This window comes from Cryptomeria japonica, chromosome 10 (genome assembly GCF_030272615.1).
Source record: "Cryptomeria japonica chromosome 10, Sugi_1.0, whole genome shotgun sequence".
NCBI classification, from domain to species: Eukaryota; Viridiplantae; Streptophyta; class Pinopsida; order Cupressales; family Cupressaceae; genus Cryptomeria; species Cryptomeria japonica.
In genome coordinates, this window is record NC_081414.1 from 250103583 (window position 1) to 250175671 (window position 72089).

The 72089-nt window shown below is 35.8% G+C and overlaps 1 protein-coding gene across 1 annotated transcript; it reads left to right on the forward strand.

The window, feature by feature from the left end:
* The first annotated feature begins 18691 nt into the window (after positions 1-18691).
* Positions 18692-45778, forward strand: LOC131059856 (eukaryotic translation initiation factor 3 subunit E). The gene is made up of 8 exons (XM_057992913.2): positions 18692-19044; positions 20736-20890; positions 34250-34477; positions 34565-34686; positions 36547-36766; positions 37156-37298; positions 45157-45294; positions 45414-45778. The coding sequence occupies exons 1-8, from the start codon at positions 18837-18839 to the stop codon at positions 45529-45531; spliced, it is 1332 nt and encodes a 443-aa protein (XP_057848896.1). The 5' UTR covers positions 18692-18836; the 3' UTR covers positions 45532-45778.
* The last annotated feature ends 26311 nt before the right edge of the window (positions 45779-72089 follow it).

Consider the following 72089-nt stretch of genomic DNA (forward strand, 5'->3'; position numbering starts at 1 on the left):
TCCATAATTTTGCCTTACACCTGTTACCTACTTTCCAAGAAATATGGTTCATGATGATATTCCTGCTTTTCCAAGGGAAGTTCCAGGTGGAAGACCCCTTTTCAGTGTCTGCAATTGTGAATATTCGATTAGGTTCATTAGAATCAAGATATTTTTTCTAGAAAATTCTACACCAAAGTTTATTGGGGTTTTTGTACATTTTTCAAGACAATTTCGCACCAAGGGCCAAGTTTTGAGCATTCATTTTTCTCAGCCCCGCACCCCCATCCTCTTTCAACATGCACATGGTGTCCCAGTTTATCAGTGGTATCTTCCTTTGGTCTTTAGCCCTATCCCAAACAAATTTTTTTAGAAGACCATTTAATTTTGCACCAACCAGATTAGACATTTGAAAGCATTTCATGCTATAGATTGGAACCGCCGATAACACGGATTTTGTCATTAACAATCGACCAGCTTGTGTAAGCCATCTATTCTTCCATTGCTCCGACTTTGCCTTGCATGAGTTTAGAACATCTTCCCATATTTGAGTTTGTCTGTTACCCATATTAATTCTAGTCCCAATATATTTAAGGGGGAGTTCAGCAATATTGTAACCAAGGAGATTAGCAATGCGATTCTGAGAAATTTTGCCTGTATTGAAAAAGTGTACGTGCGATTTTTCTTTATTCATTTCCTGACCCGACAACAAAGACTATTCTTCTAAAACTTCCAGAATTCCTTTGGCTTCCATCAACGAAGCTTCTCCAAATAGAATTGTATTGTCTATGAATTGTGAATGGGTAATGGGCTCAAGCATATTGTGGACTCGAATACCATTCCAATGCCTAGCTGCTTGCTTCGTTTTAATTAGTTTCCCAAGTACCTCTGCCATGAGAACAAAGAGGAAAGGGGATAGGGGATCCCCTTGTCTCAGCCCATTGGTAGCTTTGAAGAAACCATATACCGCTCCATTTACTAGTAAAGAAAAATTAACTATGGATATGCAGAAGCTTATACAGTCTATCCAGTCTTTTGGAAAGCCATAGAATTTTAGTACCTTAATCAAAAATTGCCAAACCACCTTTCACATGCTTTTGCAACATCTAACTTTATGATCATGCCTTTGATTTTATCCTTGTGTATGGAGTGCATGACTTAAGACACAAGAATAATACTATCCGCTAATTCTCTTCCTGGAGTAAATCTATTCTGGTTCTCTGAGATGAGGTTAGGTAAAATCTTCTTCAATCTAATAGCCATTGGCTTCGAGATGATTTTGTATATAGTATTGCATAACGATATGGGCCTGAAATCATGCATTGAAGTACACTCCTATTTTTGGGGGATTAAGGCAATTAGTGTATTGTTCATTTCTTTTACAAATTTTCCTTTTTTCCTGAACTCTTCCACGACCAACCAGATGTCATATCCCAAAAATTCCCAACATTTCTGGTAGAATTCAGCGGTCATCCCATCTGGACCTGGGGCCCTATGTGGATGAAGTTCAAATGTTGCTCTCTTAACCTCCTCCAATGTATAAGGTTCGCATAACATTTTCACCCTGTCTTCAAAGACCAACTTTTGCAAAAAAATTGAAAGCCTAACATCTGATGCATTACATGTCTGATTGTAATTGCCCAAAACTCTCTCGAAATGTTCTAGTGCAGTTTGCTCAATCTCAGCCTCTGTGATTCTCAACGCCCCATTATTATCTAAAATTGAAGTAATCTTATTTCTAGCTCTTCTGACTTTTGATGAAGCATGGAAGAATTTTGTATTTTGATCTCCCTCTGCAATCCATAAAGCTCTCGACTTATCACACCAATAAACTTCTTCTCTATTCAGTAGCTCAAAATATTGTTCCTTAAGTAGTTTTTATTTTAGAAAATCTTCCCTAACCATCCCAACAAGCATAACTCTATTATTGATATCTTCCAATTCTTCTTCAATTCTCAGTTTTTCTGTGAAGATATTTTTGATTGAAATCTTGTTCTATTGTTTGATTTTTTCTTAATAAATTGGATTCTCTTAACAAATCGGAAGCTAGGGGAACCCGAAAATGTATTGCTCTCCAACCACCAATTCTTAAGAAGATCATTAAATTTTGGTTCCCGCCACCACATGCTCTGAAATTTAAAATATTTTTTGTTCTTGAGAGACTCGTGATTGATAGACAAAGAAACAGGTAAATGGTTCGACCCAGCTTGTGGAATAATGTTAGTGTCAATGGAGAAACTGCCATTTATCCACCATTCCCCCATGAAAAAATGATCCAATCTTTCATAAATATTAGAGAAATTTAGTCTTCTTTTAGTCCAAGTGAACTTACCATTTTTGGGAATGACATCCACCACCTGACAATTCGAAATGAATTCTCTAAAGTCCTCCATAACTTTTGTGCTCTTTCTGAGGCCTCCTTCTTTGTCATCAATATCTAGTATTGCGTTGAAGTCCCCAACCAAGATAACTTTGTTCATCTCTAGAGATCGCATTTGGTCATATATCTCTGACCACACTCTTAATTTCTCATTAGTCTTAATCGACCCATAGATGTTAAACAAAGGAAAGCCAATACCTCCGGATTTACAAATAATGTTGCAGGCCATCCAAAACTCATTGGATGCAATTGGATCTACCTCAAAGACATCAAAGTTCCACAAAATTCCAAGAACCCCTGCGGTTCCTCTGGCATCTTGAAATAGTCCCTCCCATTTGTAACAATACTTACTAAATTCAGTCACCTTCTCACCACTCAATTTAGTTTCCTGTAGCAAAAACATGTCTAACCCTAGCTTGCTCAAAGATCTTTTGACCAAGCATCTCTTGTCAGGGGTAGATAAGCCCCTGACATTCCACGATGTGATTCTCATTTCTTCCCAAGGGAGGGGTTGCCTCCCTTGGAACTCTTCATGTAGTCCAGAACACTAACAATACCTTTTTCCTTTGCTTTTTCTTCTTTGATCTACCTGTTGCTCTTTCTTCCTTTAACCCCTTTTGCTCTGCCCAAAAGAGTATTTGCAGATTGACTAATGCATTTGGGATCAAGGTTATTTAAACCATCTTCTTCATCTTCTGGATCTGAGTTACTTGCATCGGTTTCAACTGAGCAATCACCAATAACATTTTCAATCTGTAACCCCTCCAGTGACGACATGATTAGATTCAGATTAGTCATTCTTTCTGCATTGTCCTATACTGGATCCATCTGACGGGAATGAGAGTTAGGATCTGGTTGTGTCCTATCAACCGACTTCATTTCATTTTTCTTTGAAGGCAACAGAGGCACCACATCCTTTATCTTCATCCAAATAATTTTATCTTTCATCTGTTTATTATTATATGTCCTACGCACAAAGATTCTGCAATTATTGGTTTGATGAGTTTTGCTTCCACAATTTTGACATACATAGATTTCTCAATATTCTAATCTTCCAATCGAGTATTGGGAGGACCCGAGTTTAGAAAAAATTGGTAGATCACTTGGAACCCTTTTGGAGATTGATGATGATATAATTGAAAATGACTCATATGTGTATGCGAGGCTGAACACACAAAATTAACGTGGGAAAACCCTTTCGGTAAAAAAACCCACCACCAACAAAGAATAACTTTATTAATAGTATGTCAAATACAATAAAGTCTAGTCTGCAGACTTACTTCACTCTGTCAAAACAATCATTTCAAATATAGCAAAACTTGGGTCAATTACAGTCACAGAATGCTCAATGGCTATTACAGTTCGTCAACCTTAAATTGGTTTGCATTTTGCTTCAAATACTAAACAGGTCAACCGTTACACCTGCGCGAGTCGATTGGGAAGTCTAATTGTCCCTATCAGTTTGAATTCATGGAAAACCATTTATCCCACATGCATCTAAAAGTCGAATATGTGCGTATACAAGTACTCCAACAGTCTCATCCTTAGTGTCCGCCTACTTGCCTTTTGGACTTCGGTCTGGGCGACCATCCACAGTCAGATGCTTCCCCATTGACTCATCGAAACCAACACTAAAATGTTACCTCGATCTTCGATCACTAGTAGACGACCTCATCGCCTCATTGCCCCATCCTGATCACTGATAGCACTTAGTCAGTTTCATCGGGTCATCGGAAACATAACCGAACTGGCTATCCCGACCCCCGATAACACCGAAGTCGACCAAAGTGGATCCATCGGGTAATCGACATAGCATTCAACAAAATTATATGATACCCGATGACATCCCAATCGCTGAGGGAAACTTCATCGAGTCATTGGTGTAACACTAGCCAAGCTCACTCGATAGTCGATCAACCAAAAGGAGGTTCCATCAGAGATCGACATAGCTCCAAACATCTGATCCCGATACCCGAAGCACTTTCCAAGATAGAGGAGCGAACTCATTAGACATCGGCATGACATCCAGAATGTCAACCCGATTGCCGATATGCGACCTGATCGCCGAAGGCGACCTCATTGGATTTTGACATAAGGAATAACATGAAATTCTGATCCCCTTATGGCTCTGAAGGCGGATCTATCGAACATCGGTATAACAAGGAAACAACTTCTTTGATACCTGATAGAGAGGAAGACATCGGCCTAAATCAGACCGATCAAAAAATGATCAACAACCGAGAAGGTATCACTCTGCTGCTCCATCGGTGTAGGCTACTCTGATCAACCTGAACATGCCAAGTGAATTTGAGGTACTATTCCAACAAACTCCCACTTGACGAGGAATTCATTGATCCAACACTTTCAGGTTATCATTGAGACCCATGGGTACAAAGACCCATAGAATTTGAACACCACTTGAACTTGTGAGTGTTCACTGGCTTCGTCAAGGCATCTGCAACATTCTCTAGAGTGTCTACCTTGTTAAGATAAACTTTTATATCTTCCACCATGTCACGAACAAAGTGGTACTGCACATCAATATGCTTCTTTTGGCATGGAAAGTAGGATTTTTCACAAGACATATAGCACCCTGATTATCACACTGTATTTCAATCTGCCCTGCAGCAAAACCAACATCTGAACTCAACCACCTGAGCCATACAACTTCTTTGCACGCATGTGTAGCTGCCATGTACTCTGCCTCTGTAGTGGACAAGATGACCACATGTTGCCGCTTGCTCATCCAACTGACTGCTCCACCATTCATGACAAAAACATATCCACTGGTGGATCTTTTGCTATCAATGTCCCCTGCCCAATTAGAATCCACAAAACCACATACACTAAGGGTTATCTTTGAATCATCAAAATGACTATGATAGCACAAAGAGAAATATGAAGTTCCCTTCAGGTATCTAAACACCCTCTTTACAACATCCCAATGCGGCCTTCCTAGATTTGACATAAACCTGCTAAGTACTCCCACTGGTTGGGAAATGTCTGGTCTAGTACAGACCATTGCATACATCGAGCTGCCAATTGCACTAGCATAAGGTATGCTTTTCATGTCAACAATCTCCTCTGCAGATTTCAGATTGTCAAGCACATAAAGTTTAGTTCCCTACAAGATAGGAATAACCTGTGATTTATAATCAGACATTTGAAATCTATCAAGAACATTGTTAATATACTTTTTCTGGCTAAGCCAAAGTTTCCTTTTGGACCTGTCCCTTTTGATCTCCATTCCCAAAATGTACTTTGCTGCCCCTAAATCCTTCATTTCAAATTTTAAAGATAATTGAGCTTTCAAATCAGAGATCATGCCTTTTGCATTTCCTATGAACAACATGTCATCTACATATAAAGCTATGATAAGAATACCATCACCTTCAGTCTTGTAATACATACAATGGTCAGCTTTTGATCTCACAAAACCCAAGGACAAAATAAATGTATCATATTTTTGATACCACATTCTGGGAGACTATTTTAATCCATAAAGAGACTTCTTAAGCTTGCATACCAAATGTTCTTTACCCTTTTTCACAAAGTGCTCAGGTTGGGACATATAGATTTCTTCTTCAAGGTCACTATGAAGAAACGTTGTCTTCACATCCATTTGTTCGACCTCCCAATCATATGCAGCTGCAAGTGACAGGAGGAATCTAATAGATGACAACTTAGCAATAAGAGAGAAGATCTCTCCATAGTCTATACCTTCTTTTTGTGAATACCCCTTTCCAACCAATCTTGCCTTATACTTGTCAATGCTGCCATCTGGACCATACTTCTTCTTGAATACCCATTTACAACCCACAGGCTTTCTGCCTTTAGGTAAAAAAACCAGATTCCAAGTTCCATTTTTATACAATGACTTCATTTCATCATTCATGGCTTCCAACCAAGGATCTGAATCAGGCATCTCAATAGCTTCTTTTACAGTCCTAGGCTCATCTGTATCTGCAAGTAAAGCATAAGCACAGTTAACATTCAACATAGAATAATTGCACTTATCAGGTGTATACCTATCTGGTTGCCGCTTCACTCGAGTAGATCTTCTTAACACTTGTGGTGAGGCTTCTTGAGGTTCAACAGAAGGCTCATCATCATGTTCTTCTTCATAACTACTTGAACTGCTTGAACTCTCCTCATCTTCAGGTACCTCTAGAGATTCTTCTTTAGCTGGAGGGATTTCAACCACAGTTTCTCCTTTCTTTCCTTTGTTGTGATCAAGTGACATAGGCTTCAACTCATGAAAGATAACACTTATGTTGTACACAACCTTACCAGACACTAGACTCCAAAGCTTGTATCCTTTCACTGCAACCCCATAGCGAATGAAAATACATTTCACAGCTTTGTTATCCAAATTTGATCTATTTACATCAGGCACATGAGCATATGCCTCTAAACCAAACACACGAAGGTGTCTCAAAGAAGGTTTCTTACCAGACCATGCTTCCATAGGTGTTTTGTCAACCAATGTTGAAGTAGGAGAATGATTCAATAGGTAACATGCTCTAGCAACTACTTCAACCCAAAACTTTTGTTCTAGTCTAGCTCCACTCAACATGCTTCTTGCCTTCTCCATTAAAGACCGATTCAATCTTTTTGCAACTCCATTATGTTGTGGAGTGTAAGGTACAATCTTATGTCTCTTGATCCCATGATCAATGCAATACTTGTCAAAATCTGCACTACAGTATTCACCACCATTATCTGTTCTTAAATATTTAATCCTTCTCCCAGTCTGATTTTCAACAAGGTTCTTAAACTCCTTAAACCGACTGAATACTTCTGATTTACTCTTAAGAAAGTATACATAAGCCATTCTAAAATAATTATCTATAAATGATACATAGTATCTTGACTTAGACATAGAAGAAACATCCACTGGACCAAACACATCAGAGTGAACATAATTCAAAATACGAGAAGATTTATGAGAACTGGAATAAAATTGAACACGATTTTGCTTTCCATATAAGTGGTCGCAGAAATCGAACTCAAATTTACAATCTACAAGACCTTTAATAAGATTTTTATTTTTCAGTCTTTAAACCCTTTTCACCTATGTGGCCTAACCTATTATGCCAGAGCATTATTTTCTCAACGGGAAGTTTAGCTTCCATGGAATTAGCACTATGCATCATTACAGTTGTCTTATTAGACTTTTCAAAGGTTACATTATAACATATAGGTTCAATATTTAACTTATACAAGGTACCAATGTGATCATCCTTTGCCAATAAAACGGACCCCCTAGTCATCTTGCAACCACCAGATACAAATGTAACTTTTACTCCAGTATCATCAAGTTTACTTACAAAGAGTAGATTTCTTGCCAGACCTGGTATATGAAGAACTCCATTGATCCCCTTCACTCTACCATCTGGGAATTGAATCTTAATTATGCCTCTCCTTACAATCTCCAATGTAGAATCACTAGCCAGATACACCTTTCCACCAACATATGGCTCATATTTTGAGAACCATTTCTTGTGGGAGGTCATGTGAAAAGATGCGTCAGAATCTACTAACTAGGTGTCATCTAAGGTTGGCATTGCCAGGGCTGCAACAAATGCATTTGCATCACTCTGAGAAGATTCAGTGTCAGAATACTTCTTCTTCTTCTTCTCCTCCTTGCAATCCTTTTGGATATACCCTTTCTGTCCACAGTTCTAGCACTTCACCTTGGATTTCTTTCCAGGAGATTTAGTCCTCTCTTGAGACTTGGACTTGGACCTCTTCCCTTTCTTCTTGTCTTTCTCCTTTGATCTGCCTCGAACAGAGAGTGCATCTTTTGTCGACTTAGAAGACTTCTTTCTCATTTCTTCTGACAAAAGAGTATTGACCATAATATCCATCTTAAACTGGGTTGTAGTACTACCAATAGCCATCACTAAGTGATCCCATGAGTCAGGCAATGAACACAACAGCAACATGCAACGTTCTTCTTCCTGAATGGTGACACCAACATAAGTTAATTGTGCAAGAACCATGTTGAATGCATTCAAATGGTCTGCCAAAGATGTTCTTGCATCCATCTTCAAAGAGTACAACTTCTTCCTTAAGAAAAGTTTATTCACCAGGGACTTGCCCTAATAAATGTCACCCAACTTCTTCCACAAGTCACTCGCAGTCTTCTCCTCATGAACGTTCAACATAATAGAATCAACAAGACACAATCTGATTAGTCCCCTTGCCTTTCAGTCGGATAAGTCCCAATCCTCTTGCCTCATGCCTGTAGGTTTTTGCCTAGACATAGCAATCCAGAGATCTCGATCAACCAGTAAATCCTCCATCTTGAGTTTCCATAACTCATAACTCGACCCATTGAACTTTTCCATGTCTATGCATCTAGAAGTGTTTGCCATCTCAACCTGTAAAACAAACAAGTAGACACTCTGCAAGATCTCCCACTAAAGAAGAACTGACACAAAAAACCCACCCTACCCAGCAAGGATAACACAACTTGGCCAGGCTCTGATACCACTTGTAAAGGAAAGCAAGTGCGGAAATACGCTTCCCTAATGTCAATTTGTAGGGGAAAACATGATAGTGTTTACAATTTTTCAACTTTTACGAGATACGACACAAGCAGGAGCATAAACAATTAAATGACACAAGCATGAGCATAAACAATTAAACAACACAGAGACAAAATACACAAAGTTAACGTGGGAAAACCCTTTCGAGAAAAAAACCCACCACCAACAGAGAATAACTTTATTAACAATATGTCAAATACAATAAAGTCCAGTCTACAAACTTCCTACACTCTGTCAAAACAATCGTTCCAAATACAACAAAACTCAGGTCAATTATAGTCACAGAACGCTCAATGGCTATTACAGTTTGTCAACCTTACATTGGTTTGCATTTTGCTTCAAATACCAAACAGGTCGACCATTACACCTGCGCGAGTCAGATGGGAAGTCTAACTATCCCTGTCAGTTTGAATTCATGGAAAACCATTTATCCCACATGCATCCGAAAGTCGGATCGGTGCATATACAAGTACTCCAACAGTCTCATCCTTAGTGTATGCCTACCTGCCTTTTGGACTTTGGTCTGGGCGACCATCCGCAGTCGGATGCTTCCCCATCAGTTCATCGAAACCAATACTAAAATGTTACCCCAATCTCCGATCACTAGTAGATGACCTCATCGACCCATCAGAATAACCCCAAAAATGTCATCTCGATCACCGATAGCAATTAGTCGGTTTCATCGGGTCATCGTAAACATACCCAAACTGGCTACCTCGACCCCCAATAACACCAAAGTCAACCAAAGTGGATCCATTGGGTAATCGGCATAGCATTCAACAAACTTCTCTGATACCCGATGACATCCTGATCGCCGAGGGCGACTTCATCGGGTCATCGGTGTAACACTAGCCAAGCTCACCCGATAGCCAATCAACTAGAAGGAGGTTCCATCGGAGATCAACATAGCTCCAAACCTCTGATCTTGATACCCGAAGCACTTTCCAAGACAGAGGAGCGAACTCATCAGACATCGACATGACATCCAGAATGTCAACCCAATTTGTCGATATGCGACCCGATTGTCGAAGGCGACCTCGTCGGGTTTCGGTATAAGGAATAACATGAACTTCCGATCCCCCGATGGCTTCGAAGGCAGATCCATCGGACATCAGTACAACAAGGAAACAACTTCTCCGATACTCAATAGAGAGGAAGACATTGGCCTAAATCACACCAATTAGAAAATGATCAACAACCAAAAAGGTATCACTCTACTGCTCCATCGGTGTAGGCTACTCTTATCAACCCGAACATGCCAAGTGAATTTGAGGCACTATTCTAATAGATACAAATGATGTAACATTCATTGATTATATGCCTTGCAAAAAATTTCTACACTATAGTCACATAGTAATAGCGACAAGATTGCAGTTGGAGACATTGCCAAAAAGAGGACGTGGCAACCAAAAGTGGAGGTTGCCTATTGAAGATCATGAAATTTTTTTAGAGATTATAAAAGATAGGGAGGATCCAGATTATATGTACCAAGAGCTTTAAGTTCACTTGTCATGTTTGAACAAGTAAATTATATTACATAGGTCTTATTTTGATAAACTCATATATATTTAGATATTTAGACATGTGTTTACATTCAGATAGTGTGGAAATTTAGTTTTGCTAATGCATCTATTTTACGTTTTATACGTTGATTTTACATGTTTTATTCTCAAATTAAATATTTTATGTCTAAGCATTGAACATGTGTGTATTGATTTTAATTTTTAAGTTTATTTATGTGTATCGATTCATTTCATTATGTTGTCTTAAAGGGTCATTTACACATGTATGGATTCATTTATATTTGTACACATGCATGGATTCATTTTATTCATTTAGTTTATATTTACACATGTATAGTTTCATTTAATTATGTTGTCCTAAGGTGTTTTAAGTGGTCTTGAGGGGATTTATGCAAAGTGGTCGTAGTGCATGTATATATAGTCACACAACTAGCTTGAATCTTCAATGTGTGAATCACCTATTAAATCATCTTTAAATGTATGTATACATGTATCGATTCATTTATATATATTGTCTTAAGGGGTCTTAAGGGGATATTTGCGTCATGGACTCATTTATATTTTTACACATGCATGGATTCATTTTATTCATCTATGTATTCATTTAATTTATATTTACACATGTATGTTTTCATTTAATTATGTTGTATGTATTCATTTAATTATGTTGTCCTAAGGTGTTTTAAGTGGTCGTAAGGGGATTTAAGGGGATATTTGCGTCATGGATTCTTTTATAGTTTTACACATGCATGGATTCATTTTATTCATCTATGTATTTAATTTAAAAGTGAAAATAACTAAGTTCATTAAATTTTTGAAGTAAGTTCATTAAACATGCATAAACACTTAACTAAATGAACGACTAAATTAAATTTTAACGACTAAATTTGCTTAACAAAGAACAACTAAAATATACATAAACACTTAACTTTAAAAAATGTAATCTTTAAACACTTAACTTTCAAAAACGTGCAAAGTCTAGTATGAAATTTAGATTCCTAACACATATATGTATATGTCTATCTATCACATACACACTTAACTAAATTCAAATGACTATCTATCATTTAAACACTTAAATTTCAAAAACGTAATATATATATATTTTATATAAACGTGCAAAGTAGTATGAAATGTAGATCTATCTAACACATACATATATATGTCTATCTATCGCATGCACATGCATTAAATGTCTAGTACACATACACATGAAATATGGAAAATAAATATCTAGTACACACACATGTGAAATGTGTAGTACACATGTATGAATGTCTAGTACACATGTAAAAATATGAAATGTCTAGAAAATGTGTGCACATGCACATATATAAACAATGGGCCACTCGGGGCCCTAACCTGAACCATGTCCAGATCCATGCGCCTGCAATAGAGTATGCACGCATAAACTCATACATTAAACATTTAATTCATACTAGAGTAATTTTTTTAAAGTAACATAGATTAAGAGCATTTGTGTGTACATACACGTTGTAGACAAACATACCTCTTAAGGGTCTCTAACATCACCACCATGTGCATGCAGGATTCTAGGATGTCTATGTGATTAGGAGCTCAACTTGCGAGATAGTGGTGCATCCTGCAATGTTGAATTTTTTTTAGGTATACATACACATATATTTATAACTTGAAAGCTAACCCTTTAAATATAGAACTTAAATTTTGTACACATATATTTAGATATACATCCTTTAATATACATACACATTTACGACACATGTGTGTCCCTTAGGACCTAATATGATCACATAAGACCCCTTAGGACCAAAAAAGACCCCTTGCGACACCATTTGGTCTTATGTGGTCCAAGTAGGTCCTAAGGGGTGCACATGTGTCATAAGGGGCCTTATGTGGTCCTAAGGGGTCACCCATGTGTTTGAACACATGTGTGACCCCTTGGGACCACATAAGACCCCTTGCGACACCATTTGGTCTTATGTGGTCCTATTAGGTCCCAAGGGACGCACATGTGTCGTAAGGGGCCTTATGTGGTCCTAAGGGGTCACCCATGTGTTTGAACACATCTGTGACCCCTTAGGACCACATAAGACCCCTTGTGACACCATTTGGTCTTATGTGGTCCTATTAGGTTCTAAGGGGCGCACATGTGTCATAAGGGGCCTTATGTGGTCCTAAGGGGTCACCCATGTGTTTGAACACATGTGTGACCCCTCAGGACCACATAAGACCCCTTGCGACACCATTTGGTCTTATGTGGTCCTATTAGGTCCTAAGGGGCACACATGTGTCGTAAGGGGCCCTATGTGGTTTTAAGGGGTCACCCATGTGTTTGAACACATGCGTGACCCCTTAGGACCACATAAGACCCCTTGCAATACCATTTGGTATTATGTGGTCCAATTAGGCCCCTTAGGACCACATAAGACCCCCTGCAACACCATTTGATCTTATGTGGTCCAATTAGGTCCTAAGGGGCGCACATGTGTCGTAAGGGGCCTTATGTGGTCCTAAGGGGTCACCCATGTGTTAGACCACATAGGACCACATGCGTGACCCCTTAGGACCACATAAGACCCCTTGCGACACCATTTGGTCTTATGTGGTCCAATTAGGTCCTAAGGGGTGCACATGTGCTGTAAGGGGCCTTATGTGGTCCTAAGGGCTCACCCATGTGTTGGAACACATGCGTGACCCCTTAGGACCACATAAGGCCCCTTGCGACACCATTTAGTCTTATGCGGTCCAATTAGGTCCCAAGTGGAGCACATGTGTCATAAGGGGCCTTATGTGGTCCTAAGGGGTCACCCATGTGTTAGAACACATGCGTGACCCCTTAGGACCACATAAGACCCCTTGCGACACCATTTGGTCTTATGTGGTCCAATTAGGTCCTAAGGGGTGCACATGTGTTGTAAGGGGCCTTGTGTGGTCCTAAGGGGTCACCCATGTGTTTGTAACACATGGGTGACCCCTTAGGACCACATAAGGCCCCTTGAGACACCATTTGGTCTTATGTTGTCCAATTAGATCCTAAAGGGTGCACATGTGTCGTAAGGGGTCTTATGTGGTCCTAAGGGGTCACTAATGTGTTATAACACATGTGTGATCTCTTAGGACCACATAAGACACCTCGTGACACATACATATGTGATCATTACGTTCAATTGGGTCATAAGGGGTGCATATGTGATCATTACGTTCAATTGGGTCATAAGGGGTGCATACACATACATACACCTACATACATACATATACACATACATACACATAAAATAATTATATACACCTTAGGTTGTATGCATACACACACACACATACATACACCTAAGGAGATGCTATCAAGGTCATGTGTGGTCTTGAGGGGTCACACACCCCTCAGGACCACCCAAGACCCCTGATAGCATGTCCTGAGGTGTATGTATGTCCTAAGGTGTATATAATTATTTTGTGTATGTATTTATGTATGTGTATGCATGTGCATGTAGGTATGCACATGCATGTAGACCTATGCATGTATTTTTATGTATGTGTATGTATTTTTATGTATGTGTATGCATATGTGTATATCCTAAGGTGCACATATAATTATTTTGTGTATGTAGGTAGGTATATATGTATGTGTATGTATGTATGTATGTGTATGCATGTATGTAGGTATGTATGTGTATATATGTGTATGTATTTGTATGTATGTGTGTATTTATGTACATATATGTATTTATTTTCTATTTTTCTAAACTAATATTATACAATAAATAAATATATATATATATATATATATATATATATATATATATATATATATAAAACTTAAAAAAAAAAACTAATTTGCTACCAAAAAACTAATTTGCTATCAAAAAACTAATTTTCTATCAAAAACTATTAAAAATGAAAAACAACATAAATTAATATGATACAATAAATACATTTAAAAAAAAAATATTAAAAAAATGGACTTACCATCGAAACACTTTCGGTCAGATCACTACAGTTCTTCTCGCCCTCTCGCTTAACTCCAAGCCGCTCAATGTAAAATGAGGGGCTTGGGCAGATTTATGGGTTTATATAGTGCAACGGGTTTCCGTCCAGAACCATGCGAGCGCTACGTGGCTACCAAATCAGTTCTACTGGAAGGTTTTCGGCCGGAAGCATTCCGGTCAGAACAAGTATTGTTAGCCTGAAGTGAGACACAAATCCGTATGATCACCCTGATGTCATTTCCATTTCTCTAAATATCCTTCTATTACATTATTTGCAAATATTCCATATTAATGTCGACAGTGCAATGATCCAAATTATTTTCCATGGAAAATTTTTATTTGGGATTTGCCAACTTTGAAAAAACTTGACCAAGAAATTCTATCTTGAACCCTTCCAAAGGAACGCATATAGCAACCAATACCAATAACTCGATGCATAATCATAATTTACTAATAAGTGGTCTGCTACTTCTGAGTTTTTCTTGCATAAAGTACATCGAGAGGGGCCCACAATGCTAACGCTATTTAGTCTATATGTAGTTAGACATCTATTGTGCAAAGCTACCCAAACAAAAGCACCCACTTTGGGGAGGACTGACCCATCCCAACATAACAATGTTAGCCATCCACCAATCTCGATATGCGCCTCTTGTATTTGATACCCTAATTTGGTCGTGTATTCACCGAACTTCGACCCACACCAAATAATTTCATCTTCAGATCCACATATGACTATTCTTTGTGTTTCTAGTTCCTCCTTCAAATCTCTTTGGAGGTTCCAAGGAAGTCGCAGGATAGACGTATTGATCCACAAATACTTTGCTTCTTGGCCATTAAATTTCTTTTTTACATAGTTAGATACTGTGGAGCCACACTCTGTAATCAACCCATCCATATATTCTCCTATATCCAAAATATCTATCAATTTTTTGTATCCATTCCATGAATCAGTCTAGAATTTTGTAGACATTCCATTATTGATTTTCCATGTTAGATGGTTGGTAATCAAGTGTCTTGATTCCCATAGGAAATTCCAAATTGCAGAACCACCTTTAGTATTTCCAATAGTCAATATAAGATTTGGATTATCATTATCCAAATATTTCTTTTGAAATACTCAACACCATAGTCTATTTGGGGCACGATGCATTCTCCATGTTAATTTGACTCCCAAAGCATCATTTTGTAACTTCACCTACCTCAATCTTTCACCACCATCCAATTTCTGTTTACATGCCATATCCCATCTAATTAATGTAATTTTCTTCTCATCCTTAGACCCCTCCCACAAGAACTTCTTAAACATACTTTCTAAGTTGCCTCAATGTTATGGGTGATAGTACATGACATAAATGGGCATTACAGAAAGCACATACAATCATTGTCATCCTACTAGCCAATGTCAACCATTTTTTTTTCCATGATTCAACCTCCTACCAATGTTTAGATCTACAGGCACCCACAACTATTGGGGCCCCTAGGTATTTGGCTGGAAAAGAGGTGATAGTGAAGCCGTATTTCTTCACTATTTTCCTTTACAAACTCTTCTGAGTGTTGAAGAAAAATATAGAAGATTTTTCTGAATTAACTACTTGCCTTAACTATCGTGCATATTTCTTCAAAGTTTCTTTAATAAATTGTGCTTCCTTGATATTGGCTTCACCAAACAAAGATGTATCATCTACAAACTAAGTATGGGTAATAGGGTCACAATTTTTTACCACCTTTATACCTTTCCATTCCCCCTTATTGTTGTGACATTTGATAGCTCTACCCAACGCCTCTGCGATAAGAACGAACAAAAATGGGGAAATAGGTTTTCCTTGGTGTATGCCATTCGAAGCTTCAAAAAAAACAAACAGTGCACAATTGATAACTACCAAAAATCTTACCATGGATACACAAAATCAGATGAGCTCTATCCAATGACCACATAATACAAATTTCTCCATTACTCGAAATAGGAAATTCCAATCAACTTTGTCATATGCCTTGCTAACATCTAATTTAATCACAATTCCCTTTTTATTCTCTAATTTCATTATGTGAATGACTTCATTTTTTGGAATGATACTATCCACAATATTTCTCCTTGGTGTAAAACCATTTTGTTGTTCTGAGATGATATTCCTAAGTATCCTTTTTAGTAATTTGAAAAAACTTTGGAGACTACCTTATATATTGTGTTACATAAAGATATTGGTCTGTAATCATTATTGGATGTGTGCAAGACTTCTTTTTAAGAATTAATGCAATAATAATATTGTTAATATCCTTGACATACCTCTTGTGGATGTGAAAGTCCTCCACCAACTTCCAAATATCATTACCCATAAAGTACCAACACTTCTAAAAGAATTTGGCAGGAAACCTGTCTAGACTTGGTGATTTTTCCAGGTGGAGTTGAAATAAAGTTGTCTTCACTTCCTCTAAGGTGGTGGGCTCACAAAGCATCATGTTGTCCTCCTCAAATACTAAATTTGGAATAAAATCTATGTCCAAATTAGGATCCCTTTTTACATTATTACTGCCTAGTACTCCTTTAAAGAATTCTGCAACCTCACAACCAACTTCATGAAGCCCAGATGCCCGATTCCCATCCATTCTGATAGTTTCTTCAACTTTGTTAATAGTTCTTCAAGCACAGGTAGAGGAGTGGGAGAACTTAGTGTTGGAATCCCCTACTTTCAACCAAGATTCTCTTGATTTGTCCCTCCAATAAACTTCCTCGCAATAATTTCTTTTAATTCCTCAATCAATGTTTTTTCTCTATCAAAATCCTCTTTGAACATCCCAAACTTCAGCACCTTCTCATTCAAATCTACCAATTCTTGTTCAAATTTGTTTTTTTCCTTAAATATATTTTTAAAAACCGTACTGTTCCAATCCTTGAGTTTTCTTTTAATGCATTGTAATTTTTTAGTAAATCTGAAACGACATGAACCTCCCACCTTGTATTCCTTCCAATAGGCTTCTATCAGAGAAATTAAATTGCTATTATGCCACCACATATTTTCAAATTTAAAGCTCATTTTGATAATACAAAATCTCCCACTTATTTCTAATACCACTAGTAGATGATTTGAAGTTGAAACTAGAAGAATCTTGACACCCAATGTAACCGAGTCATCAATCCACTCAAGGGAAACAAGAAAGCGATATAGCCTCTCAACAATGTTCAAAAAATCTATTATTTGGTTAGTCCATGTGAAGATACCATTAGCTGTTGGGCAATCCATTAGTCCTGAATTAGATACAAAGTTTCCAAAATCCACCATGTTTTGATTTATTTTAGGGTTTCCCCCATATTTTTCTACTGCCTTCATTATTACATTAAAATCCTCGACTAAAATAAATTTGTAATCCTTATTCTTTTCCATAAAGTTCAAGATGACTTGCCATGTGTCAACTTTCTCATTTGTTTTTGTGGGTCCATATACACAAATAACAATGAATTGCTCATTTAGAGAAATATTATATACCATGGCCACTATCCAGTTTGGGAAGGAATCCAAAATTTCAACTGTCATTTCCTTCTCTTTCCACAAAAGCCCTAAACCCCAGCTAAGCCATTTGATTGTTTAAAGAAACCATTCCACCATTTGCAATAAGATAAAAACTTTTTCCCATCCTCCTTTGATAATTTCATTTCCTAAAGAAAGAACATATCCCCAAACATTAGCTAACATTAGCTGAATCTTGCAAAACTAATTTATTGAGTTGCTCTATTCATCCTTGTTGTATTTCTTTGTTGCTATTTTAGTTATGGTTGTCATTTTGTTGTCTTGATTATGACTCTACTACAACACTCATGTGATGGTTATGGATTGTAGTAATTTTGTTAGTTAACTCTTACAAAATTGATTGTTCTAGTTGGTCTGTTCATTCTTTATTTCTGGTTTTAGTTATAGTTGTCATACTACTATCTTGATTATGACTCTAATACAATGTTTATGTGATGGTTATGAACTATATGTGATTTTGTCAACTAATAGTTATCATACTATTATCATGTTTATGTGATGATTATGATCTCCTATTGAAAGTCTACTAATTGTCTTCTCTTTGTATTCAATTTTATTTATTTATTTTTAATTAAATAAAAAAAACCAAGCCAATAACTCGAATAGTTGTCAACCTATTAACTTAGCACTATACAAAATAACTTAATGCCAAAAATTAGACACTATATAAGTATTGTTTTGGCAAATACCCTAAAAAACTTGCAATATCTTTTGTCGTCTATTACTATCCCTACTTTTGTATTAAAAATGTAACTCTGTAAATACATGGTTATTTGGGTTTCCGAGAAAAGCAAACAAATATAAAAGCATTGTTAAACAATTAGACTGGTCTTTTGGAACTTTACACGCCACAATAATCATCTCTCTGCGGTTTAGTTAAAACCCTTCGATCTTGCAGAGAAGCAGTAACAATGGCGCAGTACGATTTAACTTCAAAGATAGCGCCCCAACTGGACAGGCACCTGGTATTCCCTCTCCTGGAATTCTTGCAGGAGAAGCAGCTGTACCCAGATGACCAAATCCTTAAGTCTAAAATCGAGCTGCTCAGCAAGACAAACATGGTTGACTACGCTATGGACATTCACAAGAGCCTCTACCGCACCGAAGAAGTCCCACAAGGTATACTCTTTTTCCTTATGATATCACACATAAAAACCCTAATGACTTTTTAATCATAGAATCCCCAGTAATGAAATCAGTCCTTGAAATGGATTTAAATCCTCTACATTTTGGTTTTTCTTTTTCCAGCTGGGTAATTTTTTCTTTTGGGTAAATTTTGGGTGGGGTTTTTTATCTGGGAATTTTTTTTGGGGTGATTTGAGAAAAGAATCTCTTTTCTTAAATTTCTTCTTGTAGCCCAAGTTTTTGGGCGAGGTCGGTGTTCTGGGTAAGTTTTGGGTGAGTTTTTAGGTCAATTTAACGTGTTTCAGCCCATGGGTTTACCGCATTCTTAACATTTTTAATCATGGGTTGTAAATCTGGTTATGCTCTAATGTACCATTCTCGTCACAGCACAGCCTTGCCAGATATCTTTGATTTCTGGTTGCCTTATTGTGGTGAGATGGATTTGAACGTGGGTCACAGAGGCTCTTTCAAATGCTCGCCATTGTCATTATACCACAGACACTTGGGCCCTTTAGGTTTTGGATTAGAAAGCATACAAATTCCCAAGTTTTATGTTGGAAACTATTTCGTTGGCAACATATCATACTTCATTGTGATTTGGCACTGCCAACTAGTGGTCCCAAGATTAAGCCTTATGATCCAATTTTCAATATTTTTATCATAGTTGCCATTAAACTTCATTATAGGAACATGGACTGTATCCCTGTTTCCATACCCACAATTTCTGGTGATTTTATTTACATGTAAAATAGTTATCCCATTATTCATTTTACTCGTGTATCCTAATTTGATTTGTGTCTCTGTCTCCATGCTGGTATTGGTATTGGTACCCATGCTTCCTGTTACTTATGGTTTTTATTTTCATATACATTCTTATCTGCTAAATATAAGTAAAAAGCCTAGTAGTGAATTCACTTGCAGAATAAATGGCCTATAACACTCTAGTTTTCGTATATAGAGTGGAAATTTTCAACTTTCCTATTGGTTAGGACAGTAAATTCTTTGCTCTAAATTATTATCATTATTTTGTTAGTTAAATGTCAGGTGAGGTTGTGGGCCACCTCAAACATGGTCTGGAGTTAGCTTGGATCTTCATTATATACTCATGATTTGTGAATATTTTTGACCCTTGAATCTAGCCTGTATTCATTATATTAATAACGTCCCACATGGCTGGTGGAGTTATAGGTCATGCTCTACCAAATATATGCTCGTTACATTGACACCTACATCCTGGGCATGCAAATATGCAATTTTTTCTGTTCACAGGACTGTGAACTATTTGCTGTAAATTATTGTGATTACCTCATTTTTGGTTAAAGATTAATTGTTGTGTTTTGAATAGCCACATGTGATCTTGATTTTAAATCTCATGGGCAGATTTTCAATTTTGTCACTTCTAGATGAAGTGACTTACTATAGTTTTTGGTTTATAATACATGTAAATCCTTTGGTTGGTTGGGACTGTGCATTTGTATTTGTAAACTATTTTATGGGTTACATTATTTTCTGTTAAACGTTTGATGCTGAATGGTGGCTTGGAATTGGCTAATTGCTATACCAAATCTTCAATGGAAAATTTGACAGAGCCACATTGTAAATATTAGAAAAAATTATGAAAAGAGGGACAAGCTTCCAAAATGAAAACACAGGCTTAGCATGGTTTGTTTTTTAATTGTTTGCAGAAATGACAGACCGTCGTGTTGAAGTAGTTGCAAGGCTCAAGTCCTTGGAAGAAATGGCAGCACCTCTTATCTTTTTTCTTCAGAATCCCTCACTTGTTCAGGAGCTTCGTTCTGACAAGCAGTACAATCTCCAGATGCTCAATGATCGCCATCAGGTTGGATGTTCATTGCTGTTTGTTTTCTCTTTACTTTAAAATCCTTTTGAATCCATTTGATTCAGAAACTTTAATTTTACATTTAAAATGTAATAAAAATATGCATCTTATGTGGAGGGTACTACCACATTAATGGATCTAGTCCCCAAAGCTCCTTTCCCCGTACTAGAATTGTACTGGAGATACCAGAATTGTTGTGGATGATTCCAGGGAAAATTCTAGAGACTTTTTTTGTATTTTCCATAGCATTGCTGAGGGTTATATTTTAATCAGCATAATACACTCAACCAACATCAACATATTGATATTGCTTAGTTTGGTTTGAGTGCCAGATTTTATCATGGTATCTGTTCCATTTTCATTTTGAGCTGATGAAACGCAAGGCCCAAACGCTTCCTTTTGAGTGGTTTGTTGTTGTTGTATGGTTGTACTTGCTGTCTTACCACTAGACCATGATGTATGTTGAGTACAATGAATTTTTAAAAGATTTTTTTAACAATGTAATCTTTTGTAGTCTTAATTTGAGGTTATTGTTTTTTCTTAATGGATGTACCCATTTATTTAATTTTAAAAATGTATGATATTAAACTTTTAAAGAAATCATAATACACACAATTTTTGAGAAGCTAATACTAGGGACTACATACCTACAAAATGACATTTCTTAATGACTTCATTTGATCCCCTCTAAAGGTGGAGCAAAATTGTTTTTTTGTAAGCATTTTGATGGTTGTGGAGACTTTAGGGATTTGATTTACGCCTAGTGGTTTTTTCCAAGAGGGTTTGATTTAACCCCCTTAGATGAAACCCCATTAATGTAAAACCATTACTATACTTGGGCTGTGCCATTATTGGGCAAGGTATGCAAGTGGACAAGTAGAAGATTTAGGCCATTTTGGTTTGGCCACCCTCCACCACACTAGAACAATTGAGATGATTCTTTGGTTGATATGGCTACTACTATAGAAGATTGGTCCAGGGTTTTTTTTTGCAGCATCCTTGATTGACATGACAAGTAAACAAGTTTTGCATGATACATCACAAGAAGTTTTTGACAAGCTTAAGGAGGTAATCAACTCATGCCTTGTACTTGCCATACTGAACTTCTCACAACCTTTTGTTGTAGAATGTGATGCTTTAGGAGAGGGAGTTGGATCTGCTATAACGGAAAAGGGGTACCTAATAACATTTGAGAGTGGAAAATTGAAATATTTAGAAAGGGGCTTTTCTATTCACAACAACGACATGCTTGCCATTATGCATGCTTTGGCAAATTTTATATAGTATTTGGTTTGTGGTAGAATTGTGGTTTAAACAAACAACTTGAATTTCTTCTTTGGTCCGCAAGACTTGAATGTTGGGTAGAAAAATGGGTAAGTTCGTTCTAAGCTTTCAATTTTGATATATAATATGTGAAGGGAAAAAATAATATAGTTGTTGATGCCCTTTCTAGAATGCTTACTATCTTTCTATTCTTTCCATGTTTTGCAATTGAAAGGTTCTTATTATAGTCGAATATGCCAATAACACAATTACTACTAACATATCAAATGAGAATGTGAAAGATGATAAGTAGGTGATAGAAAATGGTCTTATAAAAAATGTGAAAGATAAGTATGTGATAGAAAATGGTCTCATGTTTTATAAGAACAAAGTCTTTTTAGTACCTAAACTAAGAGGAAAGAGTAGTTTTTGAAAGCATTGCATGGCACCCATTGGTGGTCACCTTGGATTCTATAAGACATACGAGCAGATTAAGGCAAGGTTCTCTTGTAAGGGCTGTAAGGGTGATGTACTTCGATAGGTTAGAAGTGCACAAATTGTCAAAAAAACAAGGCAAGACATGTTTTTTTTGCAAGATTGTTGCATCCATTACCTATTCCCAATTGGAAGTGGGAGAGCATGTCCATGGTTAGTTGGATTCACAATGTTTTTTACATATCTTGCTTCAATAGGTCATTGGTCCAGCATATTGCCCCATTAGTTGATTTACCACCCTTGATGATGGGGAAACTTATATTGGTGTTAGATGCCAGCATTGGCATATGGGAGAAGAATTTTAGGGATAGGACTATTAGAGAGTGCTTGGTTCATTGGAAGGGCCTACTCACAAAGTATGCTACTTCAGAGGGGCTAGAGATATTTGAACAACCAACACTACAATGCTTGTGGGCAGGTAATCTTGGGAAGGTGTTGGTGACCATACATGCAGCTCCATTTATTTTGAGGATTTGCTTTAAATCATAAGGCTAGGGATATCTCATCAAACGTGGAAACAAGGCTAATGATCAGATCTCATGTTTTGCTTGTCAAGATGCCTTGGCAAGAGTAAAGATCATGCTGTCCCAAGGGGTTGTGTGGGAAAGGAAGAGCCACTTCATCAAATGCAATAGAACATAGGCATGAAAGGACTAATGGATAAGGATGGATATCTCCTTAAGGTTCAACTTAACTAAGGGGGGTGTTTCATGAGATGTGTTTTCTGAAAAGACCATAAACAAACAATGATAAAATGAACCTTGAGGCAAACCATATCCCAAACCACACGAAACTCCTATAGACTTGTCACTAATTAGTAATGTGTTGGTTTACCTTGGACCAAGGGTATAACACCTCTATGAGTAGATGTAGTAGGCACGTGGAGACTAATTTGTATTCCTCTTAACCTGTTAAGGTTTGTGATACAATATCTCACTTCACACATGGATGTGATGGTAACAACAATGCAAAATTATTGTGAATGGTCTCCACAAGGCTAGCAATTACTTTGCAACAGTAGGGTTGTAGAATCAAAGCGATGTAGTGGGTCAAGTAACTTAAAATTGACTAATTGGTTGATGTTTTTTCTAAATGTGGTAAGGTTGTGGTTTGTTGAAATGCACTATAGATCTTTGCCTTCATTTAGTAGGGCAATAAAGTCAATTTTTCATCAATCAAAGGACATCACTTAGATAAATCACTCCTCTATGACACATTAAATAAGATGTCATGGAGGGTTATGTCCTACAAATTCACACATAAGCTGGGCTCTACGTGCAAAGATGAAAAACACACAATATTGTAGGGTAACCATATGAACATATCTAACACATCCATCAATAGATCCATGCACTTTCAATGTCTCTTTGAAATGATTCCTTATGAAAACATTCACAAGGGATTTTATAGCCTTTGCGAAGACAAACCGATCAAAAGCAACATTCAAATCAGCAAAAGTTATTTAAACAATTTGCCAAACTATTAAAAACATACTAAGTACAAACATTGATGGAGACATTAAGAAGTTCAAAGGTCATGCTTTATATTCATTCCTTTGGTAACCACAAAAGTAATGTTGCATCAATACAATGAGAGCTAGACTTATGCATTTAACATTGTTTAGCTCAATAAAGACATAAGGCAAACTTTACTCTTTCTTTTTCTCTTTGTTTTGCTATTATACCACTAACCAAAAACTGAGTAACCCAACATCCAATCATTTTTTCATCTTCAACTTGCTATTATATAGCATCTATATTCAAACATTGGAGAGAAAATTCAAATTTATGTCATCTAATTGCCATTAGACATAGACAACGCCTTTTCAGGAGGTTGAATGGGATCATGCTAGATCAACTCAAAGATGATCTCGAGACTAGGCATCATGAATATGAATCACTAGAACACCAATGGAGAAAGAGAAATAACTAGGTAACACAAAAATCTGCCTCGGGCCATTAATAGATCAAATCAGCATTAAACACACCATCATGTTGGAAGAAGAAGATTTTGAAATAATCAAGAGTGCTCTGACATGAATGGGGCTCAAAAAAAGCACCCAGTCCATAGCTTGCAAGAATACACCAACTCTTGAGAGACTTGAATTTGGATGCCACTTGAAATTTGGATGCACACATGGAAGCAAGGAACATAGACGATTGTGGGAAACACATCAAACACTTCAAAATGATGAGCAACAACTATTGTAGAATAAAATGACAAGAAAGCTTGAAGTCACCATTGTCATGTCGCTACAAGAAAGCTCAAATTTGTTGCAAATGCATTGAACACTTTGACAATTGTTGGGGTAAGGATAAGAGCAACCATAAACCACACTGATGGCTAACCTTTGATAACATCACCGCCCAATGATGAGGAGCCATTGTGGATAAGTATTGCACTATAGGAAGGAAGAAAACCATTACAAGATGAACCAAGACAACTTAAAAAACAACAAAATGGAGCAATGGACAAGAAAGACCAATTACTGCACAAAGGAAGAATTACAAGAAGTTAGAAATAGAACTAGTAAGTAGAATATTAGCTCTTAGCAAAAACAATACCATGAAAAGAGTACATGATGACAACTAACAGGAAAAGCAGACAAAAACATGTCACAATAGGGTAATGGGATACATCATACAATGCATTAAAAAGCAAAGGAGAGGTGGAAGACCACTAAACACCATAGGCAATATTGCATTTGAAAGATAACACAGAAGAAAAGCTTTCGGTAGTCAACAGAGCAAAAATAAAGCCAATAACATACATTTGAGCCAACATGAAGATAGCACAATGAATAAAAGCATTAGAATTAATCAAGAATTCGGATGCAAGCCAATATAAGGGTGGACTTGTAATGTTCCCCTTCCATTAATTCATCTTGTAGTGTTGTATAAAGCCCATTGCTATAATTTTTTTGATGAGCTGGAGGAAGAAGTCTCTTTAAAAGGGGGCTATAATTTGTGAAAATTAGAAATAACAAATTTTAATGGCATTGTTTGTTTAATTTTGTCAATTTTTGTCAGTGCATTATGGGTGTTACAAATTGACTTTTCAAAGAGGGCAGTTATGTTGCTAGAGTGGCTGGCTGAGTTATGGTGTCATTTTGACTTGAATAGCATACGCTATTTTTGGAATGCAATCAGATTATGAGTGTGCTGGGATTTGTTTGTTAGAAGAGTCTTCCTTTTTGATGTTATATTTCTGCATTAGTGTTTTGTAGCTGATTTGAGGATGAAATCCCTTGAATCTTGAAACCAAAGGATGAAACCCCTTTGACTCTCTTCAATAGTCTCCTCCAAGGGCTGCAATTTTAAAGGATATAATAGAGACAAACACTAACTGTTGATATGAAATGGAATCTCACTATAGTGTGAGATATGTTAGAAGAGGGCTTGCACCATTATCTTTGATGGTTGGAAAAATAGGATGTTTAGGATGTTAGGTTTCCTTGTTTCTTCCTTAGGTGGAATAATTTTCCTAAGATTCATTGATGCTTTAGGGAAGATGAAAATTATATAATTCCTCTATGAGATTCTAGAGAAGGTTGTAGCTAAGTTGGGTGAGATCAATTTTGTTAAAGTAATTACAAACAATGCATCTAATTATGTTGTAGGCAGACTTTCTCATGAGAGGCACTAATCTCTTTTTTGGATCCCGCTTCTTGCCTATTGTCTTGACCTTATATTGGCATTTTGTGGGTCAAATTTGTTGTAGGTCTTGGTCACCATATATATAAAACCATAGTTGAACTACTCGCGACTCGGCTCGACTCGCCAAGCCCCTGGGAAAAAAACTTGGTGAAAACTCGGGAAAAACTCGGAAAAACTCGGAAAAAACTCGACAACTTAAAAACACGCTTAAACTTAGTAAAAATGCATTTTTTTTGCAATTTTTAATGAGAAGATGCATCCAATGAGTCAATAAATGATAACACAAAAGAAACAAGCTGATTCTAGATATATTTAAATGCAAAGTGTCTACAAAATCGCATCCTCATGAGGAATGCTGATGGCTGGAAGCCTGAAGCAAAATAGTAAATTACTAAATAGTTTTTGTAAAAACAAAAGTAAATACATCATTACAAATTACAATTACAACTTCCTCTTCCCAGCTCTAGCAAAAACATGGGGAGAGGTAGAACTAGAGGGTCTAGACTGTCTAGTTGTATAAGTCTGCTGTGGGACTAGGCGTGACCGTGCCTCCTCGCTCGGTATGGTTGATTGAGACTCATCCTCCATCCTGGATGAAGCTATGTCTCAACCTGCCTTTGGCACTGGCAATGAATCCTCATCCTCATCCTCATCCTCATCCTCCTCAATGTCATCCAGCCTGAAACCAAATCCACCCCCCTCCTCCATAGCCTGCCTCTCCAAATCAGTGATGTCAGTGTCAGAAAACAATGGAGGCTGCTCCCGTGATGTCCAATCACTGTAAGGATCTATATCATCCGAGTCAATTGGACCACCTTCTAGTTCCTCTACCTTCTTTACATGCAATCGAAGATTATATTGCACGTAGACAAGGTCATTGAGCCGTTTTTGCGCTAACTTGCTCCTCTTCTTTGTGTGGATTGCTTCAAACAAGCTCCAATTGCGCTCACAATAGGATGAACTGCAAGGCTGACATAAGACTCTGAGGGCAAATTTTTTGAGATGTGGGGTGTTTCCACCCCAATTTTACCACCAAGCATCTGCAAAATAAATAAAATGGAAAAGTTAGAAAGCAAAGAGAAAAGAGAAAACATAATTTATCAATCATTTTAGTCTTTAGATCCCAAAATCCAAATGGCAAATGTTATACTTTGGGTTTGAGTGGTTCTTCCTCTCTTAGCCAGCTCTGAAGAGAATAGTTTACCCCTTCCTCCCTCATAATTTTGGAGCTCACTCACAATGAGGTCTCTCTCCTCAACATCAGGTACCATCCTCTCAATGCATGTACTGAGGCCCTCCATGACATCTCCATTCGAATCTGAGTAAGAACCCCCGAACCTAAAACGAGGGTTGAGGAAGTACCCTGCTGCATGAATGGGTTGGTGGAGCTGATTGTTCCACCTCCTATCAACAATTTCCCAAATGGGATCAAATTTGAACCTATCCCCTTTGTAGTAATTTTTGATAGACTCCTTGGCCCTATCATGGCCTCATAAAGATATCCCATTGGGGTTTTATCCCCATCCACCAAGCGAAGAACTCGAACCAAGGGCTCTGAAACCTACAATTGAAAAATACAAATTACAAAAAGATCAAAATTTAAATAATGAAGTTACAAATTAGTAATGAGAGACTTGAATCAAGAATAACTAAAATTTAAAAATTAAAGTTTTGAAGTAACAACCTTCACAATCTCTGTAGCCCTTTGTGCAAATTGGTTGTCGAAGACTATGCATGCGACAACCTCTCCTTTAGGCTTCTTTGAATTAGGTGAGTTAAGCCATTCTCCACTCACAAACATTTGTTTCAAAGAAGTCAATGCAGCAAGAATGCTTTGCAATGCCAAGAAAATCGTTGCAAACCTTGTGACACCAGCTCTCACCAAATCTCTCCCTTGCGTGTGTTGTCTCATCAAATTTAGGACCCAAGGGTGATTGTAGATATATTTGGTGATCCTCCTTGCATCTTCCACAACTGGAGTCACCCACTCAAGTTTTGCTATGTCCTCCAAAAGAAGGTCAAAGACATGTGCTGCACAAGGTGTCCAAAGAAGAGTGGGGTGCCTCTCTTGGAGGATTCTTCCTGCAAAATAAGAATTTATTCTTAAGAAATATGCAACCAAGTAAAACAAAGCCCACAATAATTGAGAATATTGCTAATGCCTAAAGGTGATAATTCAAAAGGATTCTACTTGCTGACACCTATGCTGCTGCATTATCTGTGATGATTTGCACCACATTCTCTACCCCCACCTCCATGATGACTTGCTCCAACATTCCAACCAATGTTTCTGCATTTTTCACCTTGTTGGAGGCATCAACAGATTTCAAGAACACTATATTGTCCTTGCAAGCGACCAAAAAATTGATGGTGCGGTTCTTGCCATCTGTCCACCCATCAGAAAGAATGGTGCAGCCATAATTTGCCCAATCAATTTTTTGATCCTCCATCACTTCTCTTGCCCTAGCAACTGCATTTGTGAGCAACCTGTAAGTGCAAAGTGAAATTAGGTCTTAGTACACAATTTTGATTTAATAAACAAGAAATCTAAAAAATAATTAAAAATGAAATCAAGTGGACTATGTAGTAATTTACTAACCTCCCACTCAAATCCCTGCGAGAAGGGGCCTTGTACCCCTTTCCTGAAACTGTCATAGCAGTCACCAAATTTAGCCAATAAGCATTCTCTGCCACATTGAAGGCAATGTTGTTGAAGTACCAAAAATCAGCAACTGCAATGTTAGTTTTCTCATGTACCTCCTTATTCCATCCACTAGCCTCTAATGATGGTTGTGGTCCAGGTGTGTGTTTGGGCACAAAATAATCACCTATCGACCCTGATCGTTGTGATGGAAGTGGAATAGTGCTAGGTACTCTACTAGAGGAAGCAGAAGCAATGGGCGAGCTAATGGTGGGTTTGCGGATATGTGGGCCACGCTGAGAGCCCACTATGCCCTCAAGTGCTTCTTCTTCCTCTTCAAGGTCAATAGAAACACCTTGAGATTCAGCTATGGCTGATCTCATGGCTAGCTTTGCCCTCTCCCTTTGCAATTTCTTCTCTTCCCCAGCTGCAAGTAGGGCATTCATTTGTCTTTTAATTTCTTCACTGGTCCCAGGGCATGCTCTAGCATCATGCCTATCTATTCCTGCAAGGTGGTATTTGAGGCGGTTGATGCCTCCATGAAGTATTCTCTCACACTCTATGCATATAATTGACCCAGGATCGGGTCCCTCATAGGCATACCTCCATGCCCCATCTCTAGCACCTCTAGGACGGGTGCCTATAAATCCAGATGGGCATGGATCTAGTGGCCATTGCTCCCTTGCCATGATTAATGCTTACTTAACCTACACACACAAAGTGAAAAAAAAAATTAACATATTAGTTAAACAATTTAGCACTAAGCAAACTATCTACATTAGTTTAAATAAATTTAGACATCATTCGAAGTTTTTTTAAAAAAAAAGTATGGTTTGAATTTTTTTTTGAAAACTAGATTCTTCAAAAAAATTGTGAAAATTCAACAAAACTTGTGTTAAATCTTGTGTAAATAACTTAGAAATGATTTAGACTACCTGGGAATCATTTGTAATCAATCTAAATGCAACAAAAAATAAACAAATTGTTTTAAAAAAGCATAGAAAAAAAAATTAAAAAACTTACCTAGAATCTGATTTTCCCTTCAAATCCACTTGGAATCACTCAATAATCACCCCAAATCACCTTGCAAGCCCTTCCAAGTGAGTTTCCCCCTTCTCAACCCAAAACAATATTGGAAAAAAAAAATGAAAGCATTTTTAAGTCGTTTTCGGCTGATAAGGAAACGCAGGCGAGTTTTTTGTTAAAACTTGCCGAGTTTTTGGCAAAAACTCGCCAAAAACTCGGTGAGTTTTCCTGGTGAGTAGAAGTCGTTACTACTCGCCAGGTCCAAAAACTCGGCGAGTTTTTGTCACTCGCCGAGTTTTCAATGAGTGTGTCATCTATGTATAAAACAATGCTTGTGTCCTTGTTCCAGTGCTGCCCACTAAGTGTTGAGATGAAATGGAATCTCACTATAGTGTGAGATATGTTAGAAGAGGGCTTGCACCATTATCTTTGATGGTTGGAAAAATATGATGTTTAGGATGTTAGGTTTCCTTGTTTCTTCCTTAGGTGGAATAATTTTCCTAAGATTCATTGATGCTTTAGGGAAGATGAAAATTATATAATTCCTCTGTGAGATTCTAGAGAAGGTTGTAGCTAAGTTGGGTGAGCTCGATTTTGTTCAAGTAATTACAAACAATGCAACTAACTATGTTGTAGGCAGACTTTCTCACGAGAGGCACTCCTCTCTTTTTTGGATCCCCCCTTCTTGCCTATTGTCTTGACCTTATATTGGCATTTTGTGGGTCAAATTTGTTGTAGGTCTTGATCACTATATATATATAAAACAATGCTTGTGTCCGTGTTCCAGTGCTGCCCACTTTGTGATCAATTTTATCACATTGTAGTATTTGCTTAAACATGTTTGTTAGTGACAAGTGATCCTTGTCTTCAAACTTGACTATTGATGAGATAGTTGATGTTTTGGATTGGGTCTTTGATGAACAACTTGTTGGCTTTTGGTGTCAGAGATAATGGATATAAGTTTATGTTGTTGTTTCTCTTTTACTTTATTATATTTATGTTCTTTTTATTTGCCTATGTTATTTTTTAAGCATACTACTTGTTTATTTTGTTTTTAAACAAGATATAGGGCATTTAGTTAACCTCTTTTGTGGTGTGATGAGGAGAAGCCCATGATGGACTATGAGGACAAGGACAAGGCCAAGGAGGCCATTAGGACATCCGTGGCGGGGTTGATGTAAATATCATCCCATAAGGGAAATTGTTGATTGACAATAGCTTCTTTAACCTCATAAACTGTTTACATGCTACATGCTATTTTATGGATTCAAAATTCTAACTTATATTAGATTTTAAGACACTGTATAATTATAGATTGGATAGAAGTTGATTATTAAATTACAACAATGATTGTCTCCAAGACCAAGACCTTAAGATTTGCACAAGAGAATCTTTTTGCATGAGATTATGCAAGGCAACTTGAAAGACATTGCAGGGTTGTAAAAGCTGTTTGAGGTCATACTTTTAGATTTTTTGCATTAATGCTAATTAATGAGGCGGATCTCTTTCTCATTTTAGAGGTTTGGTGGGAGATGTTGGGTGTTAAAATACCATATGTGACTCCAGACTCAACCATACAATGCTTTAGGATGCTGGCATAATCGAGTTTTGTTTGAGAAGTGCAATAGATTGATGGTGTAGAGGTTGACAACCTTGTCTATGTACATTGCAACCTTTGCTTCTGCTATAGGCAAATCATGGGATCTGATTTCCACTACATTCGAGGAGGTTGCTCCACTAAAAAACACTTACAAATTATATTAAAAAATCTTGTTTCTTTCAGCTCAAATCTGTTTCTGTACTCATTTGATGTATGTGTATTTCAGCAAAGTGGCATGCAATGGATTATTTTTTTCATGTCTTTAAAGTTGATTTATAGAACACATACAAAAACATGTGTTTCATCAATCAATATCTATACACCATGCTTTATTTTCAAACAGCTGATTCTGTGCTGTTTTTTGTGTTGAGTTCAAGTCTGGTAACTATGGTTAGTACCAAAGAAGCATTAATCGTTTGGGGAATTAATCGGCAAAACAAAAGTATAAGGATTTTTGAAAAAATCGGGAATTAATGGGCAAAAAATCGGATATAGTATAAAAAATAAATATATTTTTAAATTAAATATAGTATAAATTAAATATATATTAATTATATATTAAAAATGATATGATATACATTATAAATTTAAAATAAATATTATTATATTTACATTTATTAATGGTCTATAAAGATACGAATTTATAATTTATAATTTTTAAATTATTTATATTTCTAATTTACAATTTTATTAAATTATATAATTATTCTATATAGTTTAATAAATGACACACTAATATAATATATAATAATTTTAATTTACAAATTATTTTATATATATTAATTATGTATTAAAAATTAAATAATATACATTATAAATTAAAAATAAATATTATTATATTTACATTTATTAATGGTCTATAAAGATGCGAAGTTTTAATTTATAATTTTTAAATTATTTATATTTCTAATTTACAATTTTATTAAATTATATAATTATTCTATATAGTCTAATAAACTAAAAACTAATATAATATATAATAATTTTAATTTTTAAATTATTTTATATATATTAATTATATATTAAAAATTAAATAATATATATTATAAATTAAAAATAAATATTATTATATTTACATTTATTAATGGTCTATAAAGATACGAATTTATAATTTATAATTTACAATTTTATTAAATTATATAATTATTCTATATATTTTAATAAATGACACTAATATAATGTATAATAATTTTAATTTACAAATTATTTTATAATGTTAATTATTAAATTCTTTTTAATTATATATTAAACATATAGTAAACAATAATATAAATGAATGTAAGGATTGTCGCTTATAATTTTTTTTATAAATACCTATATAAAGTTTATAATCTCCCAAATTAGATGTCATAGTTTTTAATTTAGAGTTCAGATTTTAATTTAAAGTTCTCAATAATATAAAGTTACCAAAAATAAGGAAACGACGGAAAGCTTATTCTCCATTTCTCAAGCTTTATCAGTTGCAGAAACGTTATTTCCGATTTTTTATTTATAATTCACAGGTGAAACAGCGAGACAAGGTGAGGCTTTTATTCAAAATGCAAACAAAAATATTTAAGGTTTCAATTTTCAGCGATACAGAAAGTCATTAAGGTTTTGCAGAGGTCAAAACGTCCGGCAAAAAATTAAGGACAAAAATTTCGAACCCTAACTGATTCCATGCAAACTATACCCAGAATCGGTCTATTTTCACAGGTGATTTTTAGGGTTTATGTCATTTTTTTAGCTGAGCAGATATTTCGCAATTTTTAAACACGATTTTGCAGAGTTCTACCCGCAATTAATCGGCCAAAGTCGTTGACTGATGGTCAACGATTATTTGGCCCGACTTTGGAGAAAAAATCGGCATTTCTGACGATTCGCGATTATTCACAATTAATCGCGACTTGATGCCGACTTTTGCTTCTTTGGTTAGTACAATGCTGCTTCTTCTAAACTATTTCTGCATCTGAATCCTTATGTTCAGTGACATCCATCCTGGTCGTAACTTAATCTATCCTTGAGGACTGTAATTGCTGTTGTTAAGAATTGGGATACTTTACTGTCTGATTAAGCTACTTATCTGCCCATTCAATTATCAATAGTCTTCCACGCTGAAGCTCTCGGCTGTATGATGTATGTCTGCAGGTTTATGACCATCCATAATATTTTAAGTCTTTTTAGATGGCTCAGGGTGGTGCATACTGAAAATATTTTTTTTCCAGTATACAAAGTCATAGTTTTTTGTGATGTGGTTCATCATCCTATTATGAATGCAATTATGTGAGGGGATTAATGTTTTGAATCAATGTTTAGTTGACCCACTTTGCATTCAGTTTCATGATACACTAAACCATAAGCGTCTAGATATGGTTCCTTTCACATGAATTAATTATTTATTAAACTTATCCATGTCAGGACTCTTATCAGTATATTACCTCTCCATGTATATAAAAACCTTTTTTCTCCCATTGTGCGTCTCCATAAAGAGTTAATTAGAGTTTTGTCCTTTGCTGTGTAATCTATGTTAGATTCTGTATTCTTGAGCTTTATCACATTCTATAGTTTTGACTCTTGAGTGACTCTTTGGAAGGTATTGTTTGGTAACTTATGTTTCTCTCCAATTATGATATGATGAAAATGAAGGAATTTATTATATAATGTCTATTCGTATGAACTGATGTGCATTTGTTAAGCAGATTGGACCTGATCAAATAGAGGCATTATATCAATATGCCAAGTTCCAATTTGAGTGTGGTAACTACTCTGGGGCAGCTGATTACCTGTATCAGTATCGTGCTCTTTGTACAAACAGTGACAGGAGTTTAAGTGCTCTGTGGGGCAAGCTTGCAGCAGAGATTCTGATGCAAAATTGGGACGTTGCTCTTGAGGAACTTAATCGCCTGAAAGAAATCATCGATTCTAAGGTTTTGTGTAGTATTGCTGTCTATTTCTGTATGCATGTTTTGTACATGGCTCTTTGCTCTTTCTGATTTTGTGTTTGGGAATCACAGAACTTTGCATCTCCTCTCAATCAACTGCAAAGTCGGACATGGTTGATGCATTGGAGTCTTTTTATATTCTTCAATCATGAGAATGGAAGAAATGGCATTATTGACCTCTTTTTCCAAGAGAGGTAGGTTGTATTGTTAATTTATTTCTTAGGATTTCAGTTACTATTTGTACTGACATGAATTTTCTTTCCCTTAAAATGTTTGTCATTGGTTTCAAAACAATTGTGCTATGCAGCTTTTATTATATAGGGAAGATGTTCATATAATCTCTCTAGAGAAGGACATGATCAGAGGGGTTTATTTTCTTAATCAACAAAGCATGATTAAGGGTTGGATCAAAGGGAATTTATTTTCAGAACTTTATATTATGAATTTTGATTGTTTATGATTACATGTTTTTAATTTTTTAATTTTGTTGCTTGATATAGTTTTCTTTTGTGTTTTAGTCTGACATGAAATGGATAATGTGATTACCATGTGTAAATAATGATTGAAATAGGCAATGTGCATTAGTATTTTTAGACATATTTTGTTGATTTCTTGCATTTGATATTTTTTTGTGTGTCATTGCAAATGAATATGGGACCAGGGACATTTTTTTAATGATTTATTATTGTTTCTTTTGCTTAGAGGAGAACTCTGTATTCAAGATGGAAACAAGGCAATCATGATATACAACCCTAGAGTTCCAATATCTGTCCATTATGGTGCCATGTCAGATGAAAAATGTCGTGTTTACTAAATTTCCCCTGAGATATTCAGTAGTCCCTTCAGGTAAACCAATCCTTATTCTCTAATACAACCAAATTTCACAAAATAACATACCAAACAGCAAGTACAACAAAATGATATGCTAAACAGTTAATACAGGAAACTGTTTTATACCAAGAATTCTAACCTTTTCCAGTAGTGACAGATCATAGAACCAATATGGATATGGAAACAAAAACACATAGCTAAGTTAAAAGAGATTTAGACCAAGGCATCCAGAAAAGAGTCAAGTCTTGGATGGTTCTATAATCTATTCACTGACTAACAAATCCTGGTGGTATTTCAGAGCAAGGTGTTAATCAGTTATGCAGATTCTTCTGTATGACAAATACTTCCACTTTTTCTCAGATAGGCATGCAAAATCAAATAGAATCTCTAATTAGTTCCCAGTTTTTTCTTGAATCATTACCTTGTGAAAAGACAGTTATTTCAAATAAGGGTTGACGGACACTTGTTTTAGTTTTCTTCTCATTGTTAAGGAGCTTATAAATTTTGCGAGGATCTAGACCCAGATTATTGTTCGGTGTCATAGGAGAACAGTATGCCTAGATGGAATTTGTTGTTGGCTATCTTGAAAGAGTTCACTGTTCATTCCTGCTCTTTCTAACATGAAGAAATTCAACTGTTGTTCGAGAGGATTAGACAGACTCAATGTCTTCAACAGAAGCCAATAATAGTTATTTGATAAAGGGGCTCTACTACTAGCCACAAAAGACTAGAGCTGGAGTCAGTTTCTACTTTCTATATAACATTCATGAGCTTACATTCCCTTGTGTCCAATAAGCCAAACTTATACCTAATTAAATGAGGGTTTACCAGCTCCTCAGTCCGTAGGACACAAACCTCCACTTCGCTGTACCGTGTTAATGAATTGGGAGCTTGCTTGGCAGTTTACCTTGGGGAACGCCATCTTTACCATTTACTCTAAGTGCCTAGGTTGATTACTTTTGGAAAAACATACTCCCCATGTGATTACTGCATACTCCTTTTATGCCAGCAACTTAAGGACTGCTTCTGGATATCTCATCTAGCTTTGAAATTGTGTCAGCAGGAGGGATTCAAACTTACTCCATATCTCCCCAATATCCAATCCTTGGGGGTATGCTGGTTCTAGTCTGACAAAGGATTTGACATTTATTAGATTTATTAAGTGTTGCATTTGAATACTTAGTATTTCTTTATCTAATTTCTGGTGTTCTTCTTGTCTTTAGGTATTTGAATGCTATCCAGACAAATGGACATCATCTTCTTCGATATGTTGCTACTGCAGTGATTGTCAATAAAAGGAGGAGAAACATGATAAAGGAGCTAGTTAAAGTTATTCAACAAGAACAATATGCATATAAAGATCCCATTACAGAATTTATGGAATGCTTATATATAAACTATGATTTTGAAGGGGCACAGAAAAAACTGATTGAATGTGAAGAAGTAAGTTTATATTAGTTTATATTATCTCCTTGATTCCTGTCATATGCCACAGCTCAATTCACATCAAAAAGTTATATCTAGTAATCTAAATTAAAGAAAGAGTTTTTGCCTGCTTGATGCAGCAAAACAATTTAATGATTTATCTAATTGTATGAGGCACCTGACTGTTGAGAAGTATTCTTAATTCTTTGTAGTTTGTGCCAATTGTCAATGAGACTAGTTTTAAACATCTCATACACACAATGTGTTCAATGTCGCGGATTCTATTTTAAATAAGTCATGAGGTAAAAAATTTGAACATAATATATGAATTTTAGTTTGCATCAAGGACAAATGAGTATTTTATATTTATATATCTATTTGACCCTAAACATAGGAACATATGGCAGGTAATACTGAATGATCCCTTCCTTGGTAAGCAAGTACAGGAGGGAAATTTTGTCACAGTGCCTCTGAGGGACGAGTTCATGGAAAATGCCCGTCTTTTCATTTTCGAGACATACTGTCGTATTCATCAATGTATTGACATACGGTAAGAATGTATAAAGTTTGCAATGTATTCATGCAACCACAAAAGTAGCTATCTTCTTTTTTAATCTGTATTCTGGTTTCTATTTTCTTGTTCTCTAATTGCTTTATAGAGCTGTGTCTGTTGAACATTGTTACTTAAATGTTCAAAGAGTTGAGTATAATCAACTATATAAAGAAGTGCCCCATGTATAGGGATAGTCCAGAAGTGGATGCTGAATCATTGACTGGGCTGTAAATTTTTGAGACTTAGGTCTTAATTCCCAATCAAACAGGCCCCTGATATTTTTCAAAATTGTATTAACTTAATCCATTTTTTCCAATAAAATAAAATAAGGCAATGAAATATTGGCCTGGCTGAAATTACTTCGGAAATCAGATCAGTTTTGTTACAGTCTATATTGGATATCCTTTTCCCTGCTTAACAAGTTTTGCCATCCTGACCATGTTTTTTACTGTTTGTATATAAAATTTATTGATTTTCCTTCAACTAAATGCCAATTAAAAAGGATTTGACCTTAGACATGTTTGCTTTGCCCTCAGTTATAATGGCCTGACAGTATCATTTGACTTTTTTGCTGCTTAAGGTGGCTTCATATCTCACGCAACATAAAAATACAATGCTCAATTTATTGGAAGCTCCACAAGTTTATTTGCTCCTGATAACAAAGTTCAAGTCAGCTTTCTGATCTTCCGTGCTTCTAATAGCTGGTGTGGCATTTTGAGGCTGTAATTTGAAACTCAGACTTGACAAGCCAGAAGTTTCACTCAAACTCAGCAAAATAACAATACATAATTACTTAAAACTTAACAAAACTCAAAAAAATCAGAAATTAAATCATTTAGAAAACACATAAATCTATTCTGGTTATCAATTTGTCACAATTCAAAGATTACATGTGTCATATGGCCCTCAAATGCTCAAAATTTGAAATTTGAAAGGTTCAAAGTAAAATAATATTTTATAATAATTTCCAAAATTTCAAAGTCAAATAATACGTTGAAATTATAAACAACTAAATACAATCTATATCCTCATGTTTCCCCTTGTACTACTAATTTTGGGCCTTGAACTAGAAGGTAATTTCAGAATCATCATGAGGAGTGATTGATTCCTCAAGAATGTTTTCTTTTGATCCCTCTGCCGCTGTTGCTTTGCTCTCCAATTTATAGACATTGTTCTTGGTGAACATGACATTTGGTGCTTTTTCGACAATACAATCAGCAAATGTATCATTGTCATCCTGGGCGATGACATCTTGAAAAGGATTCCACTTTTTTTGTTCAAAGATGATGGTTTTAATGCATGAAGACAAGTCATTGAGGTGCTCGAGTCAACCTATTTCTTTTGTGGCATGGATGCTAAACAAATCTAACTTTTGAAGATTTGGTGTGGCAACACCATAAATTTTTCACCACAAATCTACATATCAAACAATTAGGGAAATGAAAGCATAACCTTATTAAGTTAAATTGTAAAACCTCAAAGCTTAAAACATTCAAGTTTCTAGTCTTAACTTACTAAGTTAAATTTTAACATGAGCATTAACTTGTTAAATAAATTTTTTGAAGTTTAGAACTTGAAAATTTTCAAGTTTCTAGTTCTAATTTATTAAGCTAAAAATTAAAGGACTGAAATTTTAATGTGGCTACTAGATTTCCCTCCTTCGAATTGCTTGATTGAAGGAAGAATCTTCCCCTTTTCACCCTTGTAGATCTTCAACTCATCCAAAATTTTGTTGTCGTCCTCTCAATGCATCAAGGCTCACCACTACTTCCTAACCAGTCTAAAGGTATCATAGAATTTAAATTTTTGGTTTAGGTATTAACCACCACAATAATGCAACATGGTTTCTTTGACCATGTCCATGGCCTCATAGAGATGACTCGTTGACATGCCATCGCCTTCCACCAAAAGGAGAACCTTGGCTAAAAGCTCCATTACATAAAAAAATGAAAAATGAATTTTAAATTATTAGGAAAAAAGAAACAAAAGAAAATCAGCAAATACTAAAAGCCCCCATAAAACTTCTGTTTGTAATTGTTACTTACGTTGAGTATCACAATTGAGTGAAGGAATTGAGGCTACAATGCTTTTGGTTGCAAATCATGTCATTTTTGATTGCACAAGCTCCTTGCTCTTCATATGTTTTTGCATCAAACCAAGGACCCAAGTGTGCTTGTGGATAAATTTGGTGATTCATCTAGTGTTGACAACCACACTTTTGATCCATTCAATCTTTTCAATGTTTTCAAGAACTAAGTTCAAGCAATGGGCAGCACAAAGGCTTGAAAAAGTGACTAGATGCATTATCTGAATGAGTCTCCTTGTGGCTACTGCATTATCTATAATAGTTTGGACAATATTCTGTGCCTCAACCTCTTGTATCATCCCTTCCAAGACTTTCCACAAAGTATCAGCTTTCTTGACTTCATGTGAGGCATACATGGAGTTTGAAAATACCAATGTGCCACTCGAAGCAAGTAAAAATTTAATGAGTGTCTTGTTCCTTCCGTTTGTCCATCTGTTGGAAAGAATGTTTGAGCCTTTTTTTTCTTTACTTTCTTTTGATCATCAACAACAAGCCATGTTACTTTCTTTTGATGGCTCCTCTAGCAATGGGCCATTGAAATCCTTCGCTATTGGAGTTCTTATCTTGTACCAGCAACTGTTCATATGCTAACAAACCCTTTTCAATATTGGTTGTTCGCTACATTGAAATTTGCTGCTACCATCCTTATCTCATAGTGTTTTTTGGTTTGAAGTGATATCTTCAAGCAGAGGTTGTGCCCTTGGAATATTTTGATGAACAAATAAAATTGGTGGTGGTTAAACTCTCTTTAGAGGAGGAATGCCAAATGCATGTGCCAATAAAAGAATTTGCAGATGATTCAGGTTGGATATTCATCTTGATTCTCTGCTGCCAGTGCTTACCTTGTTCTCATCCTTTCCAATTCGCTTACATCAAAATTAGAAAGTAAGATGTACGTATACTCATCTCACTTTTTCAGGCACATGCAGATATGTCTTCACATCCCAGCCAACAATCCAAGCAAAGGCAAAATTTTAACCTATTGATTCCTTCTCTCATGGTAATCCCAATGTACAATGCTTCCATTCAGGGTTTTTCCCGCTGTTGCTTCCCATTGCCATTGCTTATTCTGTACATAGAAAAACAGAAAATTTCATTAGGCTTTTGGGTCTTGGTAAAGTAATTTCAGCTGTGCTTTGGATTTTGAAAAAAATGAAGGAAACACATTAAAAAAGAAAAATAATGCAGCACAAGCATGAAGGGTTGGGAAATCAGAAAAGCAGAAAAAATTGAGCATCTTAACAGCAGGGTTTCTAGCGTTTGCTCTTTTGAAATTCGTTAAAAATGGGGAAAATAGTAGAGATGAAGAATAAATACCTTTATTAAATGCACTGTGATGTTGGTTCAGTCTTCAAATGCTTTTGTATCACCCATCTCTGCTTAATTTGCACTTGTTGAAGACTGAATGAATGAAAAAATGACGTTTTAAAGCCCAGTTTTTCCTTTTTTTGGGGCAGGTGAGTCCTAGCTCAGGACTCCAGAGTCTGAGCAGAAAACTCACCAGGTTTCAAGGAGAAATGCAGGCAAAATTTGCTGAGTATTAGGCATAAATTTGGTGCAAGAGTCTTGTGCAAGTCATGCAGGCAGCCTTCTGACTTGCAAATTGCATGATTCTGTGTGAGTTCTCCAATTAATTCCGAACCAGGCTTTTCTTTGGCCAGGTTTCACATTTTTAAAACTTTGTTGACAGATTAAACTGTATATTCAAGCTTCAGTTGGTCCATTTTTTATAGACAGAAATTAGCTTTCCTTAGACTTTATGCTTCTTTCTCTGTCACTATATATCTCTGCTTAAAAATCTTGGGGTTTGACTCTGCAGTAGTGATATTCATGTATAGTGGTGTTACCTAAATTGCTGGTGTCTTTAAAAGGAATACCATCTGTTAATTTTTTTAAATTTTTTATTAATATAGCAAATAATGGGTTACGATACAAATAATAGGAAGTCCCACATGAAAATCATTATCAGCAAGAGTGGCAATTTTACATCTCTCAGCCCTGTCCTTTGCATTGTAGAATTTGTGAGTGGGAAACTATCATCTCCCAGTCTTTACACTGTCAATTTACAGCATATCCAGCTTAAACTTGACAACATGATGAATCATTTGTTGTTGCAGTATTTAGTTTTATCTGCAGCACAAGTTTTTGAGATTGGTTTCCGGATTTGACTGCATAGAATTATTCTTGAATCTTTTCCAAGATTAGAACCTTGGCTGGTCATCAAGGTAGAAGCCATTGCTTATAGATCAGCTATGTTCCACCAAGTTTTGGGAATTGCGATGGTAGGGCATAGGGGGTTGCATTTACGGGATGAATTTTTTGGGAGACAATTTTTTAAGGGATGACTACTAAAAAACTGAGAAAACTTAAAAAATATAGAAAATATCAAATATTCATATGATAACATTGATAAGGCACATCATATTAGAACCTTAATACATAAATAACAGTAGAGTTGAATTGATATTAGAAAATATCAAATATTCATATGATAACATTGATAAGGCATTCATCATATTAGAACCTTAATACATAAGTAACAGTAGAGTTGAATTGATATTTCATAACAAGATTTAATTGCTTTTATTGTCAATATATATATATATATATATATTACAATAAAATACTCAAGGGCTACAAGTTTCAACCACAAGATGACAAAAACATAAAAAAATATGCAGCTACCTTCAAACAGCACTCAAGAACACTGCATCAAAATAAGAGTTTGAGTCCAAGTCACCGAAATTATAAAAGACCACCTTATCCATTGGAACCCCAACCAATCCTTCCTGTTCCTTCTCATCAACCTCTATGGCATCCTCAGGATCAATATCTTAATGTGTGTTTGGCTTCTCCAATTGGCAAGAGCTAAGCCTATTCTTTTGACTATTTGGATGAAGTTACATCTAAATCAGTTCCTTTATGCAATAGAGGCATTGACAACTTGTCAAAGGAGATGAATGGCAAGTATCCTTAACTTTGGTGCATCCTTGCCATGCTATATCCACCATCCAATAGGGTCGGTTTGAGCTAATGCAGCTCTATTCATCCTTGCCTCTAGTTTGCTGAATTTTGGATCACAAAGATTAATCAAGGCTAGTGACAATGTTTTCAGTAAGGTAGACTTCTCATCACTATACATCTTTTTAAGGGCCTTCACGAGCCTTTCTTTCACCTCTCCATCATCAGATAGATGTGCTCTTGTAGGCCTTGCTGTATGCTATTTGAGATTTAGAGCATTGGCTATCATTTGAAGAGGGATGTTAATTGTGTTACACTACTGTGTTACAATGGGCTTAATATGTTTCTTATAAAATCCCAAATTAGGCTTCCTACTCTGAATGGGTTTCTTCATCTGCCCTTGCATACTATCAAATGTTTCATAAATCTCTCCTGGCCTAGGAGAGTTTGTATCAGCATATTCTATGACATGCACAACATGTGAAATGGAGGAGCAAACATATCTGGAAAGAATGAAAATAATTGACAAACTAAAAATTTAAAAACAATAAATTCAGAAATATAATAATAAATGAAAATAAACAATTTATTAGAAGTCAACAATGTCTTACCTCATTGCGGACCACCAATCATCAAGGATTTTGTATTTTACATTCTTTTCTGGAGCAGTGCTTGCCTTTGGCCGTCTATCCCTCTTTGAATTATATATCATCAACTACAAAGGCTCTTGCATCTTAAGCATTCTCCTGAACAAAATAAAGTAGATGGCATATTTAGTTTTCATGGGCTTGACAAATTCTTTTCTTAAAAAGTCCTAAACAAAACAAGTGAGGTATGATGGTTGCAAATAAAATTCTTTATATTTTTTAGTTTTTGCCACCATTGCCTTCGCCCATCCATCTTTCCATTGTTTTTCAATATGTTGTTCAACGCATGCATATGAGTTCCAAAAAATGTGCTTATAAGCATCCTTCACCTTCAAGTTAGTTTGCATGGGTACAATCTGTTAGTGCTTTTACAACATTAGAGGCCCCAATCCCTTCTATAGCATCTTTAAAAATAAAAAATTGAAAGTTGTCTTTTCCTCCTTAAACAATCAATAGCTCTAAGAAAATAAGAGTCAATTAGACATGTGACAACGCCATTGATGAGTGGTTGATATCAAATATTGGTCCACCCATTTAAGATGATAGAACAATCATCCCTTGGCCAAACTTGTTTCATCTCCTCCACCATATTCACCTGGAAAAAGATTCTCTAAGGAGGGAGGTGCTACACTATGTTATTAAGAGGGGATAAATGAAGGAGCATCATCAATTGCATCTTTGAACATTTGTTTACTATATAGACTCTAGAGAGTGTGTTACATGACATAGTAAAGCATTGGCGTAAAATAATTGGTAATAGAAGACTTAGCCACTTCTTGTGATTTTTTATTAAACATGTTTGCAACAGTAATGACCCTTTAATTTCCTCTTTGACTCTCAACATCTATTGATTGGGTAGGCAATGACAGACTAAGCTGCGAAGACTCTATTGATGTTCCCTTATTTTTTGCATTACTTTTAATGAACAACCTTGTCACCTTGACCTTCCCTTCTGTGGTCATTTTTTCACAACTTTTTAACCCCTTGCCCATTCTACTTCCCTAAGAATTTTTTTCTTGTCTTTGTCTATGGTTGTGATAAATTGTAAAAGCAGTGTATTTGGATTAAATGGGCTTTGTGAATAAGTTGTTTAGAGTTCAAAAGGACATTCAGATGGGTTATTTGAATTTACTCTCCTTGCAACACTCTCACTCTTAGAAGAACCTCCGACATTACTTCTACCACCATGGGCTCTTTGTTGAATTTCAATTTCTTGAACCTCACTGTTGCCCATTGCTTTTTTTTTCTTGAAAATTCAAATGACAACTACAAGTGTAAACTTAAAACAAAAGCAAACAGGAAAACCCCTTCTAGGTTTGAAATTGTGACAAAAACAAAAAAACTGCAAAATAAGTTGTGAAAATGAACAGAAGATAGTGAACTTACCTCAAATGTATGTAGTTTGGCACTCTCTAGCTTTTTTCTCATCATAGTTACCCTTATTTCCACACAGCTGTTCTCTTTCTTTGTTTTTCTCTTAACAAGTTGAAAAATGGCAAAATGATTTTTTTTTTTTTTTGATTTTAGATGTTAGTGTTTGAATTTTAGGTTTAGGTTTTGTGTAAGGGTATGGGTAGGGGGTGGTGGCCCGGCTCAAAATTAGATTTGGTGGGCTCTACCCCTGTTGATATGATTTGAGTTGACTTCCCCAGAGCATGTGCCCTCTTTTTCTATTGCCCTTTCAACCAAGACAAAGAGATGTGTCAATTTAAGTGTTGAGCCCTGCAAAATTAAGTGGTCACTTAATTTTTTTTGAGTTTGAATCTAACTCCAGCTCTAGTACGAAAGAAGGTATATTTACCCATGTAGCAAGGTAAGTAGGACAAATCAGAGTTCGCCACAACAGTTTTTGCCTCTCAACTTTTCTTGACCAGTGGAAACTTGGAAACCATTTTTCAAATAAACCCCTTTTTTGTTTGCCACTGTTGCCACTCTCTGCTTTAACAGGCTACAGTCTTCTCTTATGGGTCTTTTATTGCTATCCCTTGTTGAGCTTGTTGATGTTATCTCCATTAATATACATCTTATCCATTATTTCAAATAGGAGAAAGCTGCTCTGTGGATGCAGTTTGGGAATTTGTGGAGACATACACAAACCATATATATAAGCATTTTTCCAATTATCTTTGGTTTCTCATAGAGTAAAATTTGTTCCTTTCAGAATGCTTGCAGACAAGCTAAACATGAGCTATGAAGAGGCTGAACGATGGATTGTGAACCTTGTAAAGAACGCAAAGCTAGATGCCAAGATTGATTCAACATCAGGGACTGTTGTCATGGGAACAAACCACACAAGCATGTAAGTGAACCTACTGACTATTTAATCGAGATCTTTTACTTGCGTTTGTTGCTGTATATTTCTGGGTAGGACAATGTGCAATTGGGTACACCTGATTCATCTGTGATTGTCCTATATAGGTACGAGCAAATTATAGAGAACACCAAACAATTGTCAATGCGGACCTATGTCCTGGCAAACAATGTTGCTTCAGCGGCTGTACCTACTGCGCAGGCGGCCTCTTCCATGCGGGTATGAAATTGAAGCTCCCATGGTTTACTTTGGGGAGTTTTATATATTACAGGATGAGTCATTCCAGCGGCTGTCAAAACTGATTGAATTCAATGAATTTTGAGTTTGGGCCTGTATTGTTATTTCAACCAAAATTTTGTTGAACCCATATTTTCTGGTGGATTCAAATTTTTTTGTTAAACCAATTTTTTCTGGTGGATTTGAAAAAAGTTATTTTTTTATATGAATTCACTTTTTTCCTTCTTGAACTGCATTTAATTTGTCTTTATCTCTGACATCGGTCGCTCTGTGCTAATAGTTGGAAATGTCATCTCGCTGTAAAAATTCTCATTTTCAAGATGATAATCAATATATCGAATATATTGTTTTGAATAAGACAAATGTTAGCTTAATAACTTTGAAGGATTTCACACCACATCTATTTTAATTACTCCCATTGGCTTACAGTGTTAAGAAATTGGTATTACTCGCCTAGCCACTTGAGTTTATTCAATCGTGGTTTCTTTTTCTTGAGAGTCAACGTACAGTGACAGCAAACAGTGGAATGTAATAGAGTGACCTCGTTCATAAATATTATTTAGAGCTGGCATATAATTTTTGAGTGACCATGTTAAAATTATATAGAGCTGGCATTTAGTTTTTAAATTTCTACAAATGAAATCATTACAAAATTGCATGTAAGTACAATATTTATTATGCTCTTCTTCAACTAAAAACAAAATAAATAATTATCTAAATAATGAGGGTGGCTTTTTACTAAAGTAGTATCAAAGCTTACATATGAAATGTATTGCTAATATTAGTCCTTAATGTAAAAATAAATTATAAATAAAAAAATAACTGTTCAAGAAAAAATGTAACAGTTGAAAACTAAACGTTTTAGTATATATTTTTATAAAATTATTGAAATAATCGTGAAATTAGAAATTAATTAACTTTATATGTAGACAAGCATAATAGATATCTATATATGAATTGTTGTCTCATTCAATTGTAATAAATTAGACATGAATACCTACTAGTGGCAGAATAAAGCCCAAAAATTCAGGGTCATTAGAACAAAAAAGCTGCTTTATGCTAGTGAAGTTTAATATTAACAGTTAAATAGCACTAGTAATTCAAAATTAAAGAATAATAAATATTTGTTGTAATGAACAACTAAGTTCGGTAAATGTTTTAGAGAATACTAACGTGAAAACTAAATTAAAATGTATAATCATTGAGTAGGTCACAAGAATGGGTAATCATAGCTCAGTATGAGAAAACATGCCACTACAATTATAAACTACTTCGTAAACGTGCTTGAGATAACAAAGTATTATAATCATTACAGTTAAATTCTTGCAATTTTGATATTAAGTCTCCCGCATAAAAATGAGAAGATAAACTACTGTCAAACTCAAAACAGATAACATGAATTGTATTGTAGTGAAAATGAGGTTTTGATATTAAGTCTCCCTGTCATGTCCCTTCCTTGATCATTATATATAATAATTACCAAAGGATGGCTATTTGAAATTTATGTATATATTAAATATTATTATTTAATTAATATTTATTATTAATTAAATCGTGAAATATCGTAAACATAGTTTACATATTCTTAAGTTTAAACACCATTTATTTAATTAAAAAAATACAGATATAATTTACACAATCAATAATAAATAATAATAATATAAATAAATAAGTAATACTAAGATATAATATTCAATAAATAAAAATTAAATTAAAAAAAAAAAGAAAAAAGAAAAGAAGATAGCAATTGAAATATATTGAGGGAACCATGGAATATTATAAATGAGACTATTTCATATAATTCCAAAATAAAAGAGCATCTCCATCATATAAAGGAAGACGTCAATTATCTTGTGAGAAGATTCACAAAAGACCAAACAATCTTTACAAGTCAAAACATCTCTTGACTTTGAATAGCGATTAGAATAAGTAAGATTATATGTGACGGTGATTTCATAACACAAGGACGGTTTAATAAAAGTGAAAAGGTTAATCCGCGTAAGCAATGTTTGAAGAAAAGTCATGCCGGACGACAAGTTCGATCAAAGACAATCATGTAATGACACAGATAGAAGCAGCGATTTAATTGAAAAGATTTTTAATAAAGGAAAGTTACGATTTTTAGAGGTTGTGATTTATTCGGCCAAATGGTGCGATCCACTAAGAAGAAAATTTAGTTAAGTTAAAGAAAAAAGGAAACGACGTGACTCATGAAGAAAGTTAACATGAAGAGAGTTCTCTCTTCATAAAGAAAATTGAAGATATAAAAGGAACAAAAATGAGAAGTAAGAGGGGGGGGTGCGTACTATGTGAAATAAATAATATAAAATTCAGATTCTAAGTAGAGAAGATTTACTACAACAGATGTGAATAAATGAGGTTATGGAAGAAGTGAGAGATATGTGTGGAGTGTGGAAATTATATTGAATTAAGAGAAGCCTATGTATGGAAAATTATATCGGAGTCAAGAAGGAGCTTATGAGGAATTTAAGGTGTATTATTTTGATTTGTTATAAAAGAGCAGAAATAAACATGAAGAAAAAAGGACTTCAGGCAAAGCATCAGACTCCCATCTACAGACGATAATTGCAGTTTGCGAACTTCAACAAGCAGCTACGATCTGCGTACAGGTAAGAGGGGTTAAGAGTCATAAGGTATATATGTGTGTGGACGTGTATACAACACACACATATATACTAATGCATATTTATGAAATACATATATCACTAATGTTTACTTATATGAATGTAGCAATAGAGATAGGTACTCATGTAGAATATGTATGTATATTTAGGATCATTAAAAAGATTAAAGATTATGTAAATGTAGACGTAAATTATGGAATGAAAAATAGTAATGAATTGTAAAATGTAATATAAATGTGATTATATGATGGAGGCTATAAGGAGAAAATTCCCTTAGCCTAATGGAGAGATTATGATAATTCCTGGTAGGCAGTATATATTGAATATCTATATGCATATATGTATGGCTTGGTTGACAAAGTTCATCCAAGAAGAGACGGATTTGGCCGGTCCCCTCTGGTAGACTTGGATGATGAGATACATCATCCAAGGCAAGGAATTGACATATGGTCTTCCTTGGATGGCGTGGGTGTAAGAATTACACCCAAGACAAGAATCAAATTAACCTTTGATTTTCTGGATGGCTTGGGTGTAAGTAGTTACATCCAAGACAGGAATTGAATTAACCTTTGATTTCCTGGATGGCTTGGGTGTAAGAAATTACATCCAAGACAGGAATTGAATTCACCTTCGATTTCCTGGATGGCTTGGAACCAAAATGGGTTCCAAGAAGGCGAGCGTCACAGCCGCCTAAGGACATATCTCCATATGGAATTCGTATCTTTTTTATTAGATAAGAATTATGATTAGTGTTAATTAAATACTTTAAAGTTAAATTGCAAATTAGATTTTATATATATATATTTGTTGTATTCTAACAATTTGTTTTGCAAGATAGTGATCCCTAACTAGTAGGGACATTACACTCCCGCATAAAAATGAGAAGATAAACTACTGTCAAACTCAAAACAGATAACATGAATTGTATTGTAGTGAAAATGGGGGCGTTTAGGTGAAATATAGAGATTAATAGCATGTATTTTTTTCTGTTAATCATTTCTTTCTAATGATGAATCTTGATCTGAACTGTTGACGATAAAAAAAATGATAGGATCTTCATCTGAAAAATCGTATGCAATTAAGTCCAGAAACATGCTAACTACATAGTTGATACAAACCTTGGACATGAAATTTCCTCAAGTGAAACCTTGCAATGCTTACAACGTTTTCAGATTCCCTGGCAGAGATTCTTTCATGACTTAGTTGAATTTGTTTGCACCAGCCTGGATTGGTTATGAACGCATTGATAATAGTTTCTCATAGTATTATGAAAAAATCCAGTATAAACAGATCAGCCAGACATGTTAATGCATGTGGTAGCACTGACAAGCTACATAAAGGTAATGGATAATGAATTGAATAAAACAAAAACTCATCGTCATTAGAATACTAAGCTAGTTGGGCAGACTAACAACGAGTAATGTTGCTTGCCGCCACCACTGAAATTGTCCTACTAGTATATTGTCATCAGAGATGTATTGTTTTGAAGGAGCGCCACAGACAACTATCAGCAAGTTCATCTTCTAGCCATTGGACTTAACCAACGCTCACTTTCATGGGGATCGAAAACATGGCCATTTGACTGGGGCGCACTGCCGCTCTTCAAAGCATATAGCTTAATCGAACTACCCACACATAACTAAACCACCAACACATAATCAAACAAATTAAATGTTGCAATGATAGGAATCAGTCACTATACAAACCTTGTGAAAAAGTGAAACAATTTGTGAATTTAAAAAAATGTAGAAGATAGGAGTTCTTTTTATAGTGGTGTTGTGTCCACCAAGATTCAAACTCATGTTGCATCATTATGATTGTAGGCTTGTGCCTTCCCTAATCCAACGCGCTTGTGGGTTTGAGCCTCAACATGAGGTTCCTTGTGTTGTGGCCTCATCGGTTCATAGCTCTGGGTCAAAAGCGTTTCACATGGTACCGAAGGGTATGTCGTGCCAATGTTACCAATCACGTTAAAAAGATTAATAGGTGCTTGCATTTAAAAAAATAAAATTGTAGAATATAAATCAAGGACTCAAATTTGTATTTCAAATCTTATTCGATGTCTAATTGCACCTTCAATTAATTTAATGAATTGCAAAAAAGGGTAAAAGAAACCAAGTTTTCTTATCCACAACTTGTTACACAAGATGTGTGTGGTTGTTGTTTAATGAATTTGTATTTGAGAGATATGTGCTTTCTCTTCAAACCAATAACATAACTTTATAGTTCAAACTTTCATGAAATGACTTCAAGGAGGATTTGTTTATAGATTAAGAGGATGATTGACTAGGGATTGAAACTAATCCAAGAGATCAATTGTTGATGATGATCGAGAGGTTTTGGATGAAAAATAGGTCTCAAGTGGCACCTTGTGATTAGTGTACTTGAAGAGGACAAAGATTAAATGGATTGATGGACAAGATTGTGATGAAAAAAGATATAGGGTGAGAATAAACTTGGTACTTTTCGAAAGTCCAAAATTCCTCTTTTTGGAGACATGTAAAAGGTGAGGATTCTCTTGGAAAAATGAATGAATAAGATTTGATGAGACAATTTTGTGGGGAGGTGGAAAATTTGACCATGGCTTAAGCATGTTTATGAATCTGTAAGAGGATTAATTAGTTAATTAATTAATTTTAGTCAATTAATTATTTGAGGAGAATTTTGGGAGAATTAAATAAATAGCTAGTTGCATTTGTTTAATTCTAGAAGATAGGGATGTGATAGGTGAACACAATTAAATATATGTTAAATTTATTTAATTAAGAGTGCACTATAGAGGAAAATGCGATAAATGATAAACCAATTAAATACATGATTGAAATTTATTTATTCAATGTTACGATAACAATTAGAAAGGTTACTTAAATAATTTATTTTATTTAATAAATGTTGGAATGGGATAAGCTTGGGTGTGGTTAGGATGTGGACGATTTTAGGTATCTACATTTTTGCCTCTCTTTGAGATGGTGTTGTGATTAGACAAAGCAATGCCATTTCAAGGAATAATAACATAGTGACTTTAGTAGAAACAATACTAGTGGTAGGATGCCTTAGTCATTGGAAGGAGGGATTGATAATGAGGAAGGAGGTATATATGACCCCTCAAAAGGATAAGTGGGTTTGAAGAACATAGGTGTGCTCTTGAAATGGATGAAGGGATTAGAGGATAAAATATAAAAGGATATGAAAGGAAAGATGAATTAGGTAAGAAGATGATTGGGAGATAGAGGTGAGGGAAAGGCAAATCAAGGGGAAAATAGTCATGTTGAGTCAGTTAAGCAACCTTTATTTGCTACATCACTTGATATTATGCACCCAAGTTTTAGGATTGGCGTGACAATGTGCTAAGTGTCTAAAGGATTTATCCAAAGAAAAGGTTGCAACCATGTATATATTGTATAACACCATGATATAGAAGATCATGATTTCATTGAGGCAATATGATATCAAGTCCATAAGGGATATAAATAAATGATAATACACATAAGCAAGAAAACAAGCATGCACACTAATATATAGACCAACATGAAATTTGGTCCTAGTTAAGCTAAATATTGATTGTTCTTATTGATGATGAAATGATAGCATTGTTGATGATGAAAATATAGTGAGGATTGGATATAATATATCTAGATGATGAAAATTTGAGTAAAATAGATCAATTTTTCTCACGAGGTTGGGAACAAAAATGATATATATTTTGGATGATGCAATAGATTGTGTAGTTAGATGCAATGAATTATGATTATATGCATTTGGATGGATGGATTTGGGATTGTATAAGAGGTCAAATCTTGGAACCAATAACAAGGGAGGACCAAGATATTGGATGTTTGAAAGAAATGTGAGTATAAAGAGTACCATAGGAAGCAAATTTACATGTGACAAATAGAAATGGGAAGGATTAGGAGTAATTGAAGGGGTTGCAAGATAAGTGGTTTGAGGAATTCAAGATGGGTGTTGTTCTCCATTTTGAAAACTTTTGTTTCTTCTCTTTAAAAGTGAAAGCTACTGCCTCTGTGCTGCAATGGAAAAGAACAACAAAAAGTTTGAAATAAAGACAACAATATGAGGTTCCAAATGAGGAAACCTCTTGCACTTTAAGCCTATAAAAGCTTGGGCAGGTGAACCCTTTTTAAGACTATTTTCTTACAAAAATAGCAAAAGGTTTACAGAAAACCAGTGTAAATTCCTATAAACCTTCATTTTTGACTGGTACAACTAAAACATAAATGGAAACTTGATTTGATCTTTTAAAAAGGATCACAAAATGCACCCAAAAAACCAATAGGTAAACCAGTGCCTTATCTGGGCAATAGAGTCATCTACAATAGACCGCAACCTAACAAAAGAAACTTGTACACAAATCACAAGTTCCCAATCTATCAACTCTGAATATGCCTGACATATACAAAGTCCTAATTTGCACCAAACTTCATCATCAAATCCACATCAAAAGTACTGATATCAATGACTTTGTTCAAAGTATATTTATATTTTCCTCCTTAAGAAAAAGACTAAAAACAACTTCATTAGATCCCTAGCAAATCATTCAAATAAGAAATCCTTGATTACTTAAAAGGAATGAACACCAGTACAATGACATAGAGACAATGCAAATATGAGTTTAAATTCTTTGGACTGTATATTTCATTCCTTTGTCAAAAGGTTACAAGTACTTCATATATGACTTAGAAATTGCTAAGAAAAAGGCCTGTATTGATTTTGCCAAAGTTTTGCTACAAAATTTTGCGTCCCCTTTCTAGGTAGCCTTGATATCCTTTTATAGAAATCAGGATGCAACAAGCTTCAAACTACCTAGAAGAAAACTCTTACCCTAACTATCATTTACTCCAAAAGTTACATTGCTGTGCCGTTGCAGTTGAGGGAGAAACCTAACATTCTTTCTGGGATGCGTGCTTCATTAATTCACTAGGCATTCATTTGGAAAATGGCCGAAAGGATAGGTTCCTATTACCCAAAATCGGTTACAACCACCAACAGCTTCATAATGTTGGTGTATTATCTCGTGCCAGAGCATTGATGGGTTCCGCCTAAGAAATCACAGTCGCACACCATTATGTTCTCTGCAAATCTCCTTGGGTACCTCTCACCAAATTTTCACTTCAAAACAACGTCGGACAAAACTTGCAAACCTCTGCCATTAATTCTTTTAAATTTTTGGCTCCAACGGACTAGGAAGGCCTTCCCTCTAAGCACTTTTCCTTTAGTCACTATGTCACGACTTTTAAAGTTCGAATGTGTTTCCATTGCGGTATAGCGACGACCATCCGATCATGGAAAACTAGCACCTGAGTAATCCACTTAGAATTGGCCCCACTACTTCGTTCTTCTTTCACGCTCCGCCACATGGTATCCCCCGATTGGCTTCGGGGTCCCTGTCCTGCCACCTCAGCACGACTTGGACCTACTGTCAGAATGAAGCTCTTCCTTGTCTTTTCTTTGTTGCTGATCCGCAATGATTATTCATCATGCATCTTCGGACTGTGGATCAGCGACCACCGTTGGATCCTTTCCAAACTACCCGCCGTTTATCTTTCCTCTGAACTACTCTTCTTCCGGGTCCCACCACTTGGTTGCCAAGTCGCGCCGCTTAGCCATCGCGCATCTTTCCATCGCGACATGGCGACCATCGTCGGATCAACTTGCCCGACCGTTGGATTGTCCTCAACCTGTTCGACCTTTATCTCTTTTGAGAAGCTCACTATATCACTTTGTCCATCCACGTCATGTGTCAACGTTTGGTTCACCCGCGGATCCACCTAGCCGCCACATGGGCCTGCCACTGGACTTGGGCCCTTCCTGGTTATTCTTCTGTGCTCTGCCACATGGCACATCCTGATTCGCACTGAGCACACTTGGATGGCCACCTCAACTACCACCTGGCCAGTCGCTATGTCGCGGGGGAAAACTATCAAGCATCTTCATCTTGCGGTATAGCGATGGCCGTCTGATCGTCTGCAACCTACTCGCTCGTTAATTTGCCCTTTTACTGCAAAATTTGGTCACTCTGAGATGCATGAGCACGCGAGGGGCCCATTAACGCTTAGCTGCTACTTGCCAAAAGCCCACAAGCTTTGACACTAAAGATATATGCGACCTTGCATATAAATACTGAAATGCTCCTCTTCGTGGCCAATGTGGGATAAATGGACTATGCCTGGGCCTTTCCATCAAATCATCGGGACTCCTCCAAACATGTTAGCCCGATGGCCGACGCCATCTTCTTCCACCTTATGATGTTCCATCAAGTCATCGGGTAGCATTACATTGCGCTATCCCGATGGCCAATGTCATCGATATCTACCTCCTCCGCTTGCACCTTGTCATCGGGTGGTCGGGATAACATGAAACTGCTCCCCCTGATACCAGATAACTACACACACTACCATGCACTTTCCATCGGGTCATCGGGATAACTTCAAAACTTGACTTCCGATGGCCGTTGACAACTTTTCGCGCTCCGCACTTCTTATCGGGTCATCGGTGTAACATTAAATAGCTCATTTTGATAGTCGATGACTTACTCCGGTCCGTCCACTTTTCTATCGGGCGTCGGCGTAGGGGAGAACCTTGCTTGCCGATACCCGATACAACCGCTCCGCGCCTATGCTTGCTCATCGGGGCAAGTCTTGCCAATAAGGAAAAAATTCAAAAACTGCCACAAACAACCTCAGTTTCACCAAAATTTTATGAGTCCCAACAGTGGCTCTGACTGGGGATGGTTGATCTCCATATCAACACAAGATTTTAGCAAAAACTCTGGAACGTAGACCAACAAAACCCTAATTAAAGAAAATCTAAAAAATATACAACCTACAACTATTGCGCATGGACTGAAACAGATCAAGAGAAGTAATATTTCAGGAATTGCCCATGCATTGGAAATTCCTGTACTTCGTCATTCATTCTTTGCAAGAAGTATGAATCCTTTCCATTGATATCACAAACAATTAAAGGGCCTATCCACAACGATTCAAATTTCTTATGCTTGCCTTTGTCTTGGTCTTTTGCATTCCACTGCAACACCATGTCACCAATCTGGAACTTTCTTGCACTAGTCCTTTTATCAAAAAGGTAGTTTGACTGTAATTGAAGTTTCATATTCCTTTTATGGGCTGCAGTCCTCATTTTCTCTAGCTCTACTAACTGAATCATTCTTTCTTCCATGGGCTCAAACATTTATAGTTCTTCAATCTGCAAAAATTGGTAAACTAGAAGCAAATTATTCACAAGGAATCTGGCTTTCACTCCATAAACTAGCTCAAAAGGGGATGTACTGATGGCCCTTTTTACAGTCAGTCTGTCAACCCATAAAGCTAACCTGAGCTTTTGATCCCAGGACCTTTTATTTTCCTCTAGGATCTTCTTGATGATGTTGAGGAGACTTTTATTACTCGATTCTGCTTGGTCGTTTCCTTGCGGGTGGTATGGTGATGAGTATGACATAATAATCCCATAATTAGCACAAAACTCTGCAAAATCCTTAGACTTGAAGCACATAGCGTTGTCCATGACTATTTTAGCTAGCACACCAAACTTTGTCACTATATTATCCATCAAAAAATTAATGACTACCTTACTAGTGGCTTGTTTGGTAGGTATGGCTTCAATCCACTTGGTGAAATAGTCTGTAGCCACCAGGATCCTTCTGTGACCCCTGGTTGATTTTTCTATTATCTCTCCAATAAAATCAATGCCCCATTGAACAAAAGGGGCTTCGACTGTAACAAAATTCAATGGCAAAGCACCAACATACTTTAGTTTAGAAGAAAACCTTTGACAAGGATCACATTTTTTAACACATTTATGAGCATCCTTGAACAAAGTTGGCCAATAATACCCTGCTCTGATTATCCTACCAGCAGTAGTCTTAGCTGAATAGTGGCCTCCACACACCCCATTGTGCATCTCTTTCAGAACCTTCTCAGCTTGGAATTCGTCCAGACAAACCAGTAGCATCAAATCACTGTTCCTCCAATACAAGTCTCCTTGTATAAGAACATATTTATGTGATTTTAACTTTAATGTTCTCATCTAGTTGTGCATCATACCTTCTGGACATGAGGCATTCTTCAAGAAGTATACTATATCTGAATACCATGGCTGCCTCTCGATACTAGTGATCAGGACTTCCTCAGTTTCAACATTATTAACATCAACATTAACCAGATTTGATTCAACCATCAATTTTGCAGGCCTAATCCTCTTACCAGTTTGGTAATCTTGATCTCAAGATCAAATTCTTGTATTCTTCTTATCCATCTGCATCTCTTTCCAGTTACTTCAGACTGCGACATAATGTCTTTCACAACTGCATGTGGTACATAGGCTACAATTTGGGCATTTACCAGATAAGGCCTAAATGCTTTTACGACTTTGAATAGAGCATATATCTGCTTCTCCATGATTTCATACTTTAACTCAGCAGCCTATAAAGATTTGCTATGGAAAGGAATTGGATGTTCATATCCTTCATCATCCTTTTGAAGCAGAACTGCGACTACTATGTGATAAGAGGCGAAAGAAAATAATGAGAAAGGCTTACTATAATTAGGGGATCTTAGCACTGGTGCTTTCTGAATAGCCTTCTTAATTTTGTCAAAAGCCTCTGCAACTTCTTCATCCCAAGAAAACTTTGCATCTTTTTAAAGTAATTTAATGACAGGCTTAACGATTTCAGCAAAGTTAGCTATAAATCTCCTAACAAAATTCACCTTGCCCAAGAAAGACTGAATTCCTCCCAAGAACCTATACTATCCACAGGTAACCCTCTGTACCAATCTCTAGCATCCTCAATCAAGGATTGCACAAACAACTTCATGATGACATCCTCATATGCAATTTCATAGTCATTAATCATGTCACCAAAAGATTTCAGATGCTCTTCAACACTGATAACATTATTCTCAACAAACTTCTGGAGTTTATCCCTCATTTCAATAGGGACATGGTTTGGATATCCTGGAATTCCATCAAAATACAACTGCCTATACAACTCAACATTTATCGGTCTACTTTAAAACTAATTTCCAATAAATTTATTTCCAGCATTCACCCTTGGGCCTGAACCACCAGCTCTAGGGGTTTGATGACTTTGATTATGGGATAGTCCGTGACTGGTTTGATTTGTTGGAATTGTACTTGAGGGAATAGAAAAATTATTTGGGGCAACATTTGTTTGCATCATTGGTTGAGTATTCAACAAAGAGGCAGAAGTATGTTGGGACGTAGGATTACTATGATCTATAGGTGGGAAAGTTATGGGACGAGCCTTTAAGCAACATATCTTTCTTCTGAATTCAACATTAAGTGCTTCTATTTCAGCCTTTTCTAACTCCCTTTGTAGGTCTTCATTTTCTTTCCTTACCTTTTCTACCTCAATCTCATGCGACATCATTCCCTGGGGTCCTTCTTCACTTCCTGACACTAGACCCACAGATCTATTCTCCACTACTTTCTGTTTCCCTTTGTCAATAACAGGTCTGGCAGGTTGGGGATCACTGTGAACCTCCCTACTAGGTTGTGTTGTAACTTTAGGTGCAGAAACAATTTTAGGATCAAGGATTTCTCTAATAACGGGACCTTGCTCTTTACTCCTAGGTTCTTCTTGAGCAAACAACTCAAGCTCTCCAATCTGTCTTAATAACCTATCTTTTTCAATGAGTTTGGCTTTGGTTTCATTCTCCTTTTCTTTTTCTTTCTTTTTTCTTATGACAATCAATTGATGTACTCTCTGATTTAGAACCTCAGTCTCCTGAGACACTTCATCTTGGTCTGGAAAGGTTTCCTTTGAATCAGACACATTTATCTGGTCCATATCGATCAGACTGATATTTCCTTCCATAGTTTTGGGAATGGAACTGACCCTATTACTTGTACTATTCCTATCTCTCCCATAAGTGCTGGCATTAGACAATATTTGGTGAAAGGTTTGAATATCATCATTAGTACCAAGCAGGCCAGCATGAAAACCCATAATATCATGGTCAGAGTCATGAGAAGAGGCATTGGAGCTTGCATATACGGGACACTCAGAAGACTTATCCGTTTGATTACTCTTCTGCTTCCATGACTGATTTGACTGGTCAGGAATAACAGTTCCTCTCCAACCCTTCTTGACTAGTTCAAGTAACCCTTCATGCAACTTCTCTTGAAGGTTTTTCTTCATATAAGACCTAGTATTCCTTCTCCTATTCATCTTGCTAACCTTGTGAAGTGACTGTGATTTTTTCGAAAAGAACACTGGTTTTTTTTTAACTTTAGAGTCGCCACCCAATATCTTGGGAGTAAAATATATAGTTTAACGCAGTGAATCACTTACAAGACACTTGAGAATGAAACTGTCAATCTTTAGAAAAGAACATAATAGTATTCTAAGATGCTAAAAGATGGATCCAGAATTTCTTTAGAAAAATAAGCTCAATAATTTTTAGATTGAAACCAAGGGAACCTGATCTCAACACTTTTATGCAATAAAGACACAGATCTGCAGTATAAGACTTATCTTATTTGACTCTCCCTAGCAGAGTCGCCACTTTTGTTGTGTTCCATTTTGAAAACTTATGTTTCTTCTCTTTAAAAGTGAAAGATATTGCCTCTGTGTTGCAATGGAAGAGAATAACAAAAAGTTTGAAATAAAGACAACAATATGAGGTTCCAAATGAGGAAACCTCCTACACTTTAAGCCTATAAAATCTTGGGTAGGTGAACCCTTTTTAAGACTATTTTCTTACAAAAATAGCAAAAGGTTTACAGAAAACTAGTGTAAATTCCTGTAAACCTTCCTTTCTGACTAGTACAACTAAAACATAAATGGAAACTTGATTTGATCTTTTGAAAAGGATCACAAAATGCACCCAAAAAACCAACAGGTAAACCAGTGCCTTATCTAGGCAATAGAGTCATCTGCAACAGACCACAACCTAACAAAAGAAACTTGTACACAAATCACAAGTACCCGATCTATCAACTCTGAATATGTTTGACATATACAGAGTCCTAATCTGCACCAAACTTCATCATCAAATCCACATCAAAAGTACTGATATCAATGACTTTGTTCAAAGTATATTTATATTTTCCTCCTTAAGAAAAAGACTAAAAACAACTTCATTAGATGCCTAGCAAATCATTCAAATAAGCAATCTTTGATTACTTAAAAGGAATGAACACCAGTACAATGACATAGAGAATACAAATTTGAGTTTAAATTCTCTGGACTGTATATTTCATTCCTCTGTCAAAAGGTTACAAGTACTTCATATCTGACTTAGAAATTGCTAAGAAAAAGGCCTATATTGATTTTGCCAGAGTTTTGCTACAAAATTTTGCGTCCCCTTTCTAGGTAGCCTCGGTATCCTTTTATAGAAATCAGGATGCAACAAGATTCAAACTACCTAGAAGAAAACTCTTACCCTAACTGTCATTTACTCCAAAAGTTACATTGTTGTGTCGTTGCAGTTGAGGGAGAAACCTAACATTCTTTCTGGGATGCGTGCTTCATTAATTCACCGGGCATTCATTTGGAAAATGGCCAAAAGGGTAGGTTCCTATTACCCAAAATTGGTTACAACCACCAACAACTTCATAATGCCGGTGTATTATCTCGTGCCAGAGCATTGATGGGTTCCACATAAGAAAACACACAGCTGCGCACCATTATGTTCTCTGCAAATCTCCCTGGGTACCTCTCACCAACTTTTCACTTCAAAACAACGTCGGACAGAACTTGCACACCTCTGCCATTAATTCTTTTAAATTTTTGGCTCCAACGGACCAAGAAGGCCTTCCCTCTGAGCACTTTTCCTTTAGTCGCTATGTCGTGGCTTTAAAAGTTCGAACATGTTTCCATTGCGGTATAGCGACAACCATCCGATCATGGAAAACTAGCACAAGCTTTAACTTACTTGAGTAATGCACTTAGAACAGGCCCCACTGCTTGGTTCTTCTTTCACGCTCCGCCACGTGGTATCCCCTGATTGGCTCCGGGGTCCCTGTCCTGCCACCTCAGCACGACCTGGACCTACCGCCGGAATGAAGCTCTTTCTTATCTTTTCTTTGTCGTTGATCTGCGATGATTATTCATCGTTCATCTTCGGACTGCGGATCAACGACCACCGTTGGATCCTTTCCATACTGCCTGTCGTTTATCTTTTCTTCGAACTACTCTCCTGCTGGGTCCCACCACTTGGTCGCCAAGTCGTGCATCTTTCTATCGCAACATGGCAACCACCATTGGATCAACTTGCCTGACCGTTGGATCGTCCTCAACCTATTCGACCTTTATCTCTTATGAGCATCTCCCTATATCACTTTGTCCATCTGCGCCATGTGTCAACGTTTGGTTCGGCCGCGGATTCACCTAGCCGCCACATGGACCTTCCACTGGACTTGGGCCCTTCTTGGTTATTCTTCTACGCTCTGTCATGTGCCACATCTTGATTCGCACTAAGCCCACCTGGACGACCACCTCAACTGCCACCTGGCCAGTCACAGGGGATAACTATCGAGCATCTTCATCTTGCAGTATAGCGATGGCCTTCCGATCATCTACAACCTACTCGCCCATTAATTTGCCCTTTTACTACAAAATTTGGCCGCTTTGAGATGCGTGCGCACGTGGGGGGCCCACCAACACTGTGCTTCCACTTGCCAAAAGCCCGCAAGCTTTGACACTAAAGATATTTGCGGCCTTGCATATAAATATTGAAATGCTCCTTCCCGCGGCCAATGTGGGATAAATGGACTATGCCTGGGCCTTTCCATCGGATCATCGGGACTCCTCCAAACATGTTAGCCTGATGGTCGACGCCATCTTCTTCCACTTATGATGTTCCATAGGGTCACCGAGTAGCATTACATTGCGCTATTCCGATGGCTGATGTCATCGATATCTACCTCCTCCGCTTGCACCTTATCATCGAGTGGTCGAGATAACATGAAACCACTCCCCCCGATACCCGATAACTACACACACCACCATGCACTTTCCATCGGGTCATCAGGATAACTTCAAAACTTGACTTCCGATGGTCGATGACAACTTTCTGTGCTCCGCACTTCTTATCAGGTCATCGGTGTAACATTAAATAGCTCCTTCTGATAGCCGATGACTTACTCCGGTCCGTCCACTTTTCTATCGTGCGTCGGCGTAGGGGAGAACCTTGCTTGCCGATACCCGATACAATTGCTCCACGCCTATGCTTTGTCATCGAGGTAAGTCGTGCCAATAAGGCAAAAATTCAAAAACTGCCACAAACAACCTCAGTTTCACCAAAATTTTATGAGTCCCAACAATGGGATCTCCAAAGACTATGTTGCCTAGGAATAACATGCCTAAGAGTGGTTATTATGTTAAAAGGAAAATACTATGTTATTTAATCTTCATATTAATGAATCAATTAATGTTTAAGGGAATGAATCATTATTTTTGGTAGCGTGGCATCAAGATGTGTGCCTCTCTTCATAGATTGAGATGAATCCATCTCTTTATTTATTATTTACTACATGTCTTTTCTACAAATGTTTGACACTTTGTGTTTAGTGCAGTCGCGCATGTTGACTATGCTTATGAGCATGTGTGCACATCAAACCACTATCAGTGTTGCAATTGTTATTGCATAATTATTTTTTAAATATGTTTTTACTTATTTTTTCCTTTGTAAAATTTGGGTAGCATAAGAATGATCATCATGCGAAGTACTATCCTCTTATCACTATGTGAAATAAAAACCTTCTATGATTATTTTGAAATTAGAGACACTTTTTTTCTAGGGTTAGAAATAGGTATGTGGGTTCATCAATATGTGATGGATGTAAAAATCATTCATTTACTATGTATTATCTCATAAAGATATTGTGTAAAATTTAATTCCCTCATAATCATTTTCCAGAAGTATTTTGTTTAGGCTCTTTAGTTTTTTGTACATCTTCATCTTTTTCCAATTGATTTTAATTAGTATTATTAGGAGCATAAGTCAATTGGCATCAACAAAATAATTTTTATCATTAGAAGAAAATTTTGTGTACTAAAGAAAAGTGGAGGGAAAAAATCTCATAGTGTTAATTCAAGAATATCCTAATAAAATAATATATATGTTGCATACCCATGAAATAAAGCATAAAGTATAATGTTATGAACCAAAGTTTTGATTAGATAAGCATGGGAAGGGCCCAAATCCATTACAGTTCGATCATCAAGGAAATTGAAGCAAATCTCACAAGACGTGAGATTAGTAAAACAAACAACTAATTAGAAAGAATCTTTTGAATGAAGCAAAGAACCAATGGGAAACAAGGGTTCCCAACACTAAACTGTAGGCAACTCTTTCACAAGACACAAACGAGGAGAAGATGTAGAGCCTTTCATCCTCCTACGAATGATAGTCCAAGAAATACTATCATCCTAAACCCCAATATATTGGATAATAGGAGGTGACTCCCTTACCAGGGAATCCACATCATCTGAAGTGGGGGAAATAAGGTGTCTATTTGGGAGGCAAGTATCAATCCTAAGAGAAGACTGAAGTTGAGGAGAAGCAACCGAAAGAGTCAAACATTTAGCAGGAGGATCCATTGTGGGGGCAAATGAACATGAAGCAGGAGGGTCCACAACAATAACATCAAGGGACACATCCACTCTAGACACAATGCACACATAAGAATCCTAGGATGAGCTATCTTCTGAAGAGGTGAGAACCTCAACTGTGAAGTGTTCTTCATTAGCATTCACCCACAAAGTGGCAAAATCTTTTCGATGCAAAAAAGGTAAATTAAGAGCCAAGTGATTGGTGACGAAGCAATGATGACATTTGAATGAGAGGCCCTCATAATCCAACAACTATCTACTCATAATATTAAATATATAATGCCTAATTGATATCTAATGTTATGAACCAAAATTATTGGTAAATATATAATACCTAATGGATATCTACTCATAATATTAAATCCTATAATTATAATTCACACTTTTATAGTTTGGTGATGTATACACTAATCTTCTACAAATGACCTTACATTATATATTCGAGTTAGATCAATTGTCAACTAAATCACATTTAGTTACCATTTTAGCATATCTAACAACTATGCAATGGTAAATTCTCTCAAATAGCATATAGTATCAACATTATTATTAATTCATTCTAACATTGTTGCCACTATGGAAGGATTTGTGTTTGATTTAACAATGACACTTTCTAAAACTATTTCAAATGCATTTAAGATGTATGCATAAGATCCTATAGAGATATATCAACTTGATATTTTGTATTGATTGATGATTTCATGCTCCTTATGTTCTCTAGTAGTCAAGCTAGGTGTAGGAGGAAGATTGATGTTAGGAGGTGGCGTAAATTGTTGATTGGGGGTGTCTTTTTTACCTCTATTTTTTATTCCTTGTGTATATATAAACACCATCATGATGATTGCTAGAGGTTGTGTATAGAACTAGAGGATTTTTCTTCAGAGAATCATATATTCCACATAAAATAAGAGGCCTAGAAGAAGATATAAAATGACCACAACCTTTGTTAGAAGAATTCACTTGTAAATTAAATGATAATTTTAGCACTAGACATGAGAATGAAATTTTGCATAAGTGAATGTTTCTTACTCATATTAAACATAGTACAAAGTGAGTGAATAATGAGAAATGTTACAATAAACATATTCACATTATGTGGAGAATATGAAAATATACAAAATTGTATTGTCATGTAGAAAAGCTATTCATATTAGCTTCTAAGAAATATGCACTAGAAGTACAAAGACTAGGAACATGAGGAAAACAAACTCCAAGGCCATGAGTAAAATAATTATGAAAGCACATGAGAAAGCATGAAATTTTTTATACTATAAACATGTGAAATAAACCATTGTAATTTTCTAGTATTTAATTCTTTTACATGGAACCAATAAATAAACATCATCACACATCTTCTCACAAAGGGAAGATAAGAATAATCCAACATGTAATTTTGCATCTTCATTTCCACTAAATATATCTAGCATAAATTATTCAATGAATTTTACATTTGAAACAAGCACACTATCATGAAACATTAAAATGTCTATATTATCTCAAGAATCATAATGAGTTGCTTGAGAAATGTGATCATATCAACTGAAGCAAAATCATTTGAAAGTGAACATGAATAAGATGCATTACACATCACCATCACTAATAGTATAAGAAGTACAATTATCATATGACTCTTCATAGGATAGTTGACACCATGGATATTATCATGAGGTACACCAATATCGAAGGAATGGGAAGGTGAAATGTGTGTATTAATAAACATATGCATCTCTAGGTTCCTCAAGGAATGATGAATAAATAGGTATGCATGTAGGCGGAGTCCATAAATGTAAGAGGAATACCATCATGAAATGTAGAAGGGACAATTTCACTAAGTGCAAAATCACATGAAGCAAGATCCTTAGATGTATCACTAGAATTTAGGATTAAGTTGTCATCATTTGTCATAAAGGAGCATAATCATCACAAATCAATTAGACAAACAAATTAAAAGCTTTTGGAATAAAAGGAATAATGCTATCAAGATCCATGAAAGAGGATGAATTAGAGAAACATTCAACAAACTCACTCATAAAACATGTAATGCCATTTATGTGGCAAAATGATGTAAAATCATCAAGGATCAAAATATAAGATGCTATTAAGTCTGAAAACACATTATGGTCTGTGATAGGTATGAAGGTAATCCCAAGGTAAATATTCATACAAATCTATATCAACTGAAATAGAAATCGGGAAACAACAAATGAAAGAGAATGAATAACCTATGACAAAACCCTAGGTGATAAGAAATTTTAATATATAACGATTCACACTAACATAAAATCTAAAACAAATAAAGATACATGTAGCAAGAAATATCAAATCATAAATCAACATGGATAGAAGAACATACCCTAAGGTAAAAACCTAGAGGGTGTAGGAATGTATGGGTTCACCAAAATGAAGGGGAATAAGACACACCCTTTAAATATATCTATATTGCTAGACAATGCCAATGACACAAATACATAAATTAAACACAATTAATAATTCTAGACTAGATAAGCAAAGTTGAGTTGCAACATGTAAATATAAAAGTGTGAATGAAAGAGAAAAGGGATAAGGTGTGTTGCTCTATTTACATCATGTTAATTGATGCACTATGTTTGATACTCATTTTGAACTAAATCATATGTTACAATGATGTATAAGTGATTGTGACATACCGAATTCTATTATTCTATATTTTTAGATAGAACTACACTTGTAATTTTGAATGATAATAATGTATTTTGCAGTTGCAACTATGATCCATCTTTATAGGAGATATAAACAGGGAAAGTGGTTGTTAACAACATTAGGAATTAAATGCTTTGGGAAAATTTCTGATGGTAGATGTTGAGTCTTCTGATATCCTTCATTCAACCTACGCTCGTATCTTGGTGGACATTGATGCTTCTAAGGGGTTGCTTGAGGATATTAAACTATCGACTCCCAAGGGTTTCTGATCCAACCTCTGGATTATGAAGGCATTCCCTTCAGATGCAGAAGGTGCTTAAAGATAGGTCATGTAGCGGCTAAATGTGATTTACACAAAGTTAAAGCAAAGAAGTCTTTGTCTTGGTGGATTGGGGCTTCCTCCCACCATTACACGGTGTTAAAGGGCTCTTCTCAGATGGGTACGGGGCCTGATATTTCTCCTGAAAATGTTGTTGAAGATGCTCCTCCTGCCACTAATGCGAATGGTGAGATGGTTCGTTCGGAGTCAATTGACGGTTCAGAGTTGTCAAATGTTGTTGTAGCTGCCCCTGTTGTTGGTTTTGATAGGTCTGCGGGTGTTGTTCATGTGTCTAGGGAGGTTGCTAGAGCAGTCCCTGTGCTTGCTGTTGTTTCTAGAGATGTTTCTGACCCAAGTCTTGCTATGCCTACTGGAGCTTCGTTGTTTGTTGGCTATCCCTCAGCTGCTAATTTTCCTGCGTTAAATTCGTTGGAGTGGCAAGATGAGGTTGCTAAAGTTGAAGATGGATGGATAATGGTTAAAGGTAAACGGTCTAAGAGGTCCTCGCCTTCTTTTGACATGACCCTTCGATCCCACATGAAGGGTCCCAAAGGGAAATCCTAAGTGAGGGGGTTGTCTTAACCCTTGTGGGCAGTTGTGCTCTATTTGTTTTGGGTTGCCTTTTGTTTCTTAGGAAGCTTGTCTCTTTGGGGTTTCTACCCTTTCTTTATTTGGTAGGCTTGTTGGTTTTCTATATCTATTCTTTTTAGCAGCTTCGTTTTGCTTTTGTTGGAAGTTGTAGAGTCAGTTGTGCTGGTTTTTTGGCTGTGGTTTTCATTGTTAATTTCTTTTCACAACCTGCTTTGTTGGGTTCTAGATCCCAGTAAAATCTATTAGGTTTCAGATCCCTTCAAAACCTGTTGTATGGGGTTTTTGGTCCCCTTAAAAGTTGTTTTCCCTTATTCAAAAACATTAGGAATTAAATATATGAGGCTTGATGTTTGATACTTCCTTATGCCTTAGAACATTGTCATTGTTATTTACATGATAGAAGACACACACACACTAACACTATATATATATATCCATCTTTACAGGAGATATAAATAGGGAAAGTGGTTGTTAACAACATTGGGAATTAAATATATGAGGTTTGATGTTTGATACTTCCTTATGCCTTAGTTAGAACACTCTCATTGTTATTCAAATGATATGAGACACACACACACACACACACATTTAAGAGCATCTTAGGTGTCAAGCAATCTTGCATCACTCCAAAATATTTTATTTTTTTACAAATTTTTATTGGTTTTATTGTTCTTAGATTCCCATTGTATAAGATAGTTTTGACCACAAAGGATTTTTTTTCTCAATCTCCATTGTTGTGCATTTTCAATCCCAGACCAAGATCTCATAGTATGACTATTGTTCAAGATTTGTGATAGTGAGTATATATCCAAGCTTATTTGTCCTAAGGAGGTCCATGGCTAGAACTACATCAAATTTTAATTATAGATTTCACCACACATAGTATCCACCTTGTGGGTACACTTGATGAATATTATAGAACATGCAAAGGGCCCTTTTGGGTTTCATGTCAAATTTTAAATATTGTATTGACTTGAGTGCTTTGAGTGGTCTGACAAAAGGTTGTGAAAGAAGGTTCATGACTCTTTGATTGGTTGTACCTTATCATTGGAAGCGACCCCTCTAAATAAGGTAGCGATATCCTTGAAATGGGTTGAACATAAATGAGATATGCTTAATTGTGGGCTTTAGGTTCTCAATTTTTGTAATGAACATATAGCATGTGGGGATTTATGATTGTACAAGTATTCTTATTCTTGAACTTTTAAAGGACTATTGTATTAGATCATTTAAATACATCATATGTGTTGATTATTTATTGAGGTAATTTGCAATGAATTATTTGTCTCCGATCTCTATGAGCAGTTGATCCTTGATCTCACGATCAAGAAGGTTTTGTAATTTCAATGAATGAATATAATGGTATATCTATTTCTTTTTCTCTCGTCTCTATTAGATGATCCTTGATCACATGGATAAGAAGTGTTTGTATTTTTTCTAAATCAATATAAGATCATTGTCTGTTAAAAGAAATTTGTGTGTTTCTTATAAATTTCTTATCTTATAGGTATATTTTTTATTTAAAAAACAACGTTAACTAGGGCGTTGACCCTTATCTTATCGGTATGTTTCTATAGTGTACTCGATGGTATTTTGCCAATATGTATTTGGCTTGTATTAATAGACTACTTTCCATTGGACCCTCTATCTTTTAATGATGTAGAAGCATCTAGTGGTGTAAGGGCAATCTTGCATCACCCAAAAATAATAACCTTTTATTTTTAGTAACATAGCCTATATAGGTATATATAGACATGAAAATTGACCTTAAGAAGCAAAATTGAAAAATAAAGTGAATAGTGGAAAAATAATCTCAATGTCCTATACCATTTGGGAGATATTAAAGTTTCCACCCCAATAATTTTTTTCTATAAATAAATTTTCAAAATCAAATTTGAATCCCTTAAAGTCCCATAAATCTTGAAAATTGGATGAAATGAACTTTTAGATCTCTTTGCAAATTTTAATCATTTCAACATTGTATATCTCTTTACAATATTTCCAACGAAATATTATAATAGCAAATCAGACACCTAAGTCAAAAGTTATGGCTTCCAAAAGTTGTGCTACCAAATTTCTTGGACGAGAAAATGAACGATTAGACCTCTAGTGCCAAAAAAAGGGGGAGTTACACTTTCTAAAACATTCTAAGGCAATTGTTGGTGCTAAATAAAGAGGCGAATGAAGGTTACAAAAAATGACTCCATCAATGTAGATTATGGCTTTGAATTGTAGAGTTTTCTTAGAGAGATGATTTTCTTTGTAATGAATTAAACCCATATGGCTATAGCACTATAATTTTTGGATTTGTAATTCCATTTTATTGAAGAAATCAAAAGGTTGTTTTCCTTGTTGCATTTTCTATGTCAATATTTGTTGTAGTGCTACATATAAGTGTTGGGTGGAGTAATCCTCCATCAGTTAAGTTGCATCACATGCTCTCTAAATATTTGATGATGATGATGATACTAGTGACCTATAACATGTCTTTCAATATGGAACTTACAACTGAATTCAAAGGCTTTGGTGTGTATGTTAACAAGTAATGACCATATTTTTATTTAAATCAATTAGAAATAGGCAAACAACAAATTTTCAAATCCAGGCAAATATAATCATGCCGTGGATCTCAACCAAAAAATATAATCATGTTAACAATCGCATTTAAAATATGTAAATAAATGAAATATAATACATATAAATAAATATATAATATAATGAACAGACAATAAAATATGTTCTATCAATTTATACACAAAAATAACCTAAATTACAAATGAAATTAAAATAAAACTAAAATAAACATAAAATAAATTACATGCACTTTTATGCTCTACCATAGTATAGATTAATCATACTAGTGGCATTCTAATCCTAACAATGACATTTATATTTTAATCAGGCCCTATGCCCCATGATGTGACTTTTCCACTCCTTTTTGTTGAATAGGTTAAATTTTATTTATTAATGTGAGTCAACTGTTTCTTTTTGCCAAATTTCTTTAAACTAACTTCTGTGTCTTATCATATAAACTATGAAAACATTAGATCTATAATTATAATATGTTTTTGAGATCCCATACCATACCAACAACATGCACCAAACAAGATAATAAACAATTTGATCAACCCATTCGCTTCTAGATCTGTCCAAAAAAGGAAACAAATAATCCTTTTGCTTCAAGATTCATCCACTTTTGAAGGACCAACATATTTTACTTCCATTACAAACTTTAAATATTTTACTTATATTACAAACATAAATTTTCACTCAAATAGACCAATCATTGTGAAGCAACTTCCAAGACATCTTTTTAATGGAAACCCCAACTCACCCATTCCCCATCTATTAAATAAATATTAAATAATAATATTGTGAATACAAATTATAATTTATTAATTAAAGTCAATTCATATAGCTGGAATGCATCGATCAAATGGTAGGTAAGTACAAATGTAGATTCCTTGTTTATTTTAAATTTTAATATATATGACCTCAATTGGTAATAATATTATTAAAAATTATATAAGGCATCATTTGGTCCTCTAGAAACAACCACAATTATGGTTGATTCTTATGATGTGGTACTTTGCTTTAAAGCAAATAATTTCTATATAAATGAAGTAGTTTCTAGGCAAATGATTTGTTTGAAAGAGTAATATCTATATGCAAATGATTTGGAAATCTTTTTGTTGTTGATGCAAATCTAGATAACATAGTCTAAAGATGGCTACATTATAAACATATTACTGTAGAAAGGTTAAAGAGCATATAATGACTACTCAACAATATTGAGAGTCACAACTATCAAAGCATTTAGACAATATCATGACAAGGTCTAGAAAAGGTGAAATGTGACTATATGACTATTTTTGAATAATGGGTTTATTTCAATTTTCCTACCATAATAAATTGTGTCATGATGTTAACTCTTAGAGAATATATTTTAGTTCAAGAGTGTTAACATCATGTTTAAAGATCAATTCATATGGCTATTTCTAAGAAAGGTAAATATTTGTAAATGGAAGTGGTCTTAACAAAGGTAAAGTTTCATTTCATCAATATCTTTGAGTAGATGGAATTATTATTTAATTTTGAATCAAATAAAATTAAAAAAAATATTTATTAATTGTTGAAGGACAATTATTCTAATGTGGTAGTTGAATAAGGCATCAACTATTTTTCATATAAGTTTATATTATGGTCATTTTTTATCATTCATTAATATATACAAATCATTTATATTGTTTAATATTTTTTTTTTTGTATGAATTTTTTTAAATGAATACATCTTACATAACTTTCCATTGATATAAAGAAAATGTACAATATTTGCAAAAAAGGATAGGGTGGTAAAAGGATACACTCACGAGAGTCTTCACACAAGGGTCGAGCCCTGAGAACATTAAAATCAAAATAAATAGGTCAAGCCTAGAGAAAACTTGAGCAGCTAAAGCCACACCAGGTGAAGGAGGGTCATTATCATCTAGTTTCCCCCAAACATCCCTATGGGCAAAGCCATCAATAGATTCCCAAGTAATGAGGGCATTATCTTTAGCATTTTCTTCTGGTAGCAATTGGTGGCAAACTGGAGAGATGGCAAGTGGTGTTAGGATTCCCAAAGATACTAAGAGAGGGGGGGGCGTGAATTAGTATCTAACCGGTTTAAGGATTTACTTGATTTAAAACATGTAAAGCATGTCAATACAGTGTACCGATAAATCAAAAGTAATGCAGTAAACAAGAAAAACAATAACCACATGAAGAGCACACCATAACACAGTAGTTTAATGAGGAAACCCGGTGTGGGAAAAACCTCGGTGGGATTTGTGACCCACAATATTCACTTACTGGCCAATAAGGGAATATTACTGCTACAATAGGGGCCTGCACATGCAGGAAGGCCAAGTGCCTAGAGCTCACTGCTCAATTACAAAAGGAAGTCACACTGACTTACAAAAATGGATTATAATAATCCAATGTCTTGTACTGCTTCAAAATAGCATCTGCTATGCCAAATCCAATACCGGTTTTAGCTCTGCTACATACATAAACCCTTAACCTAAAATTCGCATATTAGGTCTGCATTATTTCGCCTATTCTTCATTACCAAATGTTCTATAATGATCTCATACATATATGAGTCATCTTACAACTCGCCATGTCGGCTTACAATGATTTTACAATTAATTACAAAATATATTACAAATAAAATTCTTGTCGGCCTGGGTGCCGATATCCCTTTCTTTCACTGCCGGTGTTCTGTGTGCCGGTGTAGAGTTTGTCGTTGCTGGTGCTGGTATAATTGTCTTGCCGGTATCATATGATTGCAAGGTTGCCATCAATGACAAAACCTTCAATCACCTACAATTTCTCATTGGAGTGTGCATTTGCCAATAATCTCCCCCTTTGGCATTGATGGCAACACTCATGAGAAAAAATCCAAAAATTGTCGTCCAAAAAGAATCTGCCAAAATTGTCTTACCAAAAAACTGTGTACCAAACATATGTGCTCCCCCTGAGCTGATGGTGTCTTCTGCTAATCATTTTTCTCTGCTAATCATTTTTCTCATTACCACTACTCCCCCTTTGGCATCAATGACAAAGGTTGTCAAAGTGTCAGCTTAGTGTGGTTTCCAGCTTCATCCCTATAACCGGTTGGTTACTATCTTAAAAAACGTCTGCCAATACCAGATTC

Coding starts and splice junctions, on each gene's coding strand:
- LOC131059856 (XM_057992913.2), top strand. CDS start 18,837: ATGGCGCAGTACGATTTAACTTCAAAGATAGCGCCCCAACTGGACAGG. Junction 34,687..36,546: donor GACCTCTTTTTCCAAGAGAG/GTAGGTTGTATT, acceptor TCTTGTCTTTAG/GTATTTGAATGCTATCCAGA. Junction 37,299..45,156: donor CATCAATGTATTGACATACG/GTAAGAATGTAT, acceptor TGTTCCTTTCAG/AATGCTTGCAGACAAGCTAA.